Source organism: Megascapheus bottae, chromosome 28, assembly GCF_031878675.1.
Source record: "Megascapheus bottae isolate mThoBot1 chromosome 28, mThoBot2.hap1, whole genome shotgun sequence".
NCBI lineage: Eukaryota > Metazoa > Chordata > Mammalia > Rodentia > Geomyidae > Megascapheus > Megascapheus bottae.
Genome location: NC_143536.1, coordinates 11,605,297 through 11,674,458, shown reverse-complemented (window position 1 = coordinate 11,674,458; position 69,162 = coordinate 11,605,297). Strand labels below are relative to the sequence as shown.

At 45.2% G+C, this 69,162-nt stretch overlaps 3 protein-coding genes and 1 pseudogene across 6 annotated transcripts; 1 reads left to right on the top strand and 3 right to left on the bottom strand.

The window, feature by feature from the left end:
* The first annotated feature begins 20,463 nt into the window (after window positions 1-20,463).
* Window positions 20,464-26,607, top strand: Xbp1 (X-box binding protein 1). The gene is given in 6 exon segments (XM_090320394.1): window positions 20,464-20,731; window positions 21,943-22,039; window positions 24,048-24,182; window positions 24,673-24,732; window positions 24,735-24,818; window positions 25,118-26,607. Coding segments are annotated over 6 exon segments (1,167 nt in total). The 5' UTR covers window positions 20,464-20,498; the 3' UTR covers window positions 25,676-26,607.
* Window positions 26,608-32,335: 5,728 nt separating this feature from the next.
* Ccdc117 (coiled-coil domain containing 117) lies at window positions 32,336-46,677 on the bottom strand. Its single transcript, XM_090320393.1, has 5 exons — window positions 46,414-46,677; window positions 45,806-45,859; window positions 41,063-41,287; window positions 39,524-39,661; window positions 32,336-34,913 (listed from the first exon to the last, which is right to left on the bottom strand). The coding sequence occupies exons 1-5, from the start codon at window positions 46,593-46,595 to the stop codon at window positions 34,679-34,681; spliced, it is 834 nt and encodes a 277-aa protein (XP_090176519.1). The 5' UTR covers window positions 46,596-46,677; the 3' UTR covers window positions 32,336-34,678.
* Window positions 46,678-52,326: 5,649 nt separating this feature from the next.
* On the bottom strand, window positions 52,327-61,332 carry LOC150045177 (vacuolar ATPase assembly integral membrane protein VMA21 pseudogene; annotated as a pseudogene). Its single transcript, XR_016532974.1, has 3 exons — window positions 60,202-61,332; window positions 56,222-56,269; window positions 52,327-52,464 (listed from the first exon to the last, which is right to left on the bottom strand). The product of XR_016532974.1 is annotated as a vacuolar ATPase assembly integral membrane protein VMA21 pseudogene (transcript).
* Window positions 52,327-65,634, bottom strand: Hscb (HscB mitochondrial iron-sulfur cluster cochaperone). Of its 3 annotated transcripts, none has more exons than XM_090320390.1 (6): window positions 65,356-65,634; window positions 62,185-62,281; window positions 61,778-61,867; window positions 61,437-61,581; window positions 56,222-56,269; window positions 52,327-52,464 (listed from the first exon to the last, which is right to left on the bottom strand). In XM_090320390.1, the coding sequence occupies exons 1-6, from the start codon at window positions 65,574-65,576 to the stop codon at window positions 52,373-52,375; spliced, it is 693 nt and encodes a 230-aa protein (XP_090176516.1). In that variant the 5' UTR covers window positions 65,577-65,634; the 3' UTR covers window positions 52,327-52,372. The 3 variants fall into 3 exon arrangements, with proteins under 3 accessions (XP_090176516.1, XP_090176518.1, XP_090176517.1); XM_090320392.1 differs by lacking the exon at window positions 65,356-65,634 and adding an exon at window positions 65,195-65,248; XM_090320391.1 differs by lacking the exons at window positions 62,185-62,281; window positions 65,356-65,634 and having other exon boundaries at window positions 61,773-61,862.
* Between the last annotated feature and the right edge of the window lie 3,528 nt (window positions 65,635-69,162).

The following is a 69,162-nucleotide window of genomic DNA, read 5'->3' as shown; positions in this document are numbered from 1 at the left end:
TAAGAACAGGTCTACTGCTCTCTCAGCCACTAAAAAGGGCCAGAACACCCAGTGAGGGCTCTTGAACTCTTTGAAAGGTGGTGTGTGTGTGTGTGTGTGTGTGTGTGTGCATGTGTGTTTTGTTTTTGTTTTGAAATAAGACAGGGTCTGGCTATTAAGGTCAAGCTGGCCTCAGATTCTCCATCCTCTTGTCCCAGGTTCTGGAGTTCAGCGATTATACCCGTAAGCCACTGTGCCTAGCTTTCACATGTAAGCCACTGTGCCTAGCTTTCACATGTAAGCCACTGTGCCTAGCTTTGAGTGGGTTTTGGTTCCTTGCCAGCCATTATACCACATCTTTCTAGAAGTACTAACCAAATTCACAGTAATGGTCTACTCTTCAGGACTAGGGAAATTCTAACTGGCATCTTTTATCTTCAAGACAACTCTGCTCTCTGTTAAAATCTCTATTATGCCAAAGGTCAAAGTATGTAAATAACCTGCTCCTGGTCACTGCAAGTCGAGCTAACTAATGAGCTTGTCTGGCTCAGTAGGCTACTCAGAAACACCACTCTGTTTGATTGAAAGCTAAACCTTCAGATTTATGAAGAGGAAATACTTTAAGTTCAAATCTGTAGGATAGTGTGTAAAATGGATTTCAAAACTTTTCCAAAATAGCAAATGTCAGTCCTCATTGAGGAAGCTCCATTCATTGTGTGAATTAGCCAGCTGGGGGAACGGCCTCTTTTCAATGTGCAGTGAGGACAATGGGCCACTAGATGGCGGTGCAGCTCTTCACTGCTCTTGGCCATGCCCTCCACAAACCAACTTGGGTTGACCTTTCCCAGGGCCCAAACCACAAAAAAAAGTAAATTACAAACGTCCATGTAGGACATTTTCCAAAGTGAGGGGAGAGAAGGGAGGGAGAGAAAGGGAGCGAGGAAAGGAAGAAAGGAAGGAAGGAAGGAAGGAAGGAAGGAAGGAAGGAAGGAAGGAAGGAAGGAAGGAAGGAAAGAAGGAAAAAGGAAGGAAGGAAAGCAGGCAGGCAGGCTCATGCACTAAATTTTAAAAAGGCAATCCTAAACTGGACCCAATGGCTCAAGCCTGTAATGCTAGCTATTTAGGGGGCAGAGAAGCTGTTAGAGGTCAGAGGATGGAGATTTGAAGCCAGCCTGGACAGAAAAGTCCGTGAGACTTCTAGCTCCAATTAGCCAGCAAAAAGCCAGAAGTGGAGCTGTGACACAAGCTGTATAGTTATCAGCCTTGAGCACAAAAGCTCAGGGACAGTGGCCAGGCCCTCAGTTGACACACAAAAACAAAGACAAAAAAAAACCAAACAAACAATGAGATAAAAGGAGGATACATGTATGTGTGTGGGGGGGGTGTTGGGTGTTGAATGCAGGGCCTGGGCACTGTTCCCTAAGCATTTTTTTTTTTTTTTTTTTGCCAATCCTGGGCTTGGGCTCAGGGCTTGAGCACTGTCCTTGGACCTTCTCAAGGCTAGCACTCTACCACTTGAGCCTCAGCACCACTTCTGGCTTTTTGCTATGTATGTGGGGTATGGAGGAATCGACCCGGGTCTTCGTGCATGCCAGGCAAGCACTCTACCACTAGGCCAAACTCCCAGCCCCTCCCTAAGCATTTTTAAAATTTTCTTTTCTTTTCTTTTTTTTTTTTCCAGTCCTGGGGCTTGAACTCAGGGCCTGGGCACTGTCCTTGGACTTTTCTCAAGGCTAGTGCTCTACCACTTGAGCCATAGACCACTTGTGGATTTTTTTGTGTATGTGGTATGGAAGAATAAAAAACCCAGGGCTTCGTGCATGCTAGGCAAACACTCTACTACAAGGCTACATTCCCAGCCCCTCTCTGAGCAATTTTTGCTTAAGGCTAGCATTCTACCACTTTGAGCTATAGCTCCACGTCTGCGTTTTAAGTTTCACAGGAAGTTTTCTGCCTAAGCCTGCTTTGAATTTTGATGCTGATTTCAGTCTTTTTTTTTTTTTTTTTTTTTCCAGTCCTGGGGTTGAACTCAGGGCCTGAGCACTGTCCTTGGGCTTGTTCAAAGCTAGAACTCTACCACTTGAACCACAATACTATTTTCAGCTTTTTCTATGTATTGGTACCAAGGAATCGAATCCAGGTCTTCATGCATGCTAGGCAAGCACTACTTGGTCAAACTCCCTGCCCAATTTCAGCCTCTTGAGTTGCTAGGATTACAGGTGTGAGGATGTTCTTAGGAGAGGAACAGAAAGACACAATGCCTATGTGCATCTGGTCATATAAAATAGTATTTTATTAAAATGAATCCCTGGAAATGGAAAAAGAGTGTTTGTAACTTTTGTTGGTTTTGTTTTGTTTCCTTTTTGTTCTGTTTACTCACTGGTGTGGCTTTGGGAGTGTAAGGGGAGGCACAGAAATGGAAGAGACAAAGGGTAAAGAATGCAGCAGTGGTACTCACTGGACTTTCTGTTGAAAATGCACCATACAATTTCTGGGTGGGGACAGGAAGGAAAAACTGGGAGATAGCAAAGGAAGGGGTGACATTGCCCCGAAAGAAATGTACTAGGCCAGGAGTTTGGTCTAGTGGTAAGAATGCTTGCCTCGCATGCATGAAGACCAAGGTTCAGTTCCTCTGTACCACCTATCTAGAAAAAAAGCTGAAAATGGTGCTATGGCTCCAGTAGTACAGCTCTAGCCTTGAGAAAACCCAAGGACTGTGCTAAGGCCTCTAGTTCATGGCCCAGGTCTGGCAAAAAAAAAAAAGAAAGGTACTAATTATTTGACTTATGTAATGGTAACCCCTCTGTATTATCTTTATAATAACAATAATTTTTTAAAGTGCTTCAGAATTTGATGTTGATAATAATTACTAGCAAAAAAAAAGTGTGTGTGTGTGTGCCAATCCTGGGGCTGGAACTCAGGGACTGGGAGGTTTCTTTGCTCAAGGCTAGTTAGTGCTGTAGCACTTGAGCTACAAGACAGTGTATGGATTTTTTTTTTTTTTTGCCAGTCCTGGGCTTGAGCTCAGGGCCTGAGCACTGTCCTTGGACTTTCTCAAGGCTAGAGCTCTACCACTTGAGCCTCAGCACCACTCCGGCTTTTTTCTATGTATGTGGTACTGAGGAATTGAACCTGGGTCTTCGTGCATGCTAGGCAAGCACTCTACCACTTGGCCAAATTCCCAGCCCCCAGTGTATGGATTTTTGTGAGTACTTTATTGGAGAGTAGAGTCTTACAGACTTTCCTACCCTGGCTAGCTTTGAACGTGATCCTCAGAGCACAGCCTCCTGAGTATTTGGGCAACAGGCATGAGCCACCAGAGCCCAGTCATATCAAATATCCATTTATTATCATTCTTATATTTTGCCAGACCTAGAGCTTGAACTCAGGGCCTAGGCACTGTCCCTGAGCTTATTTTCCTCAAGGTTCGCACTTCACTACTTGAGCCACAGTGCCAATTCTGGTTCTGTTTATGTGGTATGGGAGAATCAAACCCAGGGCTTCGTGCATGCTAGGCAAGCACTCTACCACTAAGCCATCTTCCCAACCCTAAATATCTACTCTTTTTTTGGCCAGTTTTGGGGCTTGAACTCAGGAACTGAGCACTGTCCTTGGGTTTTCTCAAGGCTAGAGCTCTACCATTTGAGCTACAGTACCACTTCCGGCTTTTTCTGTGTATGTGGTACCAAAAAATTGAACCCAGGGCTTCATACACACTAGGCAAGCACTCTAACACTAGGCCACACTCTTGATCCCCAAATATCTTTTTTTGATTATTATTAACATTTTTTTATTTTTTATTGTCGGGGTAATATACAGAGAGGTTACAGTTACATTTGCCAGGTAGTAGGTGCATTACTTCTCACACATTGATACTCCTTTCTCATGTTTTTGTCCCCATTTCTTTCCCCCCACCCCCTCCCAATCATCTTGTTTTCCCCCCTTCCCTTTCCTATTTCAAATAAATAATTAACTTATATATAATATACCAGGTAACAAAGTCAGATACAGTAGCTGTCGGGGTCTTTCGTCCCCAGTCCCTCTTGACTAGTAGGAGGGATGGGGAAAACACCCCCCGGCCAGGCCAAGCCACGAGAGGAGAGGGCCCACTGTCCTCCTGTACTCAGCCTTGTTACCTCAGAGCACGAACAGAGACGCCACGCAGCTTCATCAAGGCAGGAAAATCTCACTCTCCCTATTCCCCAAATCCCTCCTCCTATCAGCACAACAGGTGGGCAGGATAAAGAGGTCCACTTGTTTACCCCTACTACAGGACTCAGCAGAAAGTTATTAGACATGGTGTTACTCGGCCCCCAGCAGTAACAATATGAGATTAACCAAAGGGCAACAAAAGCGAAGAGAAATAACATAGTACATTAAGAACAACAATTACACAAGATAAAGTTCTTTTTTCCATATCCTAGAGTTCCTTTCGTTTAGTCCTATATGACGTTACGTACCTAGGTTTTGAGCTATTGTAATCCTCTGCTCGGAGAGTCCAAGGTTTGTACTAATTATTACAAATGAAGGAAACCATTGAGCCTATGTTCCTTTGGGTCTGTCTTACTTCACTTAATATTATTTTTTTCCCAAGTCTTTCCATTTCCTTACGAATAGGGTGATGTCATTCTTTCTAATGGCAGCATAGAATTCCATTGGGTATAAGTACCACAACTTCTTTTCTTTTTCTTTTGCCAGCCCTGAGGCTTGAACTCAGGGCCTGAGGAGTGTCCCTGAGCTTGTTTTGCTCCAGGCTAGCACTCTACCATTTAAGCCACAGTACCACTTCTGGCTTGTTCTGTGTATGTGGTGCTGAGGAGTCAAATCCAGGGCTTCATTCATGGTAGGCAAGCACTCTACTACTAAGCCACAATCCCAGCACAAATATCTATTTTGTTTAAAGTAATTTTATTAGCTTTTCTGGTTTCCTTCTGGTGCTGAGGATTGAACTCAGAGACTTGCACTTGCTAGACAAGTTTTGTTTTTTGTTTTTTGTTTTTTTGCCAGTCCTGGGCTTGAGCTCAGGGCCTGAGCACTGACCTTGGATTTTCTCAAGGCTAGAGCTCTACCACTTGAGCCTCAGCACCATTTCCAGCTTTTTTCTATGTATGTGGTACCGAGGAATCAAACCCGGGTCTTCATGCATGCCAGGCAAGCACTTTACCACTAGGCAAACTCCCAGCCCTCACTAGACAAGTTTTCTAATTCTAAGCTACACTCTCAACCCAGTCAATTTTTTTGTTTTGGTTTTGTGGGTCATGGGGCTTGAACTCAGCCTGGGCACTGTCCCTGAGCTCTTCAGCTCAAGGCTTCTGCCCTACCTCTTGAGCCAAGTCCCACTTCCTGTTTCTAAAGATTAATTGTAGATAAGTCTCAGGTCCTTTTGTGCTGGGTTGTCTTTGAACCTTGATCCTCAGATATCAGCCTCCTGAGTAGCTAGGATTGCAGGTGTGAGCCACTGTCCCCAGCTCAAATTCTTAGTATGACTTAAAGATAACCAGCTCTCTCCACTCAAGTTTAAGTTAGATCAATATGTCATATTTAACAGCTTTTGCTTTCTCTCTCTGTGTAAGTGTATAACTGATGTGCACTTTGGATCTACACAACATAAATGATTTTTCCTAAATGATCAGAAAAGGAAACTGAGAGCTGGAAGACAAGGCCATTCTCTCCAAAAGGTGACACTCTCACATGGTTGTGGACTTTGGTCCAGGCCAGGACCTGGGTGAGGAATGGACAGCCAACATCTGGGAGATATCTGTGGAGCACAGAGGAATTAGAGCCTGAGGGAGGAAGGAGGAAATCTATGGATAGTTCTAAGGGCCAAATTTAGGAAGTTATTGAGCAATAGTCAACTGAAAGCCAGAGCGGCGCAGCTGGGAGCAAGAAACATGTGCCAGCAGGCCCAGAGAATACACAGGAGCTGGAGTGTGGCTTAGTGGTAGAGTGCTTGCTTAGCATGCATGAAGGTCTGGGTTTGATTCCTCAGTACCACAAACAAAGAAAAAGCCAAAAGTAGCTGTGGCTCAAGTGGTGGAGTGCTAGCCTTAAGAAAGCCCAAGGGGGGCTGGGAGTTTGGCCTAGTGGTTAAAGTGCTTGCCTAGCACGCACGAAGACCCGGGTTTGATTCCTTGGTACCACATACATAGAAAAAAGCCGGAAGTGGTGCTGAGGCTCAAGTGGTACAGCTCTAGCCTTGAGAAAGTCCAAGGACAGTGCTCAGGCCCTGAGATCAAGCCCAGAACTGGCAAAAAAAAAAAAAGAAAAGAAAAAAGAAAAGAAAAGAAAGCCCAAGGACAGTGCTCAGGCCCTGAGTTCAAGCCCCAGAACTGCAAAAAAAAAAATACATATATACACATATATAAGCAGAGAGGAATTATTATTATTATTATTGTTGTTATCATTATTTATTTATTTATTTTAAAGGTCCAGGAATCAAAGGGGTAAAGAAAGGGAAGAAGGAGAAAGAATAAGATAAAGTAAAAGTCAGCCAGATGTTCAAGCTAGAAAGAAAAACAGAGCACTGGGCAGAGGGCTTATGTCCAGCCACTCCTGAGAGCCACCTGGTGTGAGCTATGTTTATTTTCCTATCAGCAAAGCCCAAGTCAAGGCAATGCTGGGGAGGGAAGCCCAGCAGCTGGCATTTCTCCACAGATGCATTGACACAGAGGCTAAAGTAAATGTCAGCATCCTGGAAAGAGCAGCAGGCACCTCAGCCCCAAGGAGCCCTGCCCTGGGGAAGCGTGCCCACCTGCCGCAAGCAGCTGTCCTCCGACACACTGTACCAGTGTGTGTTCTGACTTTTCCGGTCAGAGAATCTTCTTGCTAGGTCTTATATTTCCGAGGTCTTCAAAGCAGTTTCTGGCTCAGAGCCTTAATACCTATCATCTAGTGTGATGCTTGTACGAATAATAATAAGTTTGGAATGCAACTTGGGCACAGTATGTACACCTGTAGTGCCAGATATTTGGAAGGCTAAGGTAGGATAATTTGCTTGAGCTCAGGAGTTCAAGACCAGTTTGGTCTTGTTAGTAAAATCCTTTTTATTTAAGTGTGTGTGTGTGTGTGTGTGTGTGTGTGTGTGCGCGCGCGTGTGCGCGCACGCATGTGCGTGCACATCAGTCCTGGGGCTTGGACTCAAGGCCTGGGTGCTGTCCCTAAGCTTCTTTTGCTCCACATGAGTGCTCTAACCACTTGAGCTGAAACTCCAATTCTGGCTTGTTTTGGGTGGGGAGAGGAGGAATGGTGGTTAGATAAGAGTCTCATGGCTTTCTTGAGCAGGCTGGCTTTGAGCCACAATCCTTAGCTCTCAGACTCCTGAGTACCCAGGATTACAAATATGAGCCACTGGTGTCGGGCACCATGGCTCACACCTGTAATCCTAGCTACTCAGGAGACTGAAATCTGTGGATTGCAGTTCAAAGTCAGCCCGGGCACTAAAGACGTGACTCTTAGCTCCAATTAACCACCAGAAAACCAGAAGTGGCACTGTGGCTCAAGGGATAAGGTCGTAGCCTTGAGCTGAAGAGTTCAGGGATAGTGCCCAGACCCAGAGTTCAAGTCTTATGACTGACCAATAAAAAAAAGTATGAGCCACCATTGCCTGGTATTTTAATTTTGTTAAGTGAAATGAATGAATGACTTGTCATTGCTGATTCTAAAAGTGCAATTATAAAAGTACTTCATTGGGTTAGGAGTGTGGCCTAGTGGTAGAGTGTTCACCTAGCATGCACAAAGGTCCAGGTTCAATTCCTAGAAAAAGCTGGAAGTGATGGAAACCAGACAATGGAATTGGTTTTTGTGGCACCAGGGAGCTTGTTCCTCTAGCCAGCAACAGATGCCCATGGCCTCCTTAACAGAATCTTTACTGATTATCAGATAGGAGGGAGTACAAGCTGGAGGTAAGGTAGCAATCTCCTTGAAGTTACAGGTACAGGTAAGTCCAACAATCTCAGGATGAGGGCCTTCCTTATCTTTGGAGGCAGAGATAAACAGCAAACAAGTATACTGTTTAAGTCTTTACCTAACCCCAAGGTCCAAGGAAATTTCGATTCTGATTCACTCACATTTAGGGCAGAATCTTGGGTTTCTGCAATGCTAGGAGCGATTGATCTTTCTCGGGCCACTCCTAGATTTCTTGGAGTCAAAGAATGGCATTCCAATTCTCTTTATTAGACCTCATCATTTATGGGTTCCCACACTGCCCAGAGGCATAAATTCAGTCAATGATATTGAAGAGTGGTACTTAGCAGTTTGGGAAGATAACCAAGGTAGATAAGACTTATGCTGGATGGGACTGGGAGTCTGACCTAGTGGTAGAATGCTCCAATAGCCCACACAAAGCCCCGGGGTTAATTCTCATTATTACATACATAGAAAAATCCGTAAGTGGTGCTGTGGCTCAAGTGGTAGAGTTCTAGCCTTGAGAAAGCCCTAGGACAGTGCTCAGGCCCTGAGTTCAAGCCCTTGGACTGGCACACCAGGCATATCACACAGTGAGCCACGTGTGAAGGCACATGCCTGTAATCCCAGCTACCAGGAAGGCAGAGACATGAGAATCTGGAGATTAAAGTTACCAAGACCCAGTGTCAGAATCAACATGCAAAAACAAAAGATCTGTCCTTGTGGCTCAAGTGGTAGCATATTTGTAAGTCCTGGGTTCAAATCCCCAGCCACACACACACATACACATACATACATACACACACATACACACACACACACACACACACAAACACACACACAGAGTCTAGGCAGTGACAGAGTACTAGCCTAGCACACAAAGGACCTACATTTGTTCTTAGCACCTCAGAAAATGAAATAAATTAAATTAAATTAAATTAAATAAGACTACTGGGCTAAGAACATAGTTTAGTGGTAGAGTCCTTGTCTAGATACATGAAGCCCTGGGTTCATTTCCTCAGTACCACATAAACAGAAAAAGCTAGAAGTGGCCCTGTGGTTCAAGTGGTAAAGTGCTAGTCTGGAACAAAAGAAGCTCAGGGATAGTGCCCAGACCCTGGTTCAAGCCCCAGGACTGGCAAAACACAAACAAGAACACTTGTTCTTTTTCATTTAAAATGTTCACATTTTGTTCATCTGGATTTTTTTTGCATTAATTCAGAACTACTAGAGCAGCTGCTGGTAGTTCATACCTGAAATCCCAGTTACTTGGGAGGCTAAGATGTGATGACCGAGGTTCAAAGCTAGCCAAAAAGTTTGAGAGATTCCATCTCCCAGTTAACCAACAAACAGCTAGGCCAGAAGGCATCACAGAGTTAGCTAACTCCACTCTGGAAATTGAGAACACAGAGAGAAGCAGGGGACAGAAATGACCTCCGGGGCTCAGACACCCTCCATCGCTCTGCCCATGGCCCTAGAGCATTCTCCTGGTCTAGTTCCAGTAAGGCTTGGCTGAGCAGTTGCTGTGACCTGCCAGGGCTTCCAGGTGTTATTTGCTTGGCTAGGTGTGGATTGGTTTGGCTTCTAAGATGTTGTTTGAACAGCCAGTGCCACCCAGGACCCACTGTACCCCAACCAAGGGTTGGGAACACAGACCGAAAGCAACATTCTTCTGCTAGTTTCAGACACCTTGACTTGGGTTTTCAGTTTCTGCCTTAAAAAAAAAAAATGCAAAGCAGGAGCTGGGATGGAGGGAGCTCTCTGACTGAGCACCCACCTGGCAGAGGGACTTTGGGGTTCCACCAGGAACCAGGAGAGCCTGTGTGCATGTGTGTGGGGGCTGTTACTGAAAGTAAAGATTGCCTCCCCTGAAAGTAAAGATTGCCTCCCCGTGACACATCTTCAAGCAGTAGAGTGAGTCAGTCAGGATAGAAGATCTCAAGGCCCAAAGCTGTAGATTGGAATCTTTATTCCAAGACGGACTTGGTGGTGTAACTTTGGGGTTAACCCTCCCGCTCCTCCTCTTCCTCCTCCTGCTCCTCCTCCTCCCCTGAGAATACAGACAACTCCTAAGGCCTGAGGATTAACAGCCAACAGAAGCCTGGTGCTCTCGCAGTGTGTGCCTCACCTCCAATAGCTTTAGCTAAGTGTCCTGATGGCGACTGATTTCACACTTCCAGTATTCTTAGCAAGTGTTTTGAGGTGACTTATTTTCACTATCCTTAACGAGTGTCCTGACTTCTTTCCCAAGTCTTTCTACAGAAACAAAGCTTCACATTCTCTACTACTCTGATTTCCTTTTACCACCTTTCTTCCTGGAAAAGTGTTCCAAGAACTTTTAGAAAGAACCAGTGAAGGAATGAGAGATTTTCATCAGAAATGACTGCTGTCTTTCTCAGATGGCTGGGAGGGAATTCACTCAAGCTGTAACTCTAACCCAGGGTTGAATTTCCAACCCATGCTTCCTGCTCTGAACCCGGATCTGCAAACAAGGCCTCTGCCTAGAAGGGAGGTGTCAGGGCCTCTGGGATTTCAAGCCCTGTACACTCTCCCAGGAGAGCCGGGGACATCTGTGAGGCCAGGGGCCAAGGCCAGAAGGTAAACTAAACATTTCAAGGTCTACTGAAACTGCTTCCTTCTGGCCTTATCATTCAGTGGTACACATTTCAACAATTGCCAAGAGGAAACTGTGTGCGTGTGTAGGTGGCATGCTAAGTGGCAGGGAAAGAGCAAAACAAGATACAAAAGGTCAGCTGCCCTGGGGGCCAGTGGCTCATGCCTGTAATCCTAGCTCTCTCATGAAATTCCATATCATTTTTTTTTTGCCCGTCTTGGGGCTTGAACTCAGGGTCTGAGCACTGACCTTGAGCTTTCTCAAGGCTAGTGCTCTACCACTAGAGTCACAGCACCATTTCTTCCTTTTTCTATGTATTTGGTAACAATGAATCAAATCTGTGTCTTCATGCATGCTAGATGAGCACTTTACCAATAGGCCAAACTCATGACCCCTCTTTTTTTGTTGTTGTTGGTCACTGGGCTTGAACTCTGGGCCTGGGCATTGTCCCTGAGCTCTTCAGCTAAAGGCTACCACCCTATCCCTTGAGCCACAGCACTGCTTTCAGTTTTCTGGTGGTTAATTGGAGATGAGAGTCTCAAGGACTTTCATGCCCAGGCTGGCTTTGAACTGTGATACTCAGATCTCAGCCTCCCAAGTAGCTAGAATTACAGGCCTGAGCTACCAGCGACTGGTGTCAAGTTTTTAAAAAAATGAAGTGTTGCTTTTATGTAACTGCAATTTAAAAACTACCATTAAAAAAAGTGTTGTAGAGTTGGGAGTGTAGCCTCGCATGCAGAAAGGCATTCCACATACATAGAAGAAGCTGGAAGTGGCTCTGTGGCTCAAGTGACAGAGCGCTAGCCTTGAGAAAAAAAAAAAAAAGTGTCCAAGGATAGTACCCAGGCCCTGAGTTCAAGCTCCACGACTGGCAAAAAAAAAAAAAAAGTGTTGTAGTGTTGCTGATTAAAAGAAAAGGAAGTCTTTTTTGTTTGAGTTTAGGAGTTGAACTCAGTATCTGATGCTTCCACTCATGACTGGCACTCTACCATCTGAGCCAAGGCCCAAACTAGCCCTTGGTTTTTCCTTTTGTAGTAATGGAGTTTGAACTCAGAGCCTCAATGTTGCTAGGCAGATAGATACTCTACCACTTGAGCCATTCTCAGTTATGATAGGTAGGGTCTCCAATTTCCTCCAAAGGCCAGCCTCAGAAAAGGGTCATCTTGCTTCTGTCTCCCATGTGGCTAGGACCACAGGGGTGTACCACCACTGCACAGCTTGGGGTCTCTATAACTTTTCACCTAGGCTGACCTTAAGCCTCAATTCTCCTGCCTGATTTCTACCTCCTGAAGAGCTGGGATTACAAGGATGAAGTAAGAAAAGAGACAAAAGACAAGATTTAAAGTAAGTAGAGAAATATTCAGAAGGATCACCTTATACACTCTTGATGACAGTCGCAGGTGTTCAAGGTAGAATTTGTATTTTCAGTCAGTTTCAGGTCACTTTTAGCAGTCAATGAACAAGTATTGCTTCCTGAGATTTTTTTTTTTCTAATCTTAGGTGACAGGTGGCATCTAACTTCTTTAGCAGCAAGATATTGGACAAAAGAAATAGAAAAAGCAAATCCGAGGGCGGGGGAAATATGGTTTAAGTGGTAGAACACCTGCCTAGCCAAGCTTGAGTTCAAACCCCTCCTCTCCCAAAATACAAAATGTGCATGATTGACCTCTGGGTGGAGGTGACAGAACCAAATTTCTAAGTGGAACTTAGATTCAGTGTGCAATCTATCTTGAACAAATCTGATTTTCTAAGACACTGAACAAAGAACAGTTTTCAAATGGAGAAATGGTTTTTTCCAAAGCTGTGCCGTGGGCAAGAACATTATTGGAGTTGTCAAGGAGCCTGGGCACAGAGAATGGGTTGAATCAGGCTTCATGTGTCTGGGTTGCCTGGAATCTTCACCTTCTCCTTCTTTGTTAGGCTGGCATCTCTACCCTCAGGAATCTTTACCTCTTCCTTCTCTGTTAGGCTGGCATCTCTACCCTCAGGAATCTTTACCTCTTCCTTCTCTGTTAGGCTGGCATCTCTACCCTCAGGAATCTTTACCTCTTCCTTCTCTGTTAGGCTGACACCTCTGCTCTCAGAAATCTGAGATCCTCTCAGCAGGTGGGTCTCCCAGGAGGTCTCCCTCCCTCAGAAATCCAGGCAGTTAAACCAGGCACTGGCTGCTCACGCCTGTAATCCTAGCTACTCAGGAGGCTGAGATCCAAAGGTCATGGTTAGAAGCCAGCGTTGGCAGGAAAATTCTTTTAGAGGGTTCTTGTTGCTGTTTGCCAGTCCTAGGGACTGAACTCAGGGCCTGGGCACTGTCCTTGGACACTTTTTGCTCAAGGCTAGCACTCTGCCACTTGAGCCATAGTGCCACTTCCGGCTTTTTCTGAGTATGTGGTTGCAGGGAATCTAATCCAGGGCTTTGTGCATGCTAGGCAAGCACTCTCCCACTAGGCCATGCTCCCAGCCCCTTGGCAGGAAAATTCTTAACTCTAGTAAACCACCAAAAAGCTAGACATGGAGCTGTGGCTCAAGTGATAGAGCACTGGCTTTGAGCAGAGCTCAGTGATAGCACCCTGGCCCTGAGTTCAAGCTCTAGGACCAGTACAAAAAAAGAAGGAAAGAAAGAAAGAGGAAGGGGGGAGAGAGAGGGAGGAAGAGAGAGAGAGAGAGAGAGAGAGAGAGAGAGAGAGAGGAAGGGAAGAAGGGAGAAGTTGAAGGAGGGAGGGAGGGAGGGAGGGAAGAAAGAAAAGAAAAGAAGTAAAGGGCCAGGAGTTTGGCCTAGTGGTTAAAGTGCCTGCCTAGCATGCACGAAGACCCGGGTTCGATTCCTTGGTACCACATACATAGAAAAAAGCCGGAAGTGGTGCTGAGGCTCAAGTGGTAGAGCGCTAGCCTTGAGAAAGTCCAAGAACAGTGATCAAGCCCTGAGTTCAAGCCCAGGACTGGCAAAAAAAAAAAAAAAAAAGAAGGAAAGAAATCCAACAGTTTCCAAAAATGAGTCAGAGCAGCTAAGGTGGAGATGGAGATAGAGAAGGGAGAAGGGAGAAGAGCTTTTGTTGTTCCAGTGCTTTGAATTCTGAAGTAAAGCAGCACCTTCCTGTGTCCCAGGCTCATAGTAAGATGCTTTCATGCATCTCCCTACCTTTTCCAGCAAAGGCAAGTAAAAATCTTCCTCCAAAGGTGTCCAAAGCAGAAAATGCTTTATTCCAAATAGTGCCATCCATCAAGAGCTGATTTGCATTTCCCAATTCAAGGTCGCCATTTGACACCCCCAACCTATGGTAGCAATATTGACTGGTGCCTTTGGGAACACATTATATGTCCTGACTACAATACAAGCTGCATTCCTAGAACTGTATGCTGTCAATGAAACTTGTTTTCAAATGGAAATGATCATATTGTATTGAAAAACAAGTCAAACTGGGCTCTGATGGCTCATACCTAGAATCCTAGCTACTCAGGAGGTTGAGCTTTGATGATCCTGGTTTACAGTTAGTCTGGACAGGAATGTCTTTGAGAATCTTATCTCCAATTAACTAGAAAAGAAAAGAAAAATAAAGACTGGGAAGTTAGCTTAGTGGGTAGAGTGCTTGCCTAGCATGCATGAGGCCCTGAGTTCAATTCCTCAGTACCACATACACAAAGCCAGAAGTGGTGTGGTAGTCAAGGGGTAGAATGTTAGTCTTGAGCAAAAGAAGCTCAGGGATGAAATGTGTATGTGTGTGTGTGTGTGTGTGTGTGTGTGTGTGTGTGTGAGTGTGTGCGCACAGGACAGGAGGGGGGAAGAGAGGGATAGGCAAACATTCAAGCATTGTACAGGTGTGCCCAGCCACACACGTTATTAGTTACATATTCCATCTCCTTCCCCCAGACATGCAGCTTCACTGGCCTGGGAGCGTGCACAGCAGCCACCCGACCCTCCCCCCCCCCCCCCCCCCCCCCCCCGCCCCAGCAGTGGCGCAATGTAGAGCTGGCCCTAGAGCTCGCCGTAGGTCACAAGTCTGTGTACTTGGCAAATGTTTGTAGAACTTTTCTGGGAATTTTATAACAGGTCACACTAACTGGACAAATAATTGGTAGTCTATGACAGGCCTGGCCCACTTAGGGGCAAGGCAGGTATTTTGATCTTGGTCTGGAGGAGGAAATGACGGGGAAAAACTTGGTGTCCATCTTCCTGCTTTATGAACCACATTTCTGCTTCTCAATAACAGTGACGAAACTTACTTTGTTTTTGTTGCCATTTTTTTTTTTGCCAGTCCTGGGCTTGGGCTCAGGGCCTGAGCACTGTCCTTGGACTTTCTCAAGGCTAGAGCTCTACCACTTGAGCCTCAGCACCACTTCTGGCTTTTTTCTATGTATGTGGTACCGAGGAATCGAACCCGGGTCTTCGTGCATGCTAGGCAAGCACTTTAACCACTAGGCCAAACTCCCGGCCCTTACTTTGTTTTTGAAAGAATGGCTTCAACTCTTCCTGGTCTCCAGCATTTCTGCTGCCTCTGCCTCTTGAACAGCTGGGGCTACAGGAGTACATTGTTGTGTAGTTTCTAGATGCCTAGATGTGGACACCTTGCTGTGTTCCACCTCATCTTCTAGGAACTGTCAGACTTTTTGTCAGTCAGATAGCTGCTGGGGGGAGAGAGGCTGACACAGTGATGAAGACAGTGGAAGACGCGCTCAGGAATGCTAATTTTAATATTCCTTTATTTTTATGTCAGTTCTGGGGCTTGATCCCAGACCTTCCCACTCTTACTTGGCTTTTTTTCTCCCTTCAAGGCTGGTGCTCTGCCACTTGAGCCACACCTCTACTTCCTGCTTGCTGTTGCTTCATTAGACATAAGAGCCTCGTCTGGACTTTATTATTATTATTATTATTATTATTATTATTATTATTATTGCCTGGATTGGCTTTAAACAGGAATCTTTAGCCACCCATGCCAGGCTCCCTCTCTTCCTCCTCCCCCAGCTGGCAGCTACAGGAATGTGAAAGAAAGAAATGAAAGAATGTTCCCTGCCAGATCCTCTGAAGCAAATATAATTCTACTTCCTTCCTGAGTCTGAAGTTTTCTCTTCTCCTATCTGATTTATTCATCAAACCACAGAGTTGGGTCTATATTTTACCCAGCTGGCTTTTGGAACCACATAAATCTTCCCTGTATGAAAGAACCAGGGAAGTATAGCTTACAGTCCTCTCTCCCCAGGAATACAAATGTGCAAAGTCAGTTATAAATAAAAGGAAGTGTTCCAAAAAGCAGGGTGTGGTGGACAGAGTTTCTTGGGAGGTAGAGGGAGGAGGATTGTGGTCCAAGGTCAGCTTGGGTAAAACCATGCAACCCTATCTGAAGAACACACCGAAAGAGGCATGGCTCAAGCCACAGAGATCTTGAGTTCAGTCTTCAGTATTGCCAATAATTAATTTTAAAATTGTCAAGAGTCCCTCTACCACTGTCAGAAATCTGGTCTACTGTAAAGTAGATCAAACATTTCAGCATCTCTCTAAAGGGAATTTTGGCTAACGGAGAGAAATGGGGTGTGGGGGGAATGTTGACGGGGCACTTTGTGTGCACCTGTGGGAATGCCACCATGGAATTCCTGTGTACAATTGTTCTCTACAACTGTATTCTGTACACCTGTATCCTGTACACCTTAACTAGCCCATTCCCATTCTAGCATTTTTTTGTACATTTTAAATAGTTTATTTAGTAGGGGTCTGGGAATGTGGCTTAGTGGTAGAGTGCTTGCCTAGCATGCACGAAGACCTGGGTTCCATTCCTTAGTACCACATAACCAGAAAAATCTAGAAGTGGTTCTGTGGCTCAAGAGGTAGCAAAAGAAGCTCAGGGACAACACCCAGGCCCTGAATTCAAACCCCAGGACTGGCACAAAAGAAAAAAATTAGTTGGATGTCAGTGGCTTATGTCTATGCAATTCTAGCTACTCAGGTGGCTAAGATCTGAGGATCCTGATTCAAAACCAGCCTGGTCAGGACAGTCCATGAGACTCTTTATCTCTACCAAAAAAGTCAGAAGGGGGCCAGGAGTTTGACCTAGTGGTAGAGTGCTTGCCTAGCATGCACGAAGACTTGGATTCAATTCTTCGGTACTACATACATAGAAAGGCTGGAAGTAGTGCTATGGCTCAAGTGGCAGAGTGCTAGCCTTGAGGAAAAAGCCCAAGGACAGTGCTCATACCCAGAGTTCAAGCCTCAGGACTGGCAAAAAAAAAAGAAGTAGAGCTGTGGCTCAAGTTGTAGAGCACCATCCTTAAGCAAAAAAGCTTAGGGATGGTATCCAGGCTGTGAGTTCAAGCCCCAGGCCTGCTGCCAAACAACAACAACCATCTTTAATATCAGTAAACTCACTTTTTTTAGTTCTTTTAGGGATGATGAAGGGATCCTGTGGCACTTTAATTTCTTTCACACAAGATTAAAACCTGCTTCCTTTGTCCCTTTTAACCTGGGCAAAAAGGATAGTTATGGGCGGTGGAGATTCTGTTTTTCTCTTAAAAAAAAAAAAAGCAAAAGGGCCAGGAATGTGGCCCAGTGGTAGAGTGCTCTGGGTTTGATTCCCTGGTACCACATACACAAAAACAAAAACAAAAACAAAAAAAAAAAGGAAAGAAAAGCAAGCTCAAAGCAATTTCCCAGTCAAGGTCACTGCCAACAGAAGACAGACATGGTGCTTTACATGCTTCAAGTGAATGTTTTCCCTTTGTGATGCCCTTTTAGTACCCATTTAAGTGCACTGAGCAGACGATCTTTGGCATTTTGCAGATGCCAAAGGAGAATTCAATTTCTTGGAAGCCTAATAAACCCAAGTGAATGTATGGAAGTTTCCAGAAAGAGGTGGCAGCCACGGGATTAAAGGAAACATTCATTATGAAGATTTGAAAGATTTCCTACCCATACACTGGGCACCTCAACGTTACTGCAAATGTTCATAAATGTCTTTAAGAACATACTGGAAGCCAAGAACTGGTAGCTCACACCTGTAATCGCAGCTACTCAGGAGCCTGAGATTTGAACATTCTAGTTTGGAGCCAGCCTGGGCAAGAAGGTCTTTGAGACTCTTATCTCCAATTAACTACCAAAAGCTAGACGTGGAGCAGTGGTGCTAGTCTTGAGCAAAAAGCTCGTGGACCTTGCTCAGGCCCTGAGTTCAAGCCCCAGGGCAGGCACAGGGGGGAAAAAAAAAGCAAAGTCAAATAATGTTGAGTTCAAGCCCCAGTACACACACACACACACACACACAAAACACACACACACACACACACACACACACACACGAAAGAACTGAATTTCTGAATCCTGCTCCTATGCAATTTTTCCCATCATCTTTACAAAATAGCCCAATTTCTCAATTTGGCACACACATTTCGGTTTTCCAGGCAAGAAGAAAGGAAAAGAAAGAAAGCTAATAGGCAAACTCTGAAAGGTTTTCTAGTTGAGGATTCTTTATTGAACAAACTTTCCTGAAACACTCTGTGCCTATAACTTCTCCTCATGTGTGGGTCTGAAGTGCATTCTTGTGTACTTGTGGCTTCAAGGGAATCTAGAAGTTGAGGGTTTGGGGGGGGCTTGAACTCTAGCCCTAAACTTCCACTTGGTTTTCTCCTTCAGGGCTAGCTATCTACCAACTGAGCCACACACTACAGTTTGGCTTTTGTTGGTTTATCTCTTGGATTTTTCTCCCCTGGTTGTCTTCAAACCTCCCTCCTCAGATCTTCTGGAGTAGCTAGGATTAAAGGCGTGAGCTACAGCTGCCTGCTGAAACAGTATTTTGTTGATCTTTGTCATTCTTTCTTTTTTTCTTTTCTCTTTTTATGGTTGTTGTTGATGTCCCGCTATCCCCCTCCTTTTTTTTTTTTTTGGCTCAGGGCCTGAGCACTGTCCTTGGGTTTTCTCAAGGCTAGAGCTCTACCCCACTTGAGCTACAGCATGACTTCCAGCTTTTTCTGTATATGTGGTACTGAGGAATGGAACCAGGGTCTTTGTGCATGCTATCACTAGGCCCCCAGCTGTTGGGAGCCAGAGTGGAATCAAACCCGGCACCCAGCTTCCTTCTTTTCTCCCTAGTCTCCTTTCTTTTTCTTCCTCTCAATAGACAGGGTCATGCTGTTGCCTAGGCTGGTTTCACTCAAGCAGTCCTTCTGGTTGTCATCAAGTAGCTGAGACTACATGTGTGCAGTACCATGTCTGGCTAGGCCCCACTCTAAAATGTAGCTCAGTGGCAAAGTGCTTGCCTAGCAAATGCAACATCTTGTGTTCAATCCCCAGTACTAAAAAAGAAAAGACAACAACAACAACAAACAGTTAAAATCACCACTTTAAGCAGTGGGGTCCAAACAGAAAATGGAAAGAAAAAAGAGAGATTAAAAAGCAAAAACCACTGTCAGTTATCTCTATCTACCCTACTATTCTTACTAATCTTTATATCTCTAGAATGTGGAGCATGGAGTACAAAGAAGGAAGCAAGTACTTAGCAAAGAAAATTTTACTCTGTAATTTGGGGGAATTTTGAAATTTGTTCCCAAATAGTAAACCTATGTGAGGAGTTGGCTTAAGTTTCTCCTCTTGATATTCTTGCAGCCCAAGGGATAGTGAATTTGTAGTTTTCTTAGAAAAAAAAAATAAAGAAAATGATAAAAAAAAAAAAAAAAAGAAACGTTCCCTTGCTGCTGCGTGAGGACCTCTCTTTCGCAAGCAAACGGTCCCTCTGCACCACAACCGCCTGACTGAAGCCTCAGACCTCCCTGTAGGCCCAGAGATCCAGGGTAGGCCCCTGAGCTTGCGTGCATGGGTGCGTGGGTGCGTGTGTGTGTGTGTGTGTGTGTATGTTCTAGGGCTTGAACTCAGGGCCTGGACACTGTGCTTGAGCTTGCCATACTTCCTGCTTTTGATGATAAGAGTCTCTAGGATTTTTCTGGGATGGGGTGGGGTGGCTTTGAACTTTGATCCTCAGATTTCAGCCTGTGAGTAGCTAGGATTTAAAGGCATAGGAAATTAGTGCTTGCCAGGGCCTATGTTTTTAAAATGTGTCATTTTCTTTTTACAGAAAGAAGGAAAGAAAGGAAGAAAGGAGGGAGGGAGGGAGGGAGGGAGGGGGGGAGGGAGGGAGGGAGGGAAGGAAGGGGAGCCAGGCACGGTGGCTCACACCTGTAATCCTAGCTGCTCAGGAGGCTGAGATCTGAGGATCAAGGTTCAAAGCCAGCCCGGGCACTAGAGGCCAGGAGACTCGTACCTCTAATTAACGTCTAGAGAACGGGAAGCGGTGCTGTGGAGGCCTTGAGCTGAGTTGCTCAGCGCCAGCGCCTAGGCCCACAGTTCAAGCCCCCCCCCCCCCAAAAAAAAAGTCTCGGTGGAGAAGGGGCTCAGCTGCCGCAACAGGAGACCTTCAGCTCTATCACCATGACCATAATGCCGGCTCGTAGTAGAAAGTGTAAAATAAAAAAGACAACACGGCGCGGTATCCCCAGGGGCCCGCGGCCCCGTTCCACGCTGACCCTGAGCTGCGAGATCGCGCGCCCTCGACCCGCTCCCGCCGTCCGCGGCCGGGGGGCCCCGTCTCGATTCTCCGCGGCCCTCGGGGCGGAAGGGCGCATAACATACAAAGTCATGGTCGACAACAAATCGGAAAGTCCTCGGTCTGGAATCCCAGGTTTGCGATTCAAATAAGCACCAGGAGGCCGGGGGTAGGGCGGGAGGCGCCCCTCGGGGACTGGGAGCCCTCCCGCCCCCTGGCCCCGGCTCTCGCTCACCTCCCAAACGGAAACATTTCCCCGCGGAAAATACGCCCAGTTCCCAGCACTTGCCACGCTGGACACTCACGGCCCGCCCCCTCTGGACCCACCCCCACCTCCGCAGGGGCTTCGGGACCAATGAACGCAGAGACCAGCGCTGCGTCACGAGGCGCTGACCAATCGCGTACGGCCACGACCGTAGAAAGGCTGGGTGCGGTGGGGCTGGCCGCCGGGCGGCGGCGGCGGGGCGCTGTGGCGTGGACAGTCTGTGGCCATGGTGGTGGTGGCAGCCGCACCGAGCTCGGCCGATGGAGTCCCCAAAGTGTTGCTTCTGTCCGGCCAGTCCGCCGCCGCCGCCGCCACCGGAGCCCCGGCGGGCCAGACGCTGTCTTTGATGGTGCCGGGCCAGAGAGGGGCCAGCCCGGAGGCGGCGGGCGGGGGGCCGCCCCAAGCGCGCAAGCGGCAGCGCCTCACGCACCTGAGCCCCGAGGAGAAGGCGCTGCGGAGGTGGGCGAGGGCCGGAGCCGGGGGTGAGGTCCGGATCGGGCCTGTGGCGGGGCCGGGCTCCCGGCACGGCACGGCGGGGCGGGCCGGGAAGGCTGCGCGGCCGGGCTCCGCCGCGGGCGGGTTTCCCGGACTCACTGGAAGGGGTCTGAGCGGGGCGTGGGGATGCGAAGGGCGCTGGGGGGTTCGGATCCTCTAGGTGTGTGGCCCAGGACCGGGCGTCCAGCCGCTCTGGACTAGAGCTTGTGTCTCGGTTCACCTCTTCTTGGAGAGGAGCTGACAGCTCGGATGGACACGCTCGGTCTGCGTCCTTAAACGAGCCTCGTTTTGGGGGTGGCTGAGGACGACTCCCATCCCTTAGGTCCCCGCAAAAGTTTGTGTTCTCCCTTTGCTTTTTCACGGCTTATGAAGTGTCCCCTGGAAGCAGAGACGGGAGCTCAGCACTGGAGACGGGGCGGGCCTGGGCAGGGAGGATTTAAGTCACTGCGAGATTGCACACACTGTCCCCAGTCCGTGCAGGATCCGGTTTCGGGAAGCAGCGGGGGAGGAGAAATTCTTCTGATGCAATGTAGAGCGTTCAGCCCCAGGGCTGGGTGCTGCCCTGCTGACCGAAGGCCCGCGACGGCTGCTGTAGTTTTATTTTGTCGGGGGGGGGGGGACCCCCGGGGGCTTGAACTCAGGGCCTGACACTGTCCTGGGCTTTCTCAAGACTAGAGCTCTACCACTTGAGCCAGAGCACCACTCCCGGCTTTTTAAAAAATGTATGTGGTACCCAGGAATCGAACCCCAGTCTTTGTGCATGCTAGGCAAGCACTCTACCACTAGGCCTTTGTGACAGGAGGAGACCTGAGATCTATTTTACTTTGGCGTTGCCCTACATTGGAAACTAAAACGAAGGCACTAGGTGGCCAAGTTTAAAAATAAAGATATAAGAAAAGTGTGAGGCCGGCTGCGGTGGCTCAGGAGCCTGTAACCCTAGCTACTCAGGAAGCTGAGATCTGAGGATCAAGGTTCAAAGCCAGCCCCGGCACAAGAGGACCTGAGTATCATCTCCAATTAACCTCTAGAAGACAGAAAATGGGGCTTGGCTCTAGGATAGGGTGGTAGCTTTGAGCAGAAGAGCTCAGGGACAGTGCCCAGGCCAAGTTCAAGCTCCATGACCCACAAAAAAAAAAGTGTGAGATGACTATGTGCCTTGTTCCTCTTCTCCACAGGAAACTGAAAAACAGAGTAGCCGCACAGACTGCCCGAGATCGCAAGAAAGCCCGGATGAGCGAGCTGGAACAGCAAGTGGTAGATTTGGAAGAGGAGGTAAAGCTGAAGGGCACATTCAAATCCCTGTGTATCCACCCTCCCTTCACTGCTCTAAGTTCCTGTCCATCCCAGGGGAGGCAGAGTGGTACTCTGCAGTCTGTGGGAAATAGAACTTTGGCATTAGGTGAACTTAGCAATTAAGTGATGTTTAGCAATTAAGTGCTAAGAAATGATCAAGAACAGATAAGAAATCATTCCTTAAACTTGATTCTTAAGGCTTTGGCCAAAAGTTCACCAGTGTTGTCCTTTTCCTTCTAGGGTTCACTTTTTATCTAACAGTAAATTGCTGCCAACTATAGATCTTGAATATATAAGGATTGATAATTGTTCTTAAACTGTAAATCATTGTCTTGTTTTTTTTTTGGGGGATGGGTATTGATCATATATTCTACGGTTACATTTTTTTTGACAGTCTTGGGCCTTGAACTCAGGGCCTGGGCCTTGACCTTTTTCTCAAGGGTAGCACTCTACCACCTGAGCAATAGTGCTACATCCAACTTTTTCTGTTCATGTGGTACTGAGGAATTGAACCCAGGGCTTCATGCATCCTAGGCAAGCACTCATCCACTAAGCCACATTCCCAGCCCATTACTACTTTTGTTGTTAACCAACAGATGATTAGGTATTTTTAGTTGGATTTAGGATTTTGTGTGTCAGTACAGAGATTTGAATTCAGAGCTAAGAGTCTTGTGGACTTTCCTGTTGAGACTGGCTTCCAACTGTGATCCTCATGCTAAGTGGCTAGGATAACAGGCCTGTACCAGAACCTGGCTTGAGGTGGTTTTGTTTTTTTTTCTCTCAAGGCTATCGCTCTACCCTTGAGCCAAGCCCCATTTCCCGTTTTTTTTTTTTTGCCAGTCCTGGGACTGAGCTCAGGGCCTGAGCACTGTCCTTGGACTTTCTCAAGGCTAGAGCTCTGCCACTTGAGCCTCAGCACCACTTCTGGCTTTTTTCTGTGTATGTGGTACCGAGGAATCGAACTCAGGTCTCCATGCATGCTAGGCAAGCACTTTAACCACTAGGCCAAACTTCCGGCCCCCCATTTCCCGTTTTCTAGAAATTGGAGATAAGTGTCCTGTTGTGCCTTGGGGCTTTGAACCTTGATCTTCAGATCTCAGCCTCCTGAGATTACAGACATGAGCCACTGCGCCCAGCTAGGGCACCCTCCTTCTCCTCCTCCTTCTTCCTTTTTCCTCCTCCTCCTCTTCTTCTTCTGGGTCTGGGTACAATACTTGAGCTCTTTTGCTCAAGGCTGCTTCTTTACCACTTTGACCCACTGGGTCAAGTTTTGTGGTGGCTACTGGAGATAAGAGTTTCATTGCTGTACTTCCAGGTAGAGCTTTTTTTGTTTTTGTTTATTTTTGCAAGTCTGGGGGCTTATCAGGGCACTATCCTTGAGCTTTCTCTAGGCTAGCACTCTATAACTTGAGCCACAGCACCACTTTGGCTTTTTCTCTGTATGTGATAACAAGGAATCAAACTCAGGGCTTCATGTATGCTAGGTAAGCACTCTACTTAGTGGCCACACTCCTGGACCTCAGGTAGAGTAACTGAAAGGAATAGATGTTTTGCCAAGCACTAATGGCTCAAGCCTATAACTCTAGCTACTCTGGAGGCTGAGATCTGAGGATCATGGTTTGAAGCAAGACTGGGCAGAAAAGTCAGTGAGATTCTTTATCTCCAACTGGAAGTGGAGCTGTAGCTTAAGTGGTAGAGTGCTAGTATTAAGCACAGAAAGCTCAGATTCCAAGAGTAGCAAAATAAATAAATAAATAAATATTTTTTTTGGTGCCAGTCCTGGGGCTTGAACTGTCCCTAGCTTCTTTTGCTCAAGGCTAGTACTCTACCAGTTGAGCCATAGCACCACTTCTGGCATTTTCTGCTTATGTGTCACTGAGAAATCTAACCCTGTACTTCATAAATATTAGGCAAGCATTTTACCACTAAGCCATATTCCTAGCCAGAAAATGGATGTTTTAATAGCTTCTTATGGATTTACTTCCAGAACCAAAAACTTTTGCTAGAAAATCAACTTTTACGAGAGAAAACTCATGGCCTTGTGATTGAGAACCAGGAGTTAAGACTGCGCTTAGGGATGGATGCCCTGGTTACCGAAGAGGAGACAAAGACAGAAGCCAAGGTAAATTATCTTCACTGGAGCCATATGAGAACACTAGTTCCCAGGCACAGGACACAGATTATGTTTGCATTCTGCAAAGTATTCTATCTGGCTGGGTGCTGGTGGCTTAGCCTGGAATCCTAGCTACTCTCGAGGCTGAGATCTGAAAATCACCATTCAAAGCCAGCCTAGGCCCCAAAGTCTCAGAGACTCTTATCTCTGAAAAGCAAAAGTAGTGCTGTGTCTCAAAGTGGTAGAGCACTAGAGACTTGAGCTGAAGAGCCCAGAGACAGCATCCAAGCCCAGAGTTCAAGTCCCAGGACCACTACCACCACCAACAAAAAAGTCTAATCCTGGTGGTCCTCCCTTTTTCAGCCTATTGAATGCAAGCATCACAGGTGCTCCACCAACCCCAGCTGAGTTTCTAGCTTCTTGAGAGTTGAAAATCTGAGCTGACTGGTGTTTCCTTGAGGGTGCTCAACTCCTCATTCGCCTCCATCTTTCCTTCCAGGGGAATGGAATGAGGCCAGTGACCGGGTCTGCTGAGTCCGCAGCACTCAGACTACGTGCACCTCTGCAGCAGGTGCAGGCCCAGTTGTCACCACCCCAGAACATCTCCCTGTGGATTCTGACAGCGTTGACTCTTCAGACACTGAGGTAGAGATCATTCTCTTACTAAAGAACTATGACTAGTTAATTCCATCTTCAATGTCTGACATCCCTCATGACATACATGGGGAAGTAGTAGTTTGATTTTGTGGGGGTTTGGGTGGAACATCAACTAGTACATTTCTAGTCTTCTGTGCCTTAGGAAAGTGGACTGAAGGTCTGATGGGTCCTGAGACCATTCATCTTATAGAATATTGATTAGCAGCATGGAACCCACGACCAAGAGCGTTCTCAGTAGTCGCATGCATTCTAATAGGTGTACTGTATTTTGTTTTTGCCTCTTGCAGTCTGATATCCTTCTTGGAATCTTGGACAAGTTGGATCCAGTCATGTTCTTCAAATGCCCTTCCCCAGAGTCCACCAGTCTTGAGGACCTCCCTGAGGTCTGCCAAGAAGGACCTAGTTCCTTACCAGCCTCCCTATCTCTGTCAGTGGGGACGTCATCAGCCAAGCTGGAAGCCATTAATGAACTCATTCGTTTTGACCATGTATACACCAAGCCTCTAGTCCTAGAGATACCCTCTGAGACAGAGAGCCAAACTAACGTGGTAGTAAAAATCGAGGAAGCACCTCTCAACCCCTCAGAGAAAGATCACCCTGAATTCACTGTCTCTGTGAAGGAAGAACCTATAGAAGATGACTTCATTCCAGAGTTGGGTATCTCCAATCTACTTTCATCTGGTCACTGCCTGAAGCCTTCTTCCTGCCTGCTGGATGCTTACAGTGACTGTGAATATGAGGGCTCCCCTTCCCCCTTCAGTGACATGCCCTCTCCCCTTGGTGCAAATCATTCTTGGGAGGACACTTTTGCAAATGAACTCTTTCCCCAGCTGATTAGTGTGTAAGGAGCGATCCAGTTCTGCTGTCTTTATCCTTGACTATTACATGGCCCGGGGGACAGCGGAGAAGCCTATGCTTCATTCAAAAGCCAAAGTAGAGGGCATACAGTCCTAGAGAATTCCTCTGAAGTATTTGACTCCTAGTATTGTGTTCACATCCATTAGTCCAGGACATTCAAAACTACTATCATTGGAAGTGGCACTGTGGCTCCAGTGGTAGGGGGGTAGCCTTGAGCTAAAGAGCTCAGGGATAGTACCCAGGCTCAGAGTTCAAGCCCCATGACTGAGAGAAAAACAAAAAACAAAACTACTACAATAATTCAGAATGATAGCTTTTGAGATGAACTTCTGTCTTAAAGGTAGTAGTTTGCCCTACAATGTTTATACCACCATCATTTGTCTTAAATAGACATGGAATTTACAAATGGCCCTTTACATTTTTCTCCCTCTCAGCATCCTAGGCTTGCCTCTTGATTTTAGGTCCTTTAGTTTGCTTCTTCAAGCACAGAAACACCTACTGAGGGGGCTTCTTTTCCTCCATATACAGTTCAAGGAAGGATTAAGAGTTGTTTGTTCAGGTGGGTGTTTGTGGCTTATACTTAGTAATCCTAGTTACTCAAGAGGCTGAGATCTGAGGATCATGGTTTGAAGTCATCCTGAGCATGAAAGTCTGTGGGATTCTTATCTCCAGTTTACCAGCAAAAAACCGTAAGTGGAGCTATGGCTTATGTGGTAGAGTACTGATCTTGAGCAGAAAAGACCATGAGTTCAAGGTCCAGGACATTGGGGGTCCAAGGACTCCCACAAAAAAAATCTTTTGTAAAGTTACAGAAATTTACCATGTAAATGCTGTGGAATCTGTTCTTGTTAGTATAGCTTTCTGGAAGGTGCTTCTTCCCTTTATTTAAACTACCCATGCAATTAAAATATGCAACGCATCACCCTTGTTCTGAGTTCTTCTGGACCCAAGTCTTACCTTCTCCCTGTAGATATCTCACAATTGGCTTGGTATAATTTATCCAACTGAAGTGAATGCGCAACCTGAACTTTACTGCCTTAACGACTGTCTTTATTGTCTGCTTCAATTCCTGGCTGCTATAAATGCTGTATCTATAGTTTGAGTAGTCACTACTAACTAAAATAGCTTCTTTAGCTTAACTGACCAGGGTCTCAGTTAAAGTGGTAGAGCTAGAATCCATCCATCTTGGTGCTTTCTCATTTATAAACTAGAGAATGACACTGCTATTAAGAATCAAGACTCTCCATTTTCCTAGACATTGAGAGCATTTTCATCTCTGCCTCCAGGGAGCATGGTAACCCTGGGCTGGTGTGCCACCACTTACTCCATCTGTACTGAGGGAATGGCTGTAGATCTAGATGGTAGAGAGGGGTTAGAAGCATTTCATATATGTTAGGTACCATCTAAGCACTCAAAAGTTAACTCATCTCCTAATCCACTTTGGAAAGATTTTAGATCTGATGTATATTTCATAAGACCTATCAAAAAATGAATCTAGGGGCTGGTAGTTTGGCCTAGTGGTAGACTGCCTGCCTAGCATGCACGAAGACCCGGGTTCAATTCCTCAGTACCACATACATAGAAAAAGCCAGAAATGGTGTGGTGGCTCAGGGTAGAACACTAGCCTTGAGGAAAGCCCAAGGACAGTGCTCAGGCCCTGAGTTCAAGCCCAGGACTGGTAAAGAAAAAAAGAAAAAAAAAGAAAAAAAATGAATCTAAAAATTGGGGCATAGCTCAATGGCAGAGTGTTTTTTTTGTTTTTTTTTGGCCAGTCCTGGGCTTGAGCTCAGGGCCTGAGCACCATCCTTGGACTTTCTCAAGGCTAGAGCTCTACCATTTGGGCCTTAGCACCACTTCCAGCTTTTTTTCTACATATGTGTTATCAAGAAATCGAATCCAGGTCTTCCTGCATGCTAGGCAAGCACTCTACCACTAGGCTAAACTCTCAGTGCCAGCAGAGTGTTTTTGCCTGGCATGCAAAGAAGACATAAGTTCAATCTCCTAAATAGTAATAAATCGCAAAACTTCCTAAGAGATGTAACTCCCAAACTAGAGACTTAATAACATCATCCTTCATAGTACATTTTTTTCTATAACAAATATAAGAACTTCCCACATTTAGAAATTATACCAGATGTCATCCTATGCCCACTTAGCATTTTTTTTAATACGTTTTTTTTTTGTTGTTTTTTTGCCAGTCCTGGGCTTGAGCACTGTTCTTGGACTTTCTCAAGGCTAGAGCTCTACCACTTGAGCCTCAGCACCACTTCCAGCTTTTTTCTATGTATGTGGTACCAAGGAATCGAACCCAGGTCTTCATGTATGCTAGGCAAGCACTTTAACCACTAGGCCAAACTCCCGGCCCCCACTTAGCATTTTAACACACTGGTCAAAGGGTGCAGTGGCTGTAGATACATAGGATCACCATTTGAAGCCAGCATGAGCCACTTTAACAAACAAATAGGGTATACCTGTTGTCCTAGCTATGCTAGAGGAGGAGGTACAAGGATCAAGGTCTGAGGCTGGCCTTAGACAAAACTCAGACCTACCAAAAAAGAAAAGGAAGGCTTCATGCCTATAATCCCAGTACTCAGGGAGATAATGGAAGACCTCAAGCTCGAAGACAGCCCCTGGGTAGTGAACTTTCAAACCACATTGTTATTTGCACTGGTTGCTGTGACTGGAGGTATGGCCACATGCATGCTTACAGGTAAGTCAGGCCAAGAGCTAAAAAGCTAAATTCCAGTGCCCAGCAATGCAAGCTTGCTTAGGGCTGATCTTCTGTGTAGTAAACCTAAGGACCACCTCTAGTTGTGCCAATGATTGAAAACCATTTTGTTTGGCTCACTCCAAAAACTTGAGGACTGAGGCTATACTTAGGGATTATATACACAGATGTAGTTACAGATGCAATTCTGCTTCCATCATAATGAGCATCTGGAGGTTGAGGCTCCTGTCATATATATTTGATAATATCCCATGAATGAAGCAGCTGTGCTAACGGGACAGGACATAACTTGTATAGATTATCAGGGTTCTCATTTCCTGCACAGATGGGTGAAAATGCGAAATGCTACTCAGTTGTGAGAAAACACCTGCTTTTCGAGGATGTTTTCATACGCAAGCACTGAAATCAAGATCTTCCCACAAAGGACCAAAGCAAAGTGTGTCTTATTAAGGTCAGGGCTGATGTATAGATACACAGCTGAGATTAAAGGTAACAAGATGCTTACTTACCACTTCCCTGGGCCTTATAACATGGATATGCCTCTGCCTACTGGCTCTCCTCTTTAACTGTGTTACTGAATAGGCAATCGGCCTATTCCATTGCAGATTATCAGTTGAATGGTTCCTTAAAAATTACATCTTTGGGGGCTGGGAGTTTGGCCTACTGCTTGCCTAGCATGCATAAAGACCGGGGTTTGATTCCTCTGTACCACATACATAGAAAAAAGCCGGAAGTGATGCTGAGGCTCAAGTGGTAGAGCTCTAGCCTTGAGAAAGTCCATGGACAGTGCTCAGGCCCTGAGCTCAAGCCCAGGACTGGCAAATATAAAAATAAAAATAAAAAAAATTACATCTTTGGGCCAGGAGCATGACCTAGTGGTAGAGTACTTGCCTAACATGCACGAAGTCCTGGGTTCAGTTCTTCAGTACCACATACACAGAAAAAGCCAGAAGTGGTGCTGTGGCTCAAGTGGTAGAGTGCTAGCCTTCAGAAAGCCCAAGGACTGAGCCCAGGACCTGAGTTCACACACCAAAACTGACCAATAAATAAATAAATTTACATCTTTACCAGGTACTGGTGGTTAATGCCTGTAATCCTAGCTATTAAAAAGGCTTAAATCTGAAGACTGATGTTTAAGTTCAGCCCAGACAGGAAATCCCTGAGACTCTTAGCTCTAATTAACCACTAGAAAACTGGAAGTGTCACTGTGACTGAAAACTGTAAAGTGCTAGCCATGAGCAAAAGAGCTCAGGGACAGCAACCACCTCCTGAATACAAGCCCAATGCTGACCAAAACAAATAAAAATTTTTTTTTGTCCTCTTCTAAAGTTCCTGATAGGATAGGAAGGCTTACCTAACAGATAGTCAAAATCAACATCATTTTGCTGGAGTTCAAGTTTAAACTCTGTATTTTAACTCCATCTAATTTATCTCAAAATTATTGCTTAAAGTCTGAGGAACTAGGCAATGAACAGAACATGAATATTTAAGACAAATTGATATAAACAAAACTGTATTTCCTTGTTTATCATTACTTTGAGCCACAATTTACTATTTTAGTGGAATCTAAATGACATCTTTGGTATGCTATAAAGTTCTATAAAACTGGGCCAACAGCCAGGCATGGTGGCTCACACCTGAAATCCTAACTACTCAAGAGGCTGAGATCTGAGGCACAAAAGCCCAGGCACAAAAGGACCTGAGACACTTATCTCCTTAACCTCTAGAAAAATGGGAAGTGGGGCTTGGCTCAAGGGTAGGGTGGTAGCTTTGAGCTGAAGAGCTGAGGGACAGCATCCAGGCCGAGTTCAAGCCCCAAGACCCACCAAGAAAAAAAATAAAAACTTGGCCAAGTAAAAAATCTGGACATGGCTAGTTGGGTTATAATATATACTAAATTATGACTGTAGATTTAAGCTTTAAGTTCTGCACATTTTAGCTATGATTTTCATTGTTGGTTTAAAATGAAACAATAGAGCTGGGTGCTGGTAGTACACACTTTTAATTCTAGCTATTCAGGAAGGTGAGATCTGATGATCATGGTTTGAAGCAAGTTGGGCAGGAAAGTCCAATTAACCCAGAAAACCAAAAGTGGGTTCGTGGCTCAAAGTCTTGAGCAAAAAAGTGCAGGAACAGTGCAAAGGCCCTGATTCAAGCTGACATCTCCAACTAAAGACTAACACCTGCCATACAAGTCCAGGATCCACATTTATCACAGAATATGCAAGCAATACTGCCACCCAGTGACCCGGCAGCTCTTAATTATGTAATTAATGTTTCCCACATCATCTGCTCCTTTCCCTTTTTGTGCTGAGAACTGAACTACAACCCCATATACTAGGTGAGCACTCTGAGCCATGACCTTTTTTCTTTTTCTTTTCAGGGGTGGGGGTGGGGGAGAGCTGGGCACTGTCCTTGGACATTTTTTGCTTAAGGCTAGTGCTCTGCCACTTGAGCCAGCTTTTTCTGAGTACGTTGTACAGAGTAATCGAACCCAGAGCTTCATGCACACTAGGTGAGCACTCTACCACTAGGCTATGCCAGGCCCTATTTTTCTGATTTTCTGAGATGGGGTCTCTGTAACTTATCTTGTGCTCATAATTTTTCTCTGTCTCCCAGCAGCTAGAATTATGGATAAGCACTTCCATTCCCCACCTTATCTTTTTTTTGGGTGTGCCAGTTAAGGGCTTGAATTCAGTCTTGTACTTTGACTTTCTTGCTCAAGGCTGGCTAGCACTCCATTTGTGCCAGGCCTGTAATCTGGCTTTTTGCTGGTTAAATGGAGATACACTCTCCAGATTTTCTACCTAGGCTAGCTTCAAACTTTTTTTCTTTGTGGTCAATTGAGGAGTTTGAACTCAGGGTCTGGGTGCTGTCTCTGAGCTCTTTTGCTCAAGGGTAGTGCTTTACCACTTAAGAGCCACAGCACCACCTCCAGTGTTCTGGTATTTCATTGGAGGTAAGAGACTCTCCTGCCAGGCTACCTTTGAGCTGTGCTCCTCAGATCTCAGCCTCCTGAGTTGCTTGCTAGATTATAAGCATGGTCTAGCTTCACACTTTGATCCTCAAATCTCAGCTTCCTAAGGAGCCCAGATTACAGGTGTTCCATTGCAACCTGACCATATTTCTCATTTTTCAAGGCCCCTCAACCTCTCTATGAACTTTGAGCTTCACATTTAAATATTTGTGAAAACTCATTCCACAGTAGTGCACTGTGAACTTCTCAGTGAAAGCATGCTATGGGCTTTAGAACTTGTCTTTCATTTTAAGTTTTACCAAGGCATGATTAATTGGAGATAAGAGTCTCAACGTTCTTTATGCCCGGGCTGGCAGTGAACGGCGATCCTCAGATCTCAGCACCTGAGTACCTAGGATTACAGGTGTGAGCCACTGTGCCCAGCTCATATAAGCTACTTTTCAGAACTTTATTTTTAGTCAGTTCTGTGGCTTGAACTCAGGGCCTGGACACTGTCCCTGAACTTCTTTTTGCTCAAGGCTAGCACTTTACCATTTGATCAACAGTGCCATTTCCAGCCTTTTCTGTTTACGTGGTACTCAGTAATTGAACCCAGGGCTTCATGCATGTGAGGCAAGTACTCTACTACTAAACCATATTATTCTCAGCTCTAGGAGAGATTTAAGTAAGTCCTTCACCGCTGTGAATGCTATGTTAGTGAACATTTAAAGGAAATAAGTATATGCTTCATTTACTTAAGTTAAAATAACTACTTCGGGGCCAGGAGTTTGGCCTAGTGGTAAGAGTGGTAGAGCACTAGCCATGAGGAAAACCCAAGGACAGTGCTTAGGCCCTGAATCCAGTCCCCAGGACTGGTAAAAAAAAAATTAATTAAAATAAATAATACTTCGAAAAATTCAAAACACAAGTTTAATTGAAAATGACAAAATACAGAACAACAGATTCTCACTTTAAAGTAAAATCAACTGTATCTTCCACAACTTTCCTGGTACTATACCATTCTTGCTAATACTGAAACCAGGTTCTAAATATAAAATTACAAATGAGCCTCCTGGTAAACATCCTCCCTACTTACATTTGTATCCTTTCAAGAGTAAGTGATGATTAGTATCTGTGAGAACTGCATTTTCTTCATGTTAAAGACAAGAAAACTACACATACCCTACTCAAACTCAGAAAATATACATTTGTTCATTTAAACTCACCTGCTTTAGGCAATTTTTCTCTCCACACATTAACATATTACCCAATGTTTGATCCATGCTACAAAACTATATAAAATGAAAAGATCTGTTAATCCCCCCAGATAAACCTTAAGGCAAAGGCAAACTCAAAAAAACACAAAAAACAGAATGCAGTGGCTTTGGGACCGTGGAGACGGCTCAGATGAATAAGCACCACAAGGATGAAGCCAACTGTCACAAACGTGGCCAAGATAAAGCACTAAACATTCACTTTCCTGCAGAAATGATGTCAGATGCCACCTGAAACAAATTCTGCTTGCAGAATCTCAATTCCTTCTTCTATTTACCAATTCCAAAGCTTTTTAGGGCTCTCCTTCCCAAGGTATAGACCTTTGACCAGAAACCCCACCCCACAATGGCTACACAAGACAATCTGGGTGTGCTTCCCTTCTCACTCACTGATGGGACTCAGTCTCTAATGGTTTTGAATTGGACTGCAAACTTTCAGCATGGATATTTCTTTAAGGCTATCATCAATGTCACAAGTTGGTCCCTTTAAATAACAACCTCAAGGTAGGAGTCCCTCAAACAGCATGAATCAAACACTCACACATCTTAACAGAATACAGTTTCCATTTATCTCTAGGTCTGAGATTAAAAAACTGTTAGCTGGTTTCCAACTGGTTTCAATACAGGTTTGAAGTGTGAAGAATTTTACTGCGTAGACATTAAATATTTTGTTTAAATATTAAACATTAAATCTTTTCCTGACTATCCAGACAGAAACAGAGCAGGAACAACAGGCAAACAGAAGAAACAGTCCAACTAATAGACTGGTGACTTCTACACCACCGTGACAAGGGGAGGGATTTCAGTATGGGTTTCAAAATTGCAAGGAAGCTGGTTTGTAAAAAACTACCTCTACTTGGCAGAAAACATGTTTTTTTCCCCCTTCTATGAAGCAGGAAAAAAAAAATCCAGAAAGCTAATCAGAACTGGAGCAGTCCCTGTTGTGATAAAGGGCCAGTATCACACTATTGCACTTTTTAATCTTCTAGTGAATGTCCACAGCAATAAGGATCTGCCTCTTTACCTTGCACGGAGTCCCCATCACATCAACGAGCTCTTCCTGAGAAATTCAAGACCGTAATCCTGGTGGTTCCTAAAGGACACCTGAAGCCCGGGTTAGGTACTCTAGGCTTACTGCACAAATTAAAGACTGAATTGGCAACTTCAGTTTAAGTCTTAATGTCACTTGCTTATATATTCTTGGTAATCACTCCATTTTCAAGAAAATTATTTAGAAACTGAACTTGCTATTACCAATACCACCTATCCCTTTTCCAACTACAATAGTCATCAATGTTGGTTTTAGCTGACACAATGCTTCCCTAGGATTCATGAAAGAATTCTTCTGTGCACAATCTGCAGATGGCTTGCCTTAGAACCTTTTAAACTATCAAAGCTACTTGAGTTGTAAACATTACTGAACAATGACTTACCAATTATGCAAGAGACAAAGAAACAACAGTAGCACAGGGTAAAGGGCCTTGAAGGACAAACCTCTTAGAATGCTTCATGGTATTTTCTAAGCAAAGAGGAGAGCTGATATGCTTTTGGCTATGCAATCAACAGTTATGTTGAACAGACCACCTTCTATAGCCTTTGTTAGATTTATTACCAGAGGCTTAAGCTACTGTTTCATCCCTCCTGCCAGCAGTCAACTATCAAAGCAGAGTGGTAGCAGTTAGGAATGTCTTACTTTTTCAACTCCTGAGTGCTCTTCAAGTGTATGAATGGCTTAGGCAAGGTGACAGAAGACTGTCCCCCTTACAGCTTCTATACTTGCCATTAAAGAGACTGTAGCCTAATATTTCCTTAATTCACGCATTAAAAAACTGCTTTTCCCTTGAGACAAGCTTCCTTGGCAAAGTTTGAATTCAAAAAATGGCTACCCAAAATGAGAGTCTCACCCCAAATCACAGGTGGAGATATTACACCCGTTTCATAGAACTTTCAAGTCCCTATAATATGCACATAGGCTCACTAGTAAACTTAGAAGCCTTGTAGCATTTGACAAATTAGTATAAGAAACTGATTTCTAGAGTTCCATTTCCTCTTCTGTGCTAGCAGAGGTTTCCAAATTATTGTAAAGTGGCATCCCTGTTTGCCAAGGTTCCAAGAACAGTTCAGTTCTCTGTGGAAAGGCAGTGCCAGGAGCTATATGCTTAGTTTGGCTTTCTCCTGTGAAGTTCTTAACATTAGATGGCTTTGGTTTATCAGAAAGGAGTTCAGGAAGAGGCTTCCACAGCACAAGCTCCATTGAAGGTCGGCTCCTAAGATACAAAATACACATTTTTACCAATAAGTTAGGACATGAAAATAAAAGGTGTATGATGAAAAGCTCATGTAGAAAATCTAATGCCTTGCTTCGGGAGTTTGGCCTAGTGGTAGAGTGCTTGCCTAGCATGCACAAAGACCCGGGTTTGATTCCCCAGTACCACATACATAGAAAAAAGCCAGAAGTGGTGCTGTGGCTCACATGGTAGAGCTCTAGTCTTGAGAAAACCCAAGGACAGTGCTCAGGCCCTGAGCTCAAGCCCAGGACTGGCAAAAAAAGAAAAAAAGAAAAAAGAAAATCTAATGTCTTATAGTTATGAATAACAGTTCCTAAACAGGTGACTTAACACAACTCAAATTAAGTCGGGCACAGTGGCTCACACCTGTAATCCTAGCTACTCAGGAAGCTGAGATCTGAGGATCCAGGTTCAAAGCCAGCCTGGGTACTAAAGTCCATGAGACTCTTATCCCCAATTAACCACTAGAAAACAGGAAGTAGTGCTCTGGCTGAATTGCTCAGGGACAGCGCTCAGGCCCAGAGTTCAAGACCCAAGACGTACCAAAAAAAAAAAAGACAAATTAAGAAGGTCATATAAATTAAAAAAAAATTTTTTGCATTGCTGCGATTTAACTCACACATACAAGTCATATACTTCTGAGCTATATTCACAACTAGTTGTACTGATGTTGCTATAGTTAGAAGTGAAAAATGCAGGGCACTAGTGGCTCACACCTGCTACCTTTGCCATTCAAGGGGCTGACCTGAGGATCTCAGTTTAAAGCTAGCCTGGGAAGGAAACTATAAGACTCTTTTTATTTCCAGTCATGGGTTTGAACTCCGAGCCTGGGATGTTGTTCCTGAGCTCTTCAGCTCAAAGCTACCTTCCTACCCCTTCAGCCAGAGCGCTACTTCTGGTTTTCTAGTGGTTAACTGGAGATAAAGGACTCAGGATGCCCTGAGTCATCCATCCTGTGCCCAGGATGACTTTGAATTGTGATCCTTAGATCTTAGCCTCCTGAGTAGCTAGGATTACAGGAGTGCTACCACACTCGGCTTAGAATGCTAGTCTTGAACAACACCAAAAAACCCTCAGGGACAATGTCCAGGCTGAGTTTAAGCCCCAGGATGTCATATACACGTGAGTGCACACATGTGCATGCACACACAGCACTCAATGTAAAAAGGATATCCCTTGTTTAATTTAATCTCACAACTCTTCATTATCAGATATGCATGACTACAGGTTGCTTTTTTTGTCTTTGGTTCTGGGCCTCATGCATGTTTATCACCGAGGTATCCTATAACCGTGTGGCGACTACCCTACGCTCAACTACTATGAATGAAAATGAAACCATGGCCTAACATATTAAGGAATCTCAGATGCAAATTTTGCTTAGTAGTTATTAAGTACACTGCTTTGGAGTTAAACCAAAATTATGCCATATTCCATCACTTTTTCTCCCAACCCCTGTGGTGCTAAAATCTGTCAGTGGGAAGCTTTAAAAAAAAAAAAAAAAAAAAAAGGGGAAGAAGATCTCAAAGTCTAACATCTGGCCATTCCTGATCTAAGCAGGCAAACCTGCTGGGTTTGGCAAAATTATTTACTCACTCTCAGTACTGGTTAATTATAAACTCAAGTGAGGGCCCTAATGCAAACTCTGGGTCTAATTCCAAGAAGCAGCTAAACCTCTGAGTACAAATCACTTCTACTTGTCTGGAGACAATAATGTCCAAACCCTTTAGCATCTCTTGAAGTACAGTCCCAAAATAATGAACTTACCAAGTTATGTACCAAACTTATTGATCTCAAAATGGTACTTTATAACTTTTCTATACAACAGATCATGACTGGAGATCTTTTGGGCTCTGAGACTAGGCTGTTTTTTAGCCTTGCCACTTTGCTGTTGCATTTTTTGTAGGGCTAGAGAGGGGGAAAAAGGGAGGGGGGAAGAGAAAAGCAGGGTAGTGGGAATTGAACTCAGGGCCTGGGCACTATCCCTTGGTTTTTTTACTCAAGGCTAGTAAGTATTCTAATACTTAAGCCACAGCTCTACTTCCACCTTTTTGGTGGTTAACTGGAGATAGGAGACTCATGGACTTTCCTTTCTACCCAGGATGGCTTAGAATCATGATCCTCAGTTCTCAGCCTCCTGAGTAGCTTGGATTATAGGTGTAAATTACCAGTGCCCAATTCTATCTCCTTTTTTTTCCCCCTGCCAGTCCTGGGCCTTGAACTCAGGGCTTGGGTACTGTCCTTGGGCTCTTGGGCTTTCTCAAGGCTAGAGCTCTACCACTTGAGCCACAGCACCATTTCTGGCATTTTTTTTTCTATGTATGTGGTACCGAGGAATCAAACCCAGGTCTTTATGCATGCTAGGCAAGCACTCTACCACAAGGCTATACTTCCGGCCCCAATTATATCCCCTTTTAAAAACAAATTAAGGGCTGGGAGTGGTAAGAGTGCTTGCCTAGCATGCATAAAGACCTGGGTTCAATTCCTTGGTACCACATACATAGAAAAAGCTGGAAGTGGTGCTGTGGCTTAAGTGGCAGAGTTTCTAACCTTGAGAAAAGCCCAAGGACAGTGCTCAGGCCCTGAGTTGTAGCCCCATGACTAGCAAAAACAAACAAACAAACAAAACCAAAGCAAAAAACAACAACAAATTAAAAGCCGGGTGTGGTGGCTGATTGTATCTATAATCCTAGCTACTTAGGAGGCTGAGACCTGAGAGTATGTAGTGCAAAGCCAGCTAGGCCACTAATGCCCATGACACTTATCTCCAATTAATCACCAGAAAACTGGAAATGGTGCTGTGGCTCAAGGGGTAGGGTGGTAGCGTTGAGCCGAAGAGCTCAGGGACAATGCCCAGGCCCAGCAAAGTCCAAAGACCCACAAGAAAAAAAAAATTAAAATTGTTAATTGTTATTATAAAGGTGATGTACAAAGGTGTCCAGTGTTCAAGTTATGTCAGGTAGATTAAATTTCTTTTTGGACAATGTTACCTCTTCCTTCACTGTCTCCTAGGTTTTTCATCCTATCTCTGCCTACAAATTGTATAGTTCATTTTCAACAGTGTCCACTGAGTATCACTGTTGCATCTGTCACCATTTGTCTCTCCATTTCTTTTCTTCCTTTTTTTTTTTTTTTTCCATTTGCCAGTTTTAGGGCTTGAACTCAAGGCCTGAGTGCTGTCCTTAGGCTTTCTCAGGGCTAGGGCTCTACCACTTGAGCCACAGCACCATTGTGGTTTTTTTCTATGTATGTGGTACCGAGGAAAGGTCTTTGTATATGCTAGGCAAGCACTCCACCACTAGGCCAAACTCCCAGCCCCTGTCCCTCCATTTCTATGCTCCCCTTTACCCTACCAAAGACAGATAAACTAAAAGAGAACAAAAATGGCAACAACAACAAAAACAAAAACCATTTCCATCTCCTGGAGTTCATTTGGATAAATATTATTTTATATGATCAAATGCTGGTAGGCAATATGCCTTTGTGTTCCTAGAAGATCTTCCTTTGGTCTCATTGGGTGTGAATGACTATACCATATAAGCCTGTACTATCACCTTTTTCGCACTAGTAGGGTCTCATTAAAAAAAAAAAAGTTTAGACTAGCCTGGGCTGTGATCCAGTTTGGCTTATCGGGGTCACTAGAGATGACAAATGGACCCCACTGCATCAATTCTCCTACTTGTGTTTCCTCTACAGCTGGGATAACAGGTACATACCAAACAACCTTGGCATTGGTTAAGATTAAGCCTCCAGAACATTTTTGCTCAGGATGGCTTCAGGCCATAATCCTCAGATCTCTACCTCTACCTTCAGGCTTGAGTCACTGTGCCTGGTGGTTCCTGTTTCTGCTTTCTAGTTTCCTCCCTTATCCTCTGACTATAATCATATAGCTGGATTTTCACTTGTGGTTTCTACTCTGATCATCTAGGAAACCAGACAACTGTAATCACTAAACTATGTTTTAAATTAAAAGAAAAAGTGTTCTGCTAAGCTGTACGTAGGTAGTTTATGCCAACAGTTCTAGCTACTTAGGAAGCTGAACCCTTGAAGATCACTGAAGGTGGTTCAGGGAGAAAGCTCTACAAGACTTAAGTTTCCAATAATCTAGCAAAAAGCAGGCTGGAGATGTAGCTCAAGTGATAGAGTGCCTGCTGTGAATGAGAGTTAGGAATCCCTGGGTTCAATCCTTGTACCAGGAAAAAAAAAAAAAAAAGCTCTGCTAAAGGGTCTGAAGGGATTTGGTTTGTGGCCTTATTGGTAACTACTCTGGTGGCTAAGACACCATTGTCTTTGTCTCAAAGGTCTGAATACCTGAAACAGATAAACCATAAAGAGAACAGGTTCCCTCTGGTTAATTCTCCCTTTCCCAAACACTATACTGGGACCTTAAAAGTAGGCAAGGTAGCCACTTTTGCATGTGTCAAATTTATGCTTACATAGCAGTCTGTTCACCCTAATTGAGCCAGAAGAACCCAAACTAGGTTATATTACAGCTACTGTCCTTTGGTTAATAAAATATGAAGAGCTTTGGTATAGAGATAATGGGTTTCCCATGAGATCATAACTAATGGAAATCGGGTACCAAAACTTACATAGACTCAATCATTTTCTTTGTAAAGACTTCATCAAATTCTCTCTTCAAACCTGTTTTCATGGTATCAGAAAGCACAAGACTAGGGAGATGGTTAACATCTCTCTCAGCTTCAACTTCCTCATCTTCATCAATTATCCTAAGTGAAAAGGAAACAGGAAAAACATTTGATCAAGCTATTACATATTCTTCTAGTAATTGGGTACATTTTGTGTGTGTGTGTGTGTGTGTGTGTGTGTGTGTGTGTGTGTGTGTGTGTGTGCCAGTCCCGGGTCATAAACTCAGGGCCTGAGCATAGTCCTTGGGCTTCCTCAATGCTAGAGCTCTACCACTTGAGCCACAGCACCACTTCTGGCTTTTTCTGTGTGTATGTAGACAAGCACTCTACCACTAGGCCAAAACTGGCACCCTAATTGGGTAAATCCTTAAAAATAAAAAAAGATAGGCTGGAAATTTGGCTTAGTGGCAGAATGCTTGTCTAACATGCACAAAGCCCTGGGTTTGATTCCGTAGCACCACTTTAAAAAAAAAAAAAAAGCCAAATGTGGAATTGTAGCTCAAATGATGAGTAAAAGAAGCTCAGGGACAGTTCCCAGGCCCAGGACTTGGGGGGGGGTGGGGGGAAGAGGGAGAGGAAGAGAGAGAGAGAGAGAGAGAGAGAGAGAGAGAGAGAGAGAGAGAGAGAGAGAGGGGGGGGGGGGAGAGGGAGAGGGAGAGGGAGAGGGAGAGGGAGAGGGAGAGGGAGAAGGAGGAGAGGGAGAGGGAGAGGGAGAGGGAGAGGGAGAGGGAGAGGGAGGAGTAGGGGAGTATAGCCTAGTTGGAAGAGTGCTGGCAGAATTCAAATCCTCAGTAATGTATACACAGAAAAAGCCAAAAGTAGTGCTGTGGCTTAAGTGGTAGAGCACTAGCCTTGAGAAAGCTCAAGGTGAGTGCCCAGGCCCTAAGTTCAAGCCCCAGGACTGGGGGTGGGGGGAAGATATAAGCAATGATGATATAGTTAAAGGTTAAATGAGAATGTATCTTGATGAAAAATGAGGAGAAAAAGATATATACAGAAGGGATGTCTAACATTCCACTAAACAAATGAGGTTTACAAACAATGGAGTCATATTTGAAGAAAAGTGTTTGAAGGACTTTTTTTGGTTAGTGGTGGGACTTGAACTCTAGGCCTGGGCTCAGAGCTCAATCCTGAGCTCTTCAGTTTAAGGCTACCATCCTACCCCTTCAGCCACAGAGCTACTTCTGATTTTCTGGTAGTTAAAAGGAGATAAGAGTCTCATGTTCTTTAGTGCCCGAGCTGGCTTTGAACCATGGTCCTCAGATCTCAGCCTCCTGAGTAGCTCGGATGACAGGCATGAGCTACCAGTGCCTGGCTTAAGGGAACTATCTTATAAGCAAATATCAACATTTATACATAAATGACATAGCTTAGAACAATTCTGAGAACTCACTTTAAAGTGTATGTTTTGACTACTCTGATTTCTAAACTTTATGAGAAGCTGATGATCATAATACTACCACCAGCCAATGTGCCACTCACCTGTCCTCAATTTCCTGAAGCCTCCTTCGAGCAGCCTCACACTGAGGTTCTCCAGTGGTCTGATCCATTTCTTCACAAGCAGCATCTATCATACCAGGCACAGAAAGGCTACTAGAGCACAGGTTTCCTGGTTGACACTCCACATCCTGATGTGTGCAGAGAATCCATGTATTATCACCAGCACAGAGGTCCGTCTCAGTCAGTCTTTTCTTTCTTACTGGACAACTGGAAAAATGGAGGAAGGAAATATCTCTACATGTAATCAAAGGACTCTAGCTGTTTGGAAAATATAATCTGAGATAGAAAATCATGCTTTGTTTTGATGTTGCTGTTTTGTGTTTTACTTCGTCATGGTACTGAACTCAGGGCCTGGGCACTGTCCTTGGACACTTTTTGCTCAAGATTAGTGCTATCTGAGCCACAGTGTCACTTTTTTTCTGTGTATGTGGTAATGAGGAATTGAACCGGGGACTTCTTGCATGATAGACAAGCACTAGGCTATGCTCCTAGTCACCCCCACCCAAGCTGTTTTTCTGCTAAAGGTTAGCTTTCCAACAGTTAGAGCCAAAGCTTTACTTCCTGTGAGGAGCGTAGAAAATATCTATATATTTTCTATAAACCTATGATTAGCCATTTGTATTTTTATACTTGTATTCATTTGTATTTTTATACTTGTACAAGGTCGGGCTTACGAGGGCCAGCGAACTAGGTACAAGCCTGTTAACCTGTCCGTGTCTGGCCCCTTGTCGGGTCTTTCTCTTCCCCCGTTAGTCTGGCCCCATATTGGGTCTTTCCCTTCACCCATTAGCCAATCAGTTCAAAGCATGACAGCTCACTAAACTGACCAATGATTAGTCATGACCCTCTTCCCCGTTTGTATTGCGCCAATTGATTTGTTGCCAATGCTTGCTGGGACCTGCCCCCTACCAAAGAACGTATTGAATATGCTGTAATTTTGTGCTCGTGGCCTTTGGTCTGCACTTGACTATGAGTGCGCAGAGACCCGTGCTCGAGCTCGTCAATGAACGACTCATTGCAATTTGCATTGATCTTTGGTGTCTGGTGATCCTTCCAGGGGGGCTTCAAGTTTCTGGGCATTACATCTGTTTTTTGGTGGTTAATTGGAGGTAAGAATCTCACAGACCTTCCTCCAAGGCTCGCTTTGAATTACAATCCTCAGATCCCAGCCTCCTGAGTAGCTACGACTGTAGGTTTGAGCCACCAGTACCCAGTTTTCCTTAGGGAATTTAAATTGCTGAAGTTGTTACTGTGAACCAGTATTTGCAAGCACTGTGGCACATCCAGCATCAGAAAAAAGTTACCTGAATGAATAGCTTTGAGCTGAAGAGCTCAGGGATAGTGCCCATTCCCAGAGTTCAAGCCCCATGACCCTCAAAAAAAAAATTATCTGAAGTAAAATAGGTAATTGCCCTCTTCTTCTTAAAAAGAAAATCTATATGAGGCCAGGAGTGTGGTCTACTGGTAGAGTGCTGTTGAGCATGTACAAAGCCCTGGGTTAAATTCATCAATACCACATACACAAAAATAAGCCAGAAGTGGTGTTGTAGTTCCAACAATAGTGCACTAGCCTTGAGAAAGCTCAAGGACAGTGTCCAGGCCCTGAGTTCAAGCCCAGGACTTGGGGGAATGTCCTGTCCAGGGGGACGTCAACTAGGGCCAAGAACCTAGAGGGAGGAATGAGAGGGACAGGAGACACGAAGGCAGCAGCAAGACAAGTGTCCTGATCAAGCTGCGAATTTTATTTTTCACACAGGGATTTATATGCCTCTTCAGGAGAGGCAGGAGGGGGTTGGGGTATAGGAACTGCTGGGGGTAGGGGGTTCGGTAGTAGGATGTTTGCTAGGGGTAGAGGCCAGGTGGTAGGATGTTTGCATATCAACGCATGCTTGCGTTGCTTAGTGACCTAATTACAAGATGCAGGCACATTCTTACATTAAGAATTCAGGGAGGGGGAGAATGTTTCCGACAGGGGAAAAAAAAAAAATATATCAAGAATGGTTGTGGAGGGGGGGGGCACTGGTGGCTCATGCCTGTAACCTTAGCTACTCAGGAGGCTGATATCTAAGGATCCTCGTTCAAAGCCAGCCCTGGCAAGAAAGTCTGTGAGGCTTTTATCTCTAATTAATCACCAGAAAACTGGAAGTGGAGCTGTGGTTCAAAGTGGTAAAGGCCTCAAGTTCTAGCCCCCTGAGTCTAGGTTTAAGGCAGGTGTGATGACACTTGGTAATCTTAGCATTCTGAAGGCTGAGGCAGGAAGATGGAAATTTCAATGACAGTTTAGACCACGTATGGAGACCCAGTCCCAAACAAACAAAATCTAGCTATCAATATTTATGTAACATTTGAATGCTTTGTGTGGTTATGTATGTGGGCTTGAACTCTGGGCTTCTTGCTCTTTTTCCATCAAGGTTCCCCTCTGTCCCTCCCCAACTGCTGGAGCTCTACCACTGGAACCACATCTTCATACCCAGCTTTATGCTGGTTAAATTGGAGATAAGAGTCTCCCTGTTCTGTCTGCCACAGGTGGTTTTGCTTCTAACTAGGCCCTTTAGGACTTTGCCTTCTGAGTAGCTAGCACTATCCATATTTGAACAGTTTTAAGGATATAATGTTTTGATGATCTATCACTTGCCTGACATGCACAAGACCTTGGGTTCAGTGTTGAGTGAATTAAAAAAAAGATGATGTTTTTCAAAGCAGAAAAAAAATTCCTATAAAACATCAGTTTGGGGCTGGGATTTTGGCCTAGTGGTAAAGTGCTTGCCTAGCACGCATGAAGACCCCGGTTTGATTCCTTGGTATCACAGAAACATACAGAAGTGGTACTGTACTGTGTAGCTCAAGAGCCCTTGCCTTGAGAAAGCCCAAGGACAGTGCTCAGGCTCTGAGTTCAAACCCCAGGACTGGCAAAAACAAACAAAAAAGACCATTAGTTTTAGGTGGGTGCTAGTGCCTCATACCTATAATCTTAGCTACTCAGGAGGTTGTTCAAAGCCAACCTGGGCAGGAAAGTCCCTGAAATTCTTCTCTCCCAATTAACTAGCAAAAAAGCCAAAGTGGAACTGTGACTTAAGTGGTACAGCAATGGCCTGAGTAAGCCCCGTGACCAACCGACTGACACTGACACACACAGAGAAAAAAAAAGAGAAATGGTAGAATGTTTGCCTAGCATGCATGAAGACCCAGGTTCGATTCCTCAGTTCCCTCAGTACCACATTCATAGAAAAAGATAGAAGTGGTGCTGTGGATCAAGTGGTAGGGCTCTAGCCTTGAGAAAGCCCAAGGACAGTGCTCAGGCCCTTGAGTTTAAGCCCCAGGACTGAGGTAAAAGAAGAAAAAAAAAAAGTAAAAAAGAAAAGAAATGGGCCGGGAGTTTGGCCTAGTGGTTAAAGTGCTTGCCTAGCATGCACGAAGACCTGGGTTCGATTCCTCGGTACTACATACATAGAAAAAAGTCGGAAGTGGTGCTGAGGCTCAAGTGGTAGAGCTCTAGCCTTGAGAAAGTCCAAGGACAGTGCTCAGGCCCTGAGCTCAAGCCCAGGACTGGCAAAAAAAAAAAAAAAAAAAAGAAAAAGAAAAGAAATGCATTAATAGGAGATTGGCTACAGGAGGGTAAAATGCAAAAAAAAAAAAGTGCTTCTGCATGAATAAGGTTTCTATCAATGTAAACAATCACAGGCATATGCAATCATAAACTCCTACAATTTTACATTCTAGTTGAAGGAGAATTAAGGAACAGATAACAGTATTGTCTCTGGAAAGAAGTACTAGGGGGTAGAATATGTTTTCATTATGTAGACTAAGTGTTGTAATCCTAGCTACTCAAAAGGCTAGGATTTAAGGGATCACTCTTCAGGGCTGGGAGTGTAGCCTAGTGGCAGAGTGATTGCTTGGCATGCATGAAGCTCTGGGTTAGATTCCTCAGGACCACATACACAGAAAAAGCCAGAAGTAGTTCCATGCAGTGGCTCATACCTGTAATCCTAGCTACTCAGGAGGCTGAGATCTGAGGATCACGGTTTAAAGCCAGAGATCTTATCCCCAATTAACCACTAGAAAATGGGAAATGGCTCTGTGGCTCAAGGGGTAGGGTGGTAGCCTTGAGCTGAAGAGTTCAGGGACAGCACCCTGGCCCAGTGTATAGCTGAGTTCAAGCCTCAGGACTAGCCGCCCATCAAAAAAAAAAAAAAGAAAAAAATCACTGTTTAAAGCCAGCCACGGAGACCAAAAAATGTCTAAGTGGGGGTGTGGCCTTAAGTGGAAAAAAACCAAGTGAGAGCACTAGACACTGAGTTCAAGCCTTAGTAAAAGCACAGGAAAAAAGAAAAATAATAACTGCAACCAGTTAGGACAAAATTTCCCTTTACTTGCCAGCTTTTTTTCTAAGAAAAGGCAATGATAAGTCCTAATTTCTTTTTTGCCAGTCCTGGGGCTTGAACTCACGACCTGAGCACTGTCCTTGGGCATTCTCAGGGATGAAGCTCTGCCATTTGAGCCACAGCACCACTTCTGCCTTCTTTTATGTATGTGGTACCTAGGAATCGAACTAGGGCCTTCGTGCAAGCTACGCAAGCACTCTACCACTAGACCAAACTCCCAGCCCCAATAGTCCTAATTTCGAATGCTTTCTTCCACAGACTCTTTTTTAACCTTTTCAATTAAGCTTTAGGATACATGTTAAATTAACTATGACATAAGTGGTAGGAATGGCCTGAAACTTACTCGTCGTCGTCTTCAGCCTCTCGCTTGTGTTTCTTTTTACAGTGAAGGGAAACACTGTTGAAACAAACAAACTCGTATCAGTGGATGGAGCAAGGCACTTGGGCTTAAGCTTTCTGCGCGGTCTTTCTGGCTGCAGTCACCAGGGTTCTGTTACTGTTTCCCGGCGCGTGGGACAGATTCAGGTCCCAAAGCAAGTCAGACAGAGCTGGGTGATGGCGACACACCCACAACCCCAAACGTGAGCGTCCGGTTGTCACTTAGTCAACGTAAGAGGGAAAAGGAGCTTCACGTGCGTCTAGGGCGCCCGCGCTGAGACCGGATCGCGGCGCCAGGGCCACGGCCGCCGGGGATCCCGGGCGTCCGGGGGCACCGAGCGTCGCGCGGCTGGGACGCTCGGGCTCCGGTCGACCGGGTTCCGAGGGGAAGCGTCTCCCTGCAGCGGCGCGCAGCCCGGCGCGGAGGAAGTTCGAACGGGACTCCCGGGCTGCGCCATCTACAGTTAACGTCTCTGGGGATCAGTTTCCCGGTCTTTACGCGGGGCCGGGACGCCCCCTGCCGCGGGTGAAGTTAACGAGCCCGGCTGCCTCGCGTGCCCGCGCGGTCCTCACCGTCCGCGCGCGGCGCTCCCGCCTGGGTTGCTGGGGACGGCGCGGGGTCCCGGCCGCGGGGTCCGCTCGGGGCCGTCGGCTCCCGGTGGGAAGGCCCGGCCCGGGAAGGCCGGCGTCGGCTGCAGGAACTCGGAGCTGCCGCTCAGGGGAAGCCCGCTGAAGGGCTGGCCCAGCGCGGCCATAGCTGGCGAGACAAGGGAGCTGTGACCGCGACCCCGACCGCCTCAGTCCGCAGGCCCCACAGTAGCAGCCACAGCCACTACCGATGAGCGCCCGCCTCCAAGCCCGCTTCGACCCCACGTCACGCCTTCTAGAACTCTCCACCCAAGGCCGCCCAGGGGCACGCCGGGATTTGTTGTGTAGAGCGGCCGCGAGGGATGCCGGGAATTGCAGTCCATGCGGACTACAAACAAGATGGCTGAGCTGGGCGCTTGTAGTTTAATCCTGTAATCCTGGCTACTCTGGCGGCTGAGAGGTGAGGAACTTGCAGTTCGAAGTTAACCCCGTGCATGAAAGTCCGTGAGACTCATATCTCCAACTAGCCAGCAAAACAAAACACGGAAGTGGAGCTGTAGCTCACGTGGTAGATTGCCAGTCTTGACCAGAAAAGCTAAGGGACAGCTCCTAGGCCCTGAATTCAAGCCACATTTCTGCCCCCCACCCCCACCCCCTGCCACTCCCATCAAACAACCAAGAAACCAAGGTGGCTGCTCCTCTACTCACTTAAGGGTAGGCACCCACCTAGCACTCCCTCTGTGACCTGACCTCAAATCCTCATTCCTCAAATCTGTAATGTACATATATATATGCTGAGAATGGAACCTAGGGCCTTGTGCATGCCTTGCAAACCGTCTACTAAGGGCTGAGCCTCAACCCCACCAACTTAATTATAATTCTTGACAGTTGCCTAATTATGTGTGGGTCCAGAGGGTGGTATCTGGTTCTTCCTGGCTTCAGGAGATGCTGCTTCCTTGCTCTGAATGACACAAATCCTGTAGTAATGGAACCTCATGTAGAACTTGGGAAGCAGATAAGTAGCAAAGCCATTCCTTTCCGTTTTAGCCATGCTCCTGATCCCTGAGAGCTCCAGCCTCTACGGCGTTCCCAGTAACATACTTCTTCCTTTTTTTTTTTTTTTTGCCAGTCCTGGTGCTTGAACTTAGGGCCTAGGCACTGTCCTTAGGCTTTCTCAAGGTTAGCACTTTGCCTCTTGAGCCACAGCACCACTTCTGGCTTTTTCTGCGTATGTGGTACTGAGGAATTGAATCTAGGTATTTGTGCATGCTAGACAAGCACTCTACCATTAGGCCACACTCAGTAACAAACTTCTTAATGGCCTTGTCCTTGGGCATGTATGGTATGCAAGGGGTGCAGGAGTATGGGACTGCATGTGTAGGGTACAGCCAATAGGCTTCAAGTAGCCACATGCTTACAACAACTGTTTTGTTTTTTTTTTTCCCATTAACCTTGTCATCTTAAAAGCAAAAGTCAAATATAGGTCAATGTATACTCTTGGCCTAATTTATGAACTTTATCAAGCATGGGTTTGCCAGGGCTGGAGGTGAAGCTCAGTGATAGAAGTAGATGCTTAGCATGTGCAAGGCCTTAAGATTAGTCTCTGGCACATAAATAAATAAATAAATAAACAAATAAATGAATAAATAAATAAATAAGAGGTAGGAAGAAAACTGTTGGCAGAGAGACACTATGTAAAAGCAAGAGCTCATAACTGAAAAACAAGGCATAGAGGGTAGGAGGCATGGCTGAAGCAGTATAGCACCTGCCTAGCAAGTCCGAGGTTCTGAGCTCAAACCCCAAGAACACCAAAAATAAATAAAAAGTTTAGCGGGGGTCGTGGCTCAGGTTCAAAGTCAGCCTAGGCATTAAAGGATGTGACACTCTTATCTCCAGTTAATCACAAGAAAATGGGAAGTGGGGCAGTGGCTCAGTGGTGGTAGCCTTGAGCTGGAGAGCTCAGGGACAGGGCCCAGGCCGAGTTCAAGTGCCATGACCCACCAAAAAATAATAATAAGTTTACTATTATGATTGTAAATACATTTAAAGCCAGGCACAGATGGCTCACACATGTAAAACTAGCTGAAACCTGGAGGATCAGGTTTGAAACAAAGCTGAGCAGACAAGTCTATGACTCCATCTCCAATTAACCACTGAAATGCTAGAGTGTCGGCTTTGAACAAGAACACCAAAAAAGCTAGGCGCTGGGGGCACATGCCTGTAATTCTTGCTACTCAGGAGGCTGAGGTCTGAAGATTGTGGTACAAAGCCAGCCTAGGCAGGAAAACCCCATGAACCTCTTAACTACTTAAAAGTCAGAAGTAGAGCTGTGGTTTAAGTGGTAGAGTACTAGCATTGAGCAAAAAAGCTGAAGGACAGTGCCCAGTCTGAGGTTCTGAGTTCAAGCCCAAGGACTAGCAAAAATTAAAACAATAATAAAAGATAAAATGGATAATTTATGAAGTTTTACCCAGACATTTCTTTTTTTTTTTTTTTTTTCACCAGTTCTGGGCTTGAGCTCAGGGCCTGAGTACTGTCCTTGGACTTTCTCAAGGCTAGCACTCTACCACTTGAGCCACAGCACCACTTCTGGCTTTTTTCTATATATGTGGTACCGAGGAATCCAACCCGGGTCTTCATACATGCTAGGCAAGCACTCTACCACTAGGCCAAACTCCCAGCCCCAGACATTTTTTTTCCCCATGGTTGTTCTCTAGTGTGGCCTAGTTTTGCAGAAACAGAAAGCAAACTAGGACTAGAGCTGCTGGAATTAACTTGTATGGCTATTTTGTGTTTCCTGGCTAGATGTTCTTGCTTGAAGCAGAACTCTGAGACAGTTACTTCCTGTGCCAGCATGGCTTCAGAAATGATTCTCTAGGCCTTCTAGCTTTTTTTTTGTTTTTACTAGTCCTGGGGCTTGAACTCAGGGCCTGGGCACTGTCTTTGGGTTTTCCTCAAGGTTAGCACTCTACCACTGGATTCACAGCTCCATTTCCAGCTTTTTCTGTGTATGTTGTACCAAGGAATGGAACCCAGGGCTTCATGCATGCTATGTGAGCAGGCTACCACTAGGCTACGCTCCTACCCCCCTCTTTTTTTTTTTTTAAGGCTCCAGGGGCAGGGAGTTTGGCCTAGTGGTAGAGTGCTTGCCTAGCATACATGAAGCCCTGGGTTCAATACCTCTATACACATACAAAGAAAAAGCTAGAAGTAGTGCTGTGGCTCAAGTAGTAGAATGCTATCCTTGAGGAAAGCCTAAGGACAGTGCTCAGGCCCTGAGTTTAACCCCTAGGACTGGGAGGATTGGGGTGGGAAAGAGGCTCCATCTCCATGTTCAGAGAGTCTAGGGATTAGGACTTCAAAATACGAATTGACAGCAGATGACCTCAAAGATTATGAAGACAGAAACTAATGGAAATGTCTGATTTTTCTGATACTGTGTTAGGACTCATATTTGAAGGGGGAAAGCTGGGGAAGGTAGGTAGAAAGTGAGGGAAGGTGCTTAGTTTGTATCATTTGATCAAAAGTGTAATCCAGATGGGCTGCCAAGGTTTCAGACTAGAAATCTACCTCCCACAGGGCTTTGTTAGGAACACTTGAAAGGGCTCCTGGATTTTGAAGTCAAACTCAACTTGGATTTTAGACAAAAAGGGAAAGTTTGGAGGGAAAAAGAAAAAGGTAATCTGTCTGACCTCAAAAGCCACGATTCAGAAACAATGTCTTTTTAATTTATCCCCCATGTCAGAAATGGTCTGCTGAGAGGCCCCATAATTATCTGGTAAGGGGAAAGTTCTTCCAATATGTTTGACATATCTGCAAACCTGATTTCTTCTTGTGGTCAGATTGTTTTCATTCTCCATTGTTATGAAGAAGGAATGAAATTTGTTTTTAGAGGATTTCTAACTCTCCTTTCATCTGTTCTTTCTGAGCAGCTCTTCATTTAATCAGCACTGAACTTATTTACTTAAAAGACTCCTTCAAGCTTTAGATAAATAAGTACATTTCCAGGGGGTAGAGATTGTACTGATATTCCCCAAATATTTTTAGGTCAGTTGTAATTAGTATCTCTTCTGAAGATGAGTAAATCCTAAAATAATCAAGTAAAGCTGGATGAGTATAGGCAAAATACACATTTTTTTGGACAAGGGCAAGGAGTTGCAAAATAGTTTTAAGGTTTTAGAGCATTTGGTTCTGACCCCTGGCTTTTTTTTTTTTTTTTTCCATTTTATTGAGGGCACTGGAGATTCAATTTTTGAGCCTAGGGCAACCTAAACTCTATTCCTAGCTATTTAAAAATTTTATTTTGAGACAAAGCCACGATAAATTTCCATTAGTCCTTAAACTTGAAATCCTCTGGCCTTAACCTCGCTTAAGTTGCAGGGGTTTCAGGCATTCTGCACCACACTAGCGGACTTTTTCAATTAACAAGTGATTCTTTCCAGTACAATCTGAATGCTTTTTCTTGGAATTGTTTAATCAGAATTTTGTTTTAATATTTTAATCTTTCCTGACTCAGAGATTTGGGAGGAATTTTTTTCTTCTGTTTTTTGGACCTGGATCAAGAACAAACTGAATTTTCAAAGCTATAGGTAGAGGAGTAGCTGACTCAGAAAAGCCTGGAAATAAGACTGTCCCACCCTATGAGGGAGGGGCAGAATGTGGTTAACTTTCTTTACCAGGCTGACTCTAATATTTACATATATGCACCTCACTCTCTGCCCATCTGGATAATATTATCTAGTGGAGGAGCAGATTCTTTAAATGGCTTGCTACCAAATGGAATGCCTTCAAGGGCACAGAAAAAAGGAGACTGACTCTCTAAAGAAGGTCATGTCATTTAGAAGTTGGTATGGGGGGAGTGGGACTGTGGCTCCAGGGGTAGGGCAGTAGCCTTGAGCTTTAGAGCTCAGGGACAATGCCCAGGCCTAGGGGTAGGACAGTAGCCTTGAGCTGAAGAGCTCAGAGAAAGTGCTCAGGCCCAGAGTTCAAGCCCCAAGACCCACAAAAAAAAAATTTGGTAAGGAATGTAGCTTAGGAATGCTTGCCTTGCATGTACAAAGACCCAGGTTCGATTCCTCGGTACCACATACAAAGAAAAAAGCTGGAAGTGGTGCTGAGGCTCTAAGTGGTAGAGCTCTAGCTTTGAGAAAGCCCAAGGACAGTGTTCAGCCCAGAGCCCAAGCCTGAGACTGGCCAAAAAATAAAAATAAAAAAGAAGTCCCAGTTTCCCAGTGAGAATCTTATCTCCAATTAACCACTAAAAACTGACGGGAAGTGATGTGTAGGCTCCAAGTAGTAGAATGCTAGCCTTGAGCAAAAGAGCTTAGGGAAATAGCCCAAGCTTTGGTACTGTAGATAAATCTGGTACTACCCATTTTGTAAATCGTTTCCTTCTTTTTAAAGTTTTTGTTGTTTTAAGAGTACTGGAGGGTGGGCACTGGTAGCTCATGCCAGCAATCCTAGCTACTCAGGATGCTGAGATCTGAGGATCCTGATTTGAAGCTATCCTGGGCAGCGGAAGCTCTAAGCTTTATTACTACTTTAGTCTGTTACATGCTCTCCCATAGAGCCACATTTTCTGTCCTTTTCTTTTGAAAACAAGAGCTTATAGTTCACTAGTTTACATTTTGTCTGCCTATAGATGCTCTTGTGCCCTTCTGGAAGAGCAGAAAAGTTACAGTGAAAGCCACATAGCCCACAGTGGGGCCCTTTGCAGAAAAGTTTCAGACCTTTCCTTGCTCCCTTAGCCTTGCCTCCACCTCCCCATCCACTGGCTCAAGTTGACTCAATCTCTACCTCCCTATCTACAGGCTGAGACCATGACATCCATTAAAGCTTGAGCCATAGACTGATTTGAAATGATATCAATGATTAAAGCAAACTCTCAATTAGCAGAAGTCAGAAAAGAAATACACATGTTTATTTTAAAAATTTACAACAGAAACTAGAGGGGAATCTTCTTTAACTTGACCTTTTCTTCTACATTAGAAAAGTATTTCATCTTTGTTAAGATTTCCTTGGCTTTTTCAAAGTCATCTGAAATAAATAAGAGACACTGATGTCAACTTTGTTTCCAGCAGAAATAAAATCAACACTGGCAACCAAGACAGCTGGCTCAAAGCTGATCTCAGACTCTGGAGGTCTATCAGTTAGTTAATCAGCAATGCAGGGGAAGGATATCTGCATTAGCATTTATTTATTGTTTTCAGCCAGTCCAGGGCTTGAGCTCAGAACCAGAGCACTGTCCTTAGGTTTTTTCGAGGCTACCACTCTACCACTCAAGCCACAGCACCACTTCTGGCTGTTTTCTATGTATGCGGTACCAAGGAAGAGGTCTTTGTGCATGCTAGGAAAGCACTCTACCACTAGGCCAAAGTCCCAACCCTTATTTTACTTTTTAAAAATTGCTATTATAGGGCTGTGAATGTGGCTTACTGGCAGAGTACTTGCCTAGCACGCATGGAGCTCTGGGTTGTTTCATTCCTCAGTACTACATAAACAGAAAAAACCAGAAGTGACTCTGTGGCACAAGTGGTAGAGTGCTAGCTTTGAACACAGAGAGGCTCAGAGACAGAGTCTAGGCCCCAAGTTTGAGCCCCAGGACCAGCAAATAAATAAATAAATATTATTATTATAAAGGTGGTGTATAAAGGAGTTACCATTTTATAAGTCAGGAAGAGTACATTTCTTTTAGAAAAATGTCATTCCTTCTTTGTTCTCAGTCTTCACCCCTTGTCCCTCTCTCTCCCTCCCTCCCATCCATCCTTCCTTCCTTCCTTTTGTCAGACTTGGGGCTGGACTCAGGGCGGGAGCACCATCCTGGATTTTCCTCAAGGCTAGGGCTCTATCACTTAGGCCACAGCCCCACTTCTGGCTTTTGTGTATGGGGTACAAGGAATCAAACCTGGGTCTTCATGCATGCTAGTAAACACTCTACAACTAGGCCAAGCTCCTGGCCCCTGTCCCTGCATTTTGTGTCCTCCTTTCCCCACCCCACCCACATAAAGGAACAAACAAGACCAAAACAAAACTTGTTTTCATTTCCTGGAATCCATTTTGATAAACACGATATTTTAAATGACCAGAGGCACAGAGGCAATGTGTCTTTGGGTTCCTCCTCTGGGGGACATCTATGTTATTACTATTATTATTTTGTTTCGTGCTGGTCCTAGGGCTTGAACTCTGGGTGTGGGCACTGTCCCTAAGCTGCTTTTGTTCAAGACTAGCACTCTACCACTTGAGCAACAGTGCCATCTCTGACTTTTTTTTTTCCTAGTGGTTAGAGATAAGAGTCTTTGAACTGAGAGCCTCAGATCTCAGCCCCCTGAATACCTAGGATTACAGGCATGAGTCTCCGCATCCAGTCATTTCTAATTTTTTTCTGAGTAGTTTATTCAATTAAGAAACTTTTTTTGCCAGCCCTGAGGCATGAACTCAGGGCCTAGGCACTGCCCTTGGACCCTTTTTGTTCAAGGGTAGCTCTCTGCCACTTAAGCCACAACACAATTTCCAGTTTTTTCTATGTATGTGGTTTCAGGGAATCGTACCCAGGGCTTCCTGCATGCTAGGCTAGCACTCTAGTGGTAGATTTTTTTGACTTGGTTGGCTTCAAACCATAATTCTTAGATCTCAGCCTCCTAAGTAGCTAGGATGATAGGGGTGGGATACCAGTGTCTGGCAAATAACTGGATTATTAATAACATTATTATTTTTGTCAGTTGTGGGACTTGAACTCTGGGCCTAGGAAGTGTCCTTGAGGTTCTTTGTACTCAATGCTACTATGCTACCAACTAAGCCATAGCTCCACTTCCAGTTTTTTGAGTGGTTAATTGGAGATAAATCTCGTGACTTTTCTACCTGGGCCAGCTTTGAACCATGATCCTCAGATCTCAACCTCTTGAGCAGCTAGGATTATAGGCATGAGCTACCAGTTCCTTGTTGATATCTGCATTACTAGGAGTCAAATTAATCCAAAGGAGTAAGAGTATACTTGTTTACAAATTAGAGGTTCTGATTTTCTCTTCCACAGTCCCAAGTGATAGTTGCTTTGTTTTTAAAGCTATTATTATTATTATTATTTTTTTTTTTGCAGAGCTGGGGACCTTATACAGGGCCTTCCACTTGCCAGGCAGGTGCTCTTCTACTGAGCTAAATCCCCATTCCCAGTCTAAACTGATACATGTTTGGGATGACAAAACAGCAAGGCTTCCACTATGCCAGGTACACGGCTCAGAGCTGCCCTGGGGCAGGGCTTCCATTCTCTGGCATGATACTCATGAATTGGCACGGTTTTCTTTTTTGTATGTGCCAGTCCTGGGGCTTGAGCTCAGGGCCTGAACGCTGTCCTTGGGCTTTTTTTTCTTTTCTTTTCTTTCCTTTCTTCTTCTTTTTTTTTTTTTTTGGTGGGTCATGGGGCTTGAACTTGGCCTGGGCACTGTTCCAGAGCTCTTCTGCTCAAAGCTACCACCCTACCCTTGAGCCAAGCCCCATTTCCATTTTCTAGAGGTTAATTTGAGATAAGAGTTTCAGGTTCTTTTGTACCCAGGCTGGCTTTGAACCTTGATCCTCAGATCTCAGCCTCCTGAGTAGCTAGGATTACAGATGTGAGCCACTGCGCCTGGCTGCCCTTGGGCTTTCTTAAAGCTAGAGTTCTACCACATGAGCCACAACACCACTTCTGGCTTTTTCTGTGTATGTGATACTGAGGAATCAAGTTCAGGTCTTTGTGCATGCTAAGCGAACACTCTACCAGTAGGCAAAACTCCTGGCACCATGGCATGGTTTTCTGTCACAGGTAATTTTGTCCCATGGAATCATTTGTCAATATCTGGAGACATTTTTCATTGTCATAACCAGGTAGTGGTACTGACATCTAGTGAATGGAAAGAAGCCAGGGATGGTGAGAACAGCCTCGTAAAAAAAAAATTACCTGGCTCAAAATATTAGTAATGGGTCGGTAGTGTGGCCTAATGGTAGAGTGCTTGCCTTGCATGCATGAAGCCTTAGGTTCAATTCTTTGGTATCACATACATAGAAAAAGCTGGCAGTGATACTGTGGCTCAAGCGGTAGAGTGCTAGCCTTGAGCAAAAAAAGCTAACGACAGTGCCCAGGCCCTGAAGACTGGCAAGCCACAGGACTGGCCAGAAAAATAAATAAAGGGGCTGGGACTGGGACTTTCCGGCCTGGGCTTGCTTTGAACCTTTATCTATACATCTCAGCGTCCTGAGCAGTTAGGATTACAAGCATGAGCCACTGGCAGCATGCCATGAGATGGAGTCGAATCGTGAGAACATTACTGCTAGCCCCAACTTTGGTCTCTCAATCTTTGCCACTGCATAAGCTCCCAGGCAAACATTGTTTTAATTCTGGTATTGCCTCCCTGTGGCTCACACCTACAACCCAGCTGGAATATTGAACTCAGGGCTTGGGTGCTATCCATAAGCTTTTTGCTGATGGCTAGTGCTCTACCACTTAAGCCACAGGGCCACTTCCAGGTTTCTGGTGTCCAACTGGAGATAAAACAGTCTCACAGAATTTGCTGCCCTGCTGGCTTCAAATTACAATCCTCAGATCTTAGCCTCCTGAGATCAGGAGGGATCAGGAGGAGATCAGGAAGGATCAGCTTCAGGATTATAGGCATGAGCCACCAGCACTCAACCCTACTGCTTGTTTGGATTCACTGTTTTGTTTTTCCAGCAAGGCAGAAACACAGATTCCTGCATCATTTGTATCTCCTACTGTCTCCACTGTAGGGTAGGGGTATGTCATAAAGTCAAGAATTCAATGAAGTACCTTGTTCAAAAGCCATCTTCACATTGTCAGTAAATTCTTTCTTTTTGGCTGAAAAAGAAGATAGTCATCTTAACATTCCAATTTATATACACTCATAAAATGAAGACAACACTTTGTGATCATGCTACTGTAAATTCAAAGCAGGACTGGTAGCTCACACTTGTAATTCTAGCAACTCTTCAAGAGGCTAAGAACTGAGGATGGTGCTTTCCCACCATGCACAAAGCCCCAGGTTTGATTGCTCAGTACCACATATACATATATATATAAAAAAAAGCCAGAAGTGGTGCTGTGGGTCAAATGGTAGAGCTCTAGACTTGAGAAGGCCCAAGCACAGTGCTCAAGCCCTAAGCTCAAAGCCTGGGACTGGCTGAAAGAAAGACAGAAAGATAGACAGACAGACAGACAGACAGAAGGAAAGAAAGAAAGAAAGAAAGAAAGAAAGAAAGAAAGAAAGAAAGAAGGAAAGAGAGAGAAAAGAAAAAGCCAGAAGTGGTGCTGTGGCTCAAGAGGCCTTGAGCAAAAAGTATCCCTAGACAGTGCTCAGGCCCTGAGTTCAAGCCCCAGGCCCAGCAAAAAAAAAAAGAAAAAGAAAAAAGGCTATGGGGAAAAAGAGAGAGGAATTTCAGCAAGGGAAAAATTAACATCTTAGGATTTGCTCTTCAGCCACCGAAGGTTTAATGAAAACCCTTGCAAAGTCTGTAGCCTCCAGGGGAAAATGAGAACATTCTGATGACTTGAACCTTAAGGAAGAACTGCCAAATGAAATAAAAGAGCAACACCTACTCTCATAGAGTCCTCATTAGAAACTCATTAGGACTTCAAGTATGTTTTCCAGCTATAAATTGTACCAATTATTTACAGCTTCGTTGAAAGATTAAAAAAAAGAATGACTACTAGGGTTTGAACTCAAGGCGTCTTCTCCCTGCAGTCACATCTTCAGCTCTGCTTATTTTTAGTTATTTTTCAGGTGGTCTTACACTTGTGCTCACATCAGCTTTGGACCTTGATCCTTCTACCATAGACTCTTCCTCAGCTAGGATTAGATAGACCAGAATCACCATGCCCAGGTGATTTTAAATGGGATCTTTTTTTATTTTTATTTTTTTGTTGATCACAGGGCTGGAACTCTGGGCCTGGGCACTGGCCTTGAGTTTTTTAGCTCAAGGCTACTGCCCTACCCCTGGAGCCACAGCGCCACTTCCAGTTTTCTAGTGGTAAACTGGAGATAAGGGTCTCTGGGACTTTAGTGCCCAGGCTGGCTTTGAACTGTGATCTTCAGGTCTCAGCCTCCTGAGTAGTTAGGATGAAAGGTGTGAACCACCATGCCTGGCTCTTTTATTTTTTAACAACTTGACTAATGTTATTCCTGGTTTGAATGTACATTTTCCATTTTTTTTTTCCAGTCTTGGCCTTGAGCTCAGGGTGTGAGCACTGTCCTTGAACTTTCTCAAGGCTAGAGCTCTACCATTTGAGCCTCAGCAACACTTCTGGCTTTTTCTTATGTATGTGGTACCGAGGAATTGAACCCAGGTCTTCGTGCATGCTCGGCGAGCACTCTACCACTAGGCCAAACTCCTGGCCCCTAAATTTATTTTTAAAAACCAAGTACATATATACATACAATGGTTTTATAATGACAAAAGATTTGGAGGGGGAAATGTTTTTGTTTTCATTATACACAAATGGCTTACAGATTAAGGTAACACTAGCTACTCTACTCAGTACCTATAATACAAACTACTCAGTAAGCTGAGATCTGAGGATCACAGTATGAAGCCTGCACATGCAGGAAATCCCATTACTCTTATCATCAACTAATCAGCAAAAAGCTGTAAGTGAAGGTGTGACTCAAGTGGTAGAGCACTAGTCTTGAGCAGAAAAGCTCAGGGACAGGGCCCATATCCTGAGTTCAAGACCCAAGACTGAAATACAAAATAAACACACACATACAGAAATAAAGATATGAAAGAAAATCAGAGTAGATTCAACATCATCAAAAAGGACTCCAAGGATTATATAATTATATATTAATACCTATAGGATATTACTAAAAATACAAGTAGGGCAGGGCACCAGTAGCTCACATCTGTAATCCTAACTACTTAGGAGGTTGCAATATGAGGATTTAAGCCAGCATGACAAAGAAAGTCCATGAGACTTTTTTTTTTCTGGTTCTGGGACTTGAACTCAGGGCCAGGGCATTATCTCTGAGCTTCTTTTGCTCTGTGGCTACCACTTGAGCCACAGAGCCACTTCAGGCCTTTTTTGTTTATGTGGTATTGAGGAATAGTACCCAGGGCTTTATGCATGGCAGGCAAGCACTATACCATTAAGCCACATTCCCAGTCCTCCATGAGACTCTTAAATGCCTGTCATACTCTATTAAATAAAAAAAAAGTAATAGCAGGAGGGCTGCGAGTGTGGCCTAGTGGTAGAATGCTAGCCTTGAGCTGAAGAGCTCAGGAACAGCACACAGGCCCAGCATTCAAGCCCCACTACTGACAACAACAACAACAACAGCAACAAAAAACCAAAATCCAAAAACAAACAAACAAAAACCAAAACCAAAACCAAAAAAAAAAAAAACAAACCAAAAACCAAAAAACTAAAAAAGCATTTTTTTTTTGGTTGGTCGTAGGACTTGAACTCTGGGCCTAGGCGTTGTCTCTGAGCGCTTCAGCTCAGACTAAGTCCAGTTTTCTAGAGGTTAATTGGAGATAAGTCTTCCCGACTTTAGTGCCTGGGCTGGCTTTGAACTGTGATCCTCAGATTTCAGTCTCCTGAGTAGCTAGGATTACAGGCATAAGCTACTGAGCCCCGGCATGGAAAAAAAAAATTTTAAAGGAATTTCTAGGAAATGTGTGACTTCCATATCAAATGAAGGCGCAAAGTGTTTCATGAAAAAAAATTAGTCTGAAAAGCAGAAAGCTGGCAGCCTGATCTCCCTCTTGGTCTCTAAACCTTACAGTAAATTAAAGTCTTTTGAATGAGAGATTTATGAAATTCCTTCATAACTTCATTACAGTGTCCATAATTTAAGCAACTTTCCAAAGGAAATGAAAATCACAAATCTAAGGAGCTGATATTCTCATGCTAGGAAAAGTATTACAGTGTAGAATGAACTTCATAATTTCTTTACCATGCACCCCTTAATGTATCCAGAGTTAAACATAAAAACCGCTACCTTGCTGGGAATGTGGCTTAGTGGTAGACTACTTGCCTAGCATGCTTGAATTGAAGCCTTAGGTTTGCTTCCTCAGCATCACATAAACAGAAAAACCCGAAAGTGGTGCTGTGGCTCAAGTGGTAGAGTGCTAGCCTTGAGCAAAAATGCACAAGGGCAGAGCCCAGGCTCTGAGTTCAAGCCCCACAACCAACAACAATAAAAAAGCTACCCGAGAGGCAAACTCCCTATATAAAGCATGTGTTTTTATAGTAATCAAATGATTACTATAAAGTGCACCTCATTCAACAACTCCAATTTGCTGTCTAACTTCAACAAGTTAGTGATTCATAAAGTTAAAACTGCCTATACAGATCACTGTATTACATGGCTCCACATGCAACCGGTCAAATGTGACCTTCTCGACTGACTTTTACCAAGTCCTTTCCGTTTTATTCAAATAACATATATTACCAATACCCGAGCACTTGCCAAGCTAAAAGAACAGAACGAAAATCGATCACTACCAGAAGGTAATGTTCAGGTTAATCGTGTCTGCCTTCAAACTACCGTTAACTTCATGTTATCCAGGGTGATGCTTAGCTGAGGATCTCGAAGCCGCCCAGGGCAGTACGGTTCCCGAGACTCTTACCTCCCCATTAACCACCAACAAGACAGAAGTGGAGGTGTGGCTCAAGTGGCAGCGCGTCAGCCTTGAGAAAAAGGCCCGAGACAGCGTCAGGCCGTGGGTTCAAGGCCCAGTACCGGCAGGCATGCACACACACGCAGACACACACACAAAGGTGACATTTACTTAGTCCTGTTTGCCTTCGTGCTGCTTCTGTGAGCCTTCGTTCCAGGCCACATACACAAAACGCGCCAGCACGATGTGAACCGCCACTACCGCCACGATGGCAGCGTAAAAATCACTGTCGCGGCTGGACATGCCGAGGGCGCCGGCGAACACGCACGACGTGGTGGCGAAATACAAGCCGATGGGAACCGTGATGATTAACGCGGTGAAGACCAGGAGCGTCTTCAGGCTGGACGGGAAGAAGTCCTCGTTCCTGAACGCGGGCGGCTGCAGGGGATTCAGTGTCACTTTGTCCACGCGCTCCATGCTGTCGCCGAGCAGTGGGAAGCGCCGGCCTGCGGGGCCGCGGCAGGTGTCCGGTCCAGACCGGATGAGCCGGAAGTGCCCGTGCTTTCTGCCGGAGCCGCACGGCGGAACCTAAGCCGAAGCCGGTCCAGGCCGGCGCACAGCCGGAAGTCCCCAGGCTTTCGGCCCCCCCCCCCCCGCGGGCTGAAGCGCGCATGCGCGGCGCGGTGCGATGATTCAAGTCTTAGGACTTGAACTCTGCGCCGCGAGCTGAAGCGCGCAGGCGCAGCGCGGTGAGAAGCTTCTGAAGTGGAATTTCTTTTTCGGGGATGGAGGTGGGGAGAGGTTCCTGGGAACTGAGCTCAGGGCCTGCGCGCTGTCCGTGAGCTTCTATTTCTTAAGGCTAGGCTTACAAGCGTGAGCCACCGGCGTCTGCCATTCTCTCTCTCTATTTTTGGTTGGTCCTGTGGCTTGAACTCTGGCTCAAGGCTACCGTCCTATCCCTTGAGCCACAGCACCACTCCCGGCTTCCTGGTGGTTAGTTGGAGATAAGAGTCTCATGGACTTCAGTGCCCGGGCTGGCTTTGAACCACCATCTTCAGATCTCAGTCTCCTGAGAAGCTTGGATTACAGGTGTGATCCACTGCGCGCACGGCATGTTTATTTCTCATTTAACCCCAGATATATACTGGTGTAGCAAAATATAATGGGTGCAAGGAGTTTGGCCTAGTGGTAGAGTGTTTGCCTAGCATGCAGGAAGACCCAGGTGCAATTCCTCGTGTACCACATACATAGAAAAAAACTGAAAGTGATGCTGTGGCTCAAGTGGTAGAGCTCTAGCCTTGAGAAAACCCAAGGACAGTGCTCAGGCCCTGAGTTCAAGGCCCAGGACTGACCAAAAAAAAAAGTAAAATGTAATGGATGAATGGATGGCATATTTTATCTTTTACCTTGGACAGTAGATTCAACTTCTGCCACGGCCTCTTCACTTTGAGCTTCCGCTAGCTTTTCATTGATTTCCATTATTTCCATGAGGAACTGACTGTCCATTTGATAGTCTGTTCCTTCGGGAATCTCTATTCCATGGAGCTTTAGCTATAAGGACAGAAAACAAGTGTGATTCAAGGAACTAACAGACACATGCAATAATCTTAGGCAAGGGAATATCTTGAATAGCAGCAAAAGGGTGTGGCTCAAGTGCTAGAACTTTTGAGTAGCAATTGTGAGGTTCTAAATTCAAGACTTAACTGAGGGTGGAGAGTGAAAAAGAAAAGATGGGAAATCACCTTACAAGGTATAGTCCTCTGCTCAGGGGAGCCAGTAGGGTCTTATAGGCATCATTCACCAGTGTGGAATGCTTCTCTGAGAAATCCTTTTCAGTCTGTTAGTGGAGATGAAAACATTCTTATCACCCTAGAATCAGCCCTTTGTAACATTGCTGATGGGCAGGCATCTAAGAAAGTGTGGCCTAGGCAGAAGTGATATTTGGTGAGGTAGATTCATCAACCAATGGATTCTATATTATCTGGGAAGTCAGATAAAAGCTGTAAGTGACATCTCTGGGCTGTAGCTGGCTGGGGAATCTGTTGCCACTGGTAGAGCTGGTTGTCCAACCCTGTTCCTGATAATCACTATAACCATAGGCCACAGACTCTTCCCGTTGTACACATTGGTTGGGGAAAAATTCCAACAAACTACCTGAGACCTCTGGCTGAAGAAATCTGGGTGGATAAGACGCTGTAGCTGCTGGTAGCGGTGCTGGAGTTTGGTGGTGTCAACTTTGAAGGATCGGTTGCTAGAAGGAAATTGGGAGATAAAATGCATCCAGTTATTTAGAGATTTATATACTAAGGTTTAGTTGCTGTTCTTGAAGAAGATACAATAAATGTATTGAGACAATTTTAGAAAGTGGCAAATGCCATGTAGGAAAACAGAACAGGGTTAGAGAAGGCGGTGCAGGAGGTGGATATGCAGATGATACCTGAGCTAAGACCTGAATGATACTGCAGAACAATGAAAGATCAGAGGAAGGAGTCATCTGGGCATTGAGAATTGCTAGTACCAAACCCAGAAGTACATTAGATACCTGTAATTCTTGTCCATATCTTAGCTCCTCAGGAGGCTGAGAATCACTGTTGGAAAGCCAGCTTAAGCAGACTTATCCATGAGACTCTTATCTACAACTAACCAGCAAAAAGCTGGAAGTGGAGCTCTGGCTCAAGTGTTAAGAGTACCAGTTATGAGCTAGAGGTCCTGAGTTCAAGCCCCCAGATTGGCAATAAAACAAACCAAAAATCCCTTGGGAGCAAGATTGTCATCTTGACAACTTAAAGGTTAGTGTGATACAGCCCAATCAGTATAACTGCTCAGGGAATGGGGAAACATTATGCAGTTAAGGAAAAGGGACTTTTTTTTCCACCTTCTTTAACTTTCCAATGGCTAGGTACTTTTCTCCCAAGGCCTACACAATAACTTTACCACAGAGCCACATTCTTAGCCCATTAACATTTTAATTTCAATACTTATCTTGCTAAATTACCCAATCTGGTCTTGAATTTATAATCCTCCTGTCTCTCAGCCTCCCCATTTCATGAGATTACAAATGTAAACCATCAGGCGGGGCCATGAATCCTCTCTGTGTTGGGTTTTAAAGCCAGGTCTCCATGTGCATTATAGGCAAGGACTTTTGCTGAATTATGGTCCCAATTTCCTCTTTTTTTTTTTTTTTTTTTTGTCATTCCTGGGGTTTGAAGTCAGGGCCTGGGCACTGTCCTTGAGCTTTTTCCACTCAAGGCTAGCACTCTTCTACTCTGAGCCATAGCTCCACTTCCAGCTTCCTGTGGTTTAGGTAAGTCTCAGAGACTTTCTTTCCTGGGCTAGCATTGAACGGGGATCCTGAGATCTTAGCCTCCCAAGTAGGTAGGATTACAGGCCATCATTACCTAGCTATTTTTTTTTTTTTTGCCAGTCCTGGGGCTTGAACTCAGGGCCTGAGCACTGTCCTTGGGCTTTCTCAAGGCTAGTGCTCTACCACTTGAGTCACAGTACCTGTTGTCTTTTTCTTTTTTCTTCTTTCTTTCTTTCTTTCTTTTTGTTTTTGGTGTGTCATGGGGCTGGAACTCAGCTGGGTGTTGTCCCTTAGCTCTTCAGCTCAAGGCTACCGCCCTACTTCAGGGCCAAGCCCCACTTCCTATTTTCTAGAGGTTAATTGGAGATAAGAAGTCTCAGGTCCTTTTGTGCCTGGGGTGGCTTTGAACCTTGATCCTCAGGTCTCAGCCTCCTGAGTAGCTAGGATTACAGGCATGAGCCATTGTACCTGGCCTGGCCTTTTCTATGAATGTAGTCCAAGAGATCAAACCCAGGTCTTCCTATATGCCAGGGAAGCATTCTTTTTTTTTTTTTTTTGTGGCCAGTCCTGGGCTTGAGCTCAGGGTCTGAGCATTGTCCTTGGACTTTATTTTGCTCAAGGCTAGCACTCTACCATTTGAGCCTCAGCGTCACTTCCGGCTTTTTTTTCTATGTATGATACTATGTGGTACTGAGGAATCAAACCCGGGTCTTCAGCATGCTAGGCAAGCACTCTACCACTAGGCCAAACTCCCAGCCCTCAGGGAAGCATTCTTAACACTAGGCCAAACTCCTGGCCTCTAAAATTTCTGTTTTTTGTATTGTTATTTTTAAGTAGTTGTACAGTGGTGTTTCAATTCAACAAATCAGTTTATAAGTACAATGCATCTTGATCAATGTCACCCTTTCAATTATTCTCCCCATCACAATTTCCATTTTTGAAATCTAGGAGTTTTTCTACTTCCAGAGTGTGCTCCATTTTCTCTCTGGTTCTGCCCATATGTTCCTACCTCTGCAGTTATCAACCTGCAGGGGAAAAAGGTGTAAAGAAAATTTCATTTATTAGCCCCTTTCCTTCTAATTCTAATTGTCTCCTTGGAACATTTGCCTACAACGTGTGTGTGTGTGTGCGCGCGCGCGCGAGCCCATATATGCACTAACCTTTACTTCCATGTATTGTTGACTTACTTTTGTGGGGTGGGGTTTGAACCCTTAAACACATAGGAGCTATGCAAGTGCCACATTCCCAGCACTTGCTCCCTATATAACCTTGGGCTGTTTACCTCAGCACTTTCTTTTTGGGACAGGCAGGTTACTGCAGGCTTGAACTCATGACCTTGCGTTTGTTAGGCAGGTGCAAAGGGGTCGCAGAATATCATGCCCACAGCCATCCCAGCAATCCTTTTTTTTTTTTTTTTTTTTTTTGCCAGTCCTGGGCTTGAGCTCAGGGCCTAAGCACTGTTCTTGGACTTTCTCAAGGCTAGAGCTCTACCACTTGAGCCTCAGCACCACCTCCTGTTTTTTTTCTATGTAACATGTGGCACTGAGGAATTGAACCTGGGTCTTCATGCATGCTAGGCAAGCACTCTACCGCTAGGTCAAACTTCCGGCCCCCCAGCAGCCCTTTCTTAAAGATCTAAACCCAACACCCCCATTCCTTTCCTCAAGCTCTGCTCCTCGGCTTCTACCCTTCGGCCAGCAGCCTGCCCTTAGGTCTCCTCTCACAGTCCCTGACGTGGCTGTCCCTCTCCCCTGCTTCATGTCCTTTCCAGAATACTTCTTCCTTAGCTCTATCTCTGCCCCTTAATTTGACGTTTTCTGGCCACTTCCCCCGCGCCAGTCTCTCCAGGGCTACGCCTACCTCCCTCGCCAGCAGTGCGGGTCCCTCTCAGTCCGCCGGGCTCTGCCTTCCGCTCCGGTCTCCACCAGTCCCCTCCCATCCCCGTTACCGCCCTCCCTTTTCTTCCGCTCCCCAATCCCTAACTCCCGGAGCCCACCCGCCTCCCGACACCACGCCCGTACCAATCCATCAGGGTGAAGTAGTCTCGAGTGGGGTCAGGAGGCTGCAGCGCGCGGCACCGCGGGCAGAAGAACCCGTCCCCACGCCCGGGGTCCCCGCAGTGCCAGCACCGTGCCCGGTGGCTTCCTGCCTGCGAGGCAGCATGGCTGCTTAGCAGTCTCCTTCCGGAGACCACAGCCGGCTGCAGCCCCCATAGCTGAAACCGGGCCTTCCAGCCCCACATCTGGCCCAGTGGCCTATGTCACCAGGGTCACTACTGCAGGAATAGAAGACGGTGTGGACCAGAGGAATGCTGCTGATTGGCTGTGGATCTGAGGGGGGCGGGACCCGCTGGGAGCGGTGTAGGGGAAACCAGGATGTTGAGTCCCGTTTCGCATTCTAAACTACAACTCCCAGCAGGCATCGAGGCTACGCGAGGCACTACAACTCGCCGCTTCTCATTGGCCTGGCGGCGGCGGAGGACGTTTTGATTGGTTGAGGGTGGAGTTTGTATCTGCAAGTTTAGCGCCACACGGCTTGGCTGGGACTGTGAGGACCTTGTGGCTTTAGGTGGGCTCCCGTGGTGAGTCATCAGTGGGAAACTTCTCTTGGGTAGCTAAGGGTTCGAATCCCGACCTCAGAGCTTTGTGCAAGTGGGACCTTTCAAACTTCCTCTTTGTATGGATTTTTTGGGCTGTTGGGGGAGGGGGAATGCATGGGCGACTCTTTTCCTTCCTAAATTAATCTTCCAGATGTAACTCGCTTTCCCGGTTAAGGAGTTGAGAAACAGGTCAGGCAGTTTAGGATGAGAAGGAACGGAGTTGCTCTCTTCAATATCAGTCAAAAATGACGCTGTAAAGAGTTCTAGAAATGCTACACGGTCCTTACGATCTCTAGATCAAATCCCCCCAACACTCCCAGTCCCTGCGCTCCAGGACTTGGAGAACGCTGGTGGGTAGGAGGATGTCCCCAGCGACCATACGTGTGAGAGATGAGGTCCTGGGGGCAGAGAAGAGGGCGCTAGCCTTCTTGGGACTCTATTTGAAGCAAAGGTTGAAGTTCTTTAGTCATGACTTTCTGCTGTGGTTACTTTTCACTGTGGGCTTTCGAATAAGAGCAAGTTCTAATTAGCATTTATTACGAGGGGAGAAGCCCTATATGCCTCACTTAATTTAACCCTCAAGATTTGTCTTTCAGATGAGGGGACAGGCGCAAAGAAGTGAGCTATTTAAAAGAATAGCTGACTATACACTTGTCTGCCTCTGTGTGTGCGCACACACACACACACACCAGGACTTGAACTCACGAGCTCACAGTTGTTTTTTTTTGGTCCAGTCCTGGGGCTTGAACTCAGGGCCTGAGCACTGTTCTTGGACTTTCTCAAGGCTAAAGCTCTACCACTTGAGCTACAGCACCGCTTCTGGCATTTTTTCTATGTATGTGGTACTGAAGAATTGAACCCGTCTTCGTGCATGCTAGGCAAGCACTCTGCTAGGCCAAGGGTGCTCATTTGAGTGCCACTTCCAGTAGTTTTCTTGTTTTTTTTTTTTTTTTTCTTTTGGTTTGTTTTTGTATTTTGCCAGTACTGGGTCTTGAACTCAGGGCCTGCCCACTGTCCTTGGGCTTTCTCAAGGCTACACTTGAGCCACAGCACCACTTCTGGCTTTTGCCTTTTCTGTGTCTTTAGTACCACGGATTGAGCCCAGAGCTTCGTGCATGCTCTACTACTAGGCCAGGTCCCGTGGCCTCTTTTTCTTTCATCTTTTCTTTCTTGTTTTGACTAGTTAATTGGAAATAGGAGTCTCACTGACTTTCCCGCCTTGCTTGACTTCCATCCTCACCCCTCAGCCTCCTAACTAGGATTACAGAAGTGAGCCTCCTGTGCTTGTTTGATTTAGGATTTCTTTTGTTTACCTTCACAGCTTTGAGTAAAAGCAGGCATTCGGGAACAATGCTTGCAAGCCTAGAGTTTAGGGAAGAACAAAGATTAGGTGGTAATTGAAAGTAATTTAGGCTGTCTACTGGAGGTTCTGTTTTAAGAGTGAATGTCCAACTCATTTGGGTGGGAGCTTCTGTTTAGGTCTAACCCTCTCCAGATGCTCCCTGGCTAAGAAGCCAGGTAGGAGGCTGCTATTCCAGCCCTGTAGTTAGCATCGCAAAAGGGCAGGTGGGTTCGGTTTGAGAGAATTGTCTTTTTTTACAGCTTGAAGTGACTGTCCTGGAACCTAGAGTGAGCCAGCCAGAGTTTGTTCCTACATAAAAGGAGAGTTTTTGACTTTGTATGTAAACATATAAACTGTCTCCCAGCTGTGGTGTAGGGAGTTACTTTTACCTGTCTTCTTTCCCTTCACCCCAGTTTCACTACTTTTATTTATAACCTCCAAGCAATATTTTTTTGTATTTTTCCATGTGGTTTATGGTTAACAGACAGCAAACTGGTCCTGATGAAAGTTATCTTATAAAAGGCTTAGGCCTGGAAGAATTTTAAGTCTGGTCAGTGAGATTAAAATCCTAAAAAAGACTACTTTTTGCTTTTGTTATGGATTATTTTCCTTCCTCCCCTCCCTTCCTTCCTTCCTCCCTCCCTCCCTCCCTCCCTCCCTTCTTCCCTCCTTCCTTCCTTCCTTCCTTTTTCCTTCCCTCCCTCTCTCCTTCCCTCCCTCTCTCCTCCCTTCTCTTTCCCTCTCCCCTCTCTTTCTGCCAGTCCCAGGGCTTGAACTCAGGGTCTGGGCACTGTCCTTGAGCATTTTTCTCATAAGGTCATAGAGTTAAAGTTTGGAACACAGATTTTAGAGTCTCTAGTGTAGACATCTGGTAAGGCATGAAGTTCCTCAGTTTTATTTGTTTATTTATTTTTGCTGGCCCTAGAGCTGGAACTCTGGCTTGGGCACTGTCCTTGAGCTCCTTTTTGCTCAAAGCTAGCACTCTGCCACTTGAGCCACAGAACCACTTTTGGCTTTTTCTGTGTATGTGGTACCAAGGAATCGAATGCAGAACTTTGTGCATGCTAGGCCTTAAGCCGCATTCCCAGCCCAATAGCAATATTTTTGAGAGCAGGAAGAAAAAATAATAATCCATAACAGGGTGGGAGTATGGCTTAAGGGTAGAGTGCTTGCTATCACGCACTAAGCCCTGTGTTCAATTTCTTGGTACTACATACACAGAAAAAGCAGAAATGGTTCTGTGGCTTAAGTGGCAGAGTGCCTAGCCACTGAGCTCAAGACCAGGACTGACATTAGTGGCTCAGGTCTGTAATACTAATTATTCAGGAGGCTGAGATCTGAGGATTGTGGTTCAAAGCCAGCCCAGGCAGAAAAGTTCCTAGGAGACTCTCATCTCCAATTGACCACTCAAAAACTGGAAGTAGTGCTGTGGGTGAAAGTGGTAAAGCAATAGCCTTGAGCAAAAGAGTTCAGGGCCAGTGCCCAGGCTCTGAGTAAGCTCCACGATCAACCAACACACACACACACACACACACACACACACACACACACACACACACACACACACACTCAAAAGTTGCTTTCCCATCCTTCCTCTGTTTTTTTTGTTCTGGACTTACCTGGGCCTGGATACTGTTCCTGAGCTCTTCAGCTCAAGGCTAGCGCTCTACCTCTTGAGCACAATGCCACTTCTGGTTAATTGGAGATAAGAATCTCAAGGACTTTCATGCCGGGGCTGGCTTTGAACCTTGATCCTCAGATCACAGCTTCCTGAGTAGCTAGGATTTCAGGTGTAAGCCACCTGTGCCCTACTTATGTGTCTTTTTTTTTTGTTTTTTTTTTTTTGCCAGTGCTGGGGCTTGAACTTAGGGTCTGAGCACTGTCATG

Coding starts and splice junctions, on each gene's coding strand:
- Ccdc117 (XM_090320393.1), bottom strand. CDS start 46,595: ATGGCCGCGCTGGGCCAGCCCTTCAGCGGGCTTCCCCTGAGCGGCAGC. Junction 41,288..45,805: donor GAGGCTGAAGACGACGACGA/GTAAGTTTCAGG, acceptor CCATTTTTCCAG/TTGTCCAGTAAGAAAGAAAA. Junction 39,662..41,062: donor CTTCAGGAAATTGAGGACAG/GTGAGTGGCACA, acceptor CTTTTCACTTAG/GATAATTGATGAAGATGAGG.
- Hscb (XM_090320390.1), bottom strand. CDS start 65,576: ATGTGGGGCTGGAAGGCCCGGTTTCAGCTATGGGGGCTGCAGCCGGCT. Junction 61,582..61,777: donor TGAGCAGAGGACTATACCTT/GTAAGGTGATTT, acceptor CTGTCCTTATAG/CTAAAGCTCCATGGAATAGA. Junction 56,270..61,436: donor AGTTGAATCTACTGTCCAAG/GTAAAAGATAAA, acceptor CTTCTTTTTCAG/CCAAAAAGAAAGAATTTACT.